At 40.7% G+C, this 58,477-nt stretch overlaps 1 protein-coding gene across 6 annotated transcripts; it reads left to right on the top strand.

Moving 5' to 3' along the window:
- The first annotated feature begins 3,927 nt into the window (after positions 1 to 3,927).
- Positions 3,928 to 57,554, top strand: KANTR (KANTR integral membrane protein). 6 transcript variants are annotated; one of them, XM_082717238.1, is made up of 4 exons: positions 3,928 to 4,237; positions 4,349 to 4,422; positions 16,347 to 16,577; positions 18,554 to 22,495. In XM_082717238.1, the coding sequence occupies exon 4, from the start codon at positions 19,388 to 19,390 to the stop codon at positions 19,616 to 19,618; it is 231 nt and encodes a 76-aa protein (XP_082573364.1). In that variant the 5' UTR covers positions 3,928 to 4,237; positions 4,349 to 4,422; positions 16,347 to 16,577; positions 18,554 to 19,387; the 3' UTR covers positions 19,619 to 22,495. The 6 variants fall into 6 exon arrangements, 4 of the variants coding, with proteins under 4 accessions (XP_082573364.1, XP_082573363.1, XP_082573365.1 ...); XR_014307143.1 differs by lacking the exons at positions 16,347 to 16,577; positions 18,554 to 22,495 and adding an exon at positions 57,302 to 57,554; XR_014307144.1 differs by lacking the exons at positions 16,347 to 16,577; positions 18,554 to 22,495 and adding an exon at positions 29,329 to 29,390.
- Positions 57,555 to 58,477: the final 923 nt, after the last annotated feature.

Raw genomic sequence — 58,477 nt, 5'->3', positions numbered from 1 at the left:
GGATTTGGGTGTCTGAAAGGCAAACCTCTGGAAGGCTGAGTTGTTTTAAATTTTGGATAGAGTAACTTTATTTCGGCGGACACCAGAAGTACCTCTAGATCCTTTGTGGCTAATAATGATAACATACAAATATCCAGGTTGGTCTTCTGCAATATACCTCCCGAATTTTCCATCCAACGCCCCTGTTTCAATGAAAGGCTTCAGAAACGGTCAGATTGCAGTTTCAGAGAATGCCCTCTGCTGGATGCCAGGAGAATGGATTGGAGGGAGGGAGAGCCGTGAGGAAGTTGATGCTGTTCCTCAGGTGAGAGTGGTGTAATGGGCGGATACGGAAGGTTTTTAAGATATATTTTTTATTTCAAAAGTTTCAGATTTATAGAATTACTGTGAAGATATTACAGAGAGTACCCATATATCCTATAGCCAGTTTCCCCCCATTGATCTTGTATTAACATGGTACATTTGTCACAATTAATAAACCAATATTATTATTATTAACTGAAGTCCATATTTTATTCAGATTTCCTTAGTTTTTAATGTAACTTTTCTGTTACAGGATGCCATCCAGAATATCATATTACATTTAGACAGGAAGTGTCAAATTATTGGGCAATTCTTTTTTTTTAAGATTTTATTTATTTGACAGAGAGAGAGATCACAAGTAGGCAGAGAGGCAGGCAGAGAGAGAGCAGGAAGTAGGCTCCCGTTGAGCAGAGAGCCTGATGTGGGGCTCCATCCCAGGACCCAAAGATCATGACCTGAGCCGAAGGCAGAAGTTTAAGTCACTGAAACACCCAGGCGCCCCTCATATTACATTTAGTTTTTATGTCTTCATAGGCTCCTCTTGGCTGTGACTGTTTCTCAAACTCTCCTGGTTTTTGATGACCTGGAGTCATCAATGTTTGAAAAATACTGGTCAGGTATTTTGTAGAATGTCCCTCAACTGGGATTTCTCTGATGTTTTTTCTCATGATTAGCTTAGGGTTATGGGTTTGGGGAAGGAAGACCACAGAAGGAAAATGCTAGTCTCATAAAGGGTACATACTATCAATGTCTTATCACTGTTGGCTTAACTCTGATCACCTGGTTGAAGTAGCAGTGTATGTCAGGCTTTTTCACTGTAAAGTTACTCCCCTCCTTGCCCCCAGCCCCCTTTCCATACCACACACTTTGGAAGGAAGCCACAAAGTGTAGCCCATGCTTTGGGAGTGGGAAATTAAGCTCCATCTCCTTGAGGGGGATGTATCTACATAAATTAATTGGAATTCTCCTGCATGAGAAACCTGTCTGTTCTATGAGAGCTTTTTAGATGCTAGAACCAATGGGCTTTACATATGGGAAAAGAGGGGACTGAGAGGAGTCAGGAATGACTTCCAAGTTGTTGTGGGACCTTTGGCAAGGCCCCTTCCCTCCCTGGGCCACCTCTGTGAAATAGCTGGAATACCAGATCTTGGACATGCTCCATGATTCTGACAGATGTTTTGGGGAGAGTATGAAGGCTTTGATTCCTCTGGTTCTGACCTGGGGCTGCACTGTCAGAGGTGAGCAGAAGAGACTCTAGCCTGGTAAGGGGAACATCTTGCCTCATGGCCAGAGCTGGGAATTCAGGATCTTGAGTCAAAGGCATCTTGTGCGGAGGGAAGAGATACCTACATTCATAATCAGGAGCTAGTCCCAATGACCAGGGGGTAAAGTAGAGGGGAAAACATCAGGGGCAAAGGGCCTAGAGTGGGCCAGGAGAAGAGGTCAGCCTAGCAAAAGGATGCTAGGCAGTCTGAGAGTCAGATGGCTTGGGTATCCTTTTCCTCAGTGTGCTCTGCTTCACAATGTAATTCCACCACCCTTGCTAGAGGGCCTGGGTTTTCCCATCTGCAAACTTAGGTTAATCTTACTGGGGATTAGTGCTGGAGAAGCAACCTGCCTAGAATCCCAAGATGGAAACTAGCCTTGAAGCAGACCTCTGAAGCCTGGCCCTGATCATGTCTTCCATGATTCTTTTTTCCTCCCCTAATCAAATCCCCAGCCCCTCATTCTGGCATTAGAGGCTCTTTTTCACTCACCTTGTCAGAGAAAGCCTCTGGCTTCAGGAACACTGTTAGGAGCCAACTTTGGGATTCTAATATATTTGTCTAGGGTGCTCGTGTTTTGGGTTAAGGCATGGAGAAGAAGATGTTCTTTGCCTAAAGTGACATCTTTTCCCTGTGTCCTCACTCCTTAGTGTGTGGTGTGGCCCAGTCTGGGCCTCCAAAAGGGAGGACTGTTCTCCAAGGTCTTTAAGGTCACATCCAAGTCCAAAATATAGTCTTTGCTGAAGACCAGAGAAGACAGGCCCCCTTTTCTGGGACTCTAAACAGAAACCAGAAGGAGAACCAGGTGGAGGATAAGGAGCCATGGACCTAATATGCCTCAGGGTCTGTTACCATGCTGAAGCTACTTGTCTTTGTTTCCTTCACAGTTTACCCTACTCCTCTGCTGCAGAGGGCCCTGCGCCTGGGGGTGAGGTTCTCAGGGACCAGGTTCTCCTGGGATCAGACTTTTAAAGTTCCACACACTTCTGTGAACAAAAGCAGATTGTCAGGGACAAAACCAGATTCAGGAATATCCTTCCTTCTCAGGTGACCAAGAATGCCATCACTAGCTCCCTTGGTTGAGGGTATGGAGGATGGTTGGGAAGGAATCCTATTCATTTAGTAAACATTTATTGAACACCTACTGTGTGTCTGATACTAAACTGGGTGATAGGGATACAATAAAGAAACATGATAAACCAGGTCTGTCTTCCTTCCCAGAGTTTAAGACAATTTGTGCCATAGGCCTATTTGGTGATCTGGTGAAGCCTTATGGACCTTTCCTCAGAAAATAATATCTTTTAAATATATAAAATGAAATAGAGTTACAAAAGAAACTGATTATATTGAAATATAATTATTAAAATGTGGAAAAATCAGATATGTGCTTATGGTAATATATTTTCTCCTCACTAATCCCTTACATCACAAGACACAGTAGAGGGTCTAATGACTATCATGATATTAAAATAAGGACGAGATTACATGATATTTCAACAGATTCATAACATCTATAATGTGATATGAAAATCTTTGTGATTTTTATTGGTGACAGAATCACACGTACTACTACTATGTTACATTCTTTACTGAAAATAAAGGTTAAATTTCAATTAGAGTGAATAAAGATGTATATTTTTTCCCATCCAAATTCATTGGCCCCTCCAAACCCTGTCCGAGGATTGGACTGGATGGCCATCGACTCAAATTAAGAACCCCTGATTATAGAAATGTCCTTCCTGTCTCTCTTCCTTCTTAAACAGCTTTCCTTTGGAGCACGGAACTTGGGTTTTATTCAGGGTTTTATTGTTGTGTAACCTCAAGCCAATTTGCCTCTCTGGGCCATGGTTTCCTCAGTCTGAAACAATGGGAAAGGTAAGAATCAAAAGGGCAGACCTTAACTATATATGCTCCAGGCAATTAATTTGTGTACTCTAAATCCTCACAACCGCACTGTTAGGAAAGATTTTGAAATTATCTTCCCATTTCAAAGTTGGTTAAACTGAGGCTCCTAGCGAGGCTATCACTTGACCAGTGTCTTAGCAGCAGGAGCTGGTAGGTGACTGGCCAGACCCCAATAATCACATACTCCATGGATGAAATTAGGAACTACACTCTTTTGGATCAGAAGAAACCTGGCCCAGAAATCCCTGCAGGTGGGGGGTAGAGTCGTGTCTCTGAGACCGTTGGCTTATGCCAAGTGGCTTACGGAGAGTAAGACGTCAAGAAGCCGGGGATCTATGATTGTGCAGTGACTGGCACGCAGCCTACTTTGGGCTTCGCGCCTGCGTGTTCCCAACTAATTCCCGAAGTGCTGTCAAACAGCCTGGCAAAAGGGAACAAGTCCTCTCCTGGCCAATCCTGTGAAAGGGTGGGCTTGGCTCATAAGCCAATCAAAGACCCCCCCAGGGGGCGGAGTTTTCTTCGGCCTGGATCCGGGCCTGGGGGGTAAAGCTAAAGTGTTTCCATCTCCAGCCAATCCCAGGGAAGGCAGGAGGGCACTCTTCCAATGGGAGCCAGAGAGTGGTCGGTAGCTGTGGAGGCCTGCTAACCCGCTAGCTCTCTAGCGGGCTGGAGGGACGCGTCCAGTGCGTTCACTAGAGCCAGCCGCCGGCCCCTCGAATCTGCTAGCGCTCGGCAGCGGCGGCGCGGAGGGCAGGAGGTGTCTGGTGAGACGCTGTAAAGACGGGGGTGTGGGGTGTGAGGGAAAGAGGCCGGGCTGGAGCGCCTGAGGGGTGGGGCCTGGGCGAGCTTTTACCTGGGCGGCCTCTTAACCCTAGGTCAACGGGTTGCGGAGGATCGTGCGGGTAGCAAAGGGAGGGCGAGTGCCCCTGCAGTCCCAGACAACAACCAGGTGAGTACCCTGCGGAGCCCATCACCCGTGCCCATCCCTGTCTCTTGGGAAACGGTTCCGTGCAGGTCTGCAGCTCACGTGATCGTCTGCGTGCTTGTAAATCTCCGTCTCTCTGCTGCTCTTCTCCCTCTCTTTCTCCATCTTTCTGTCTATGTGTCCTGTATTTCTGCCTGTCTCCTTCTCTGAGACATACTAGACGTCCCAGACCTAGAAGGATGAACCCTGACGCTACCAAACTAGCTATGAGACCTTGAGCCATCTACATCACTCATATAGACCTCAGTTTCTTCATCTGTCAAATGGGAGTCTAATAATCTCCATCTGAGACAATACATGTGCATCTCTTTGCCCCGTGCCTGGCCCCTAGAAATTTTCAATAAATGATGACTGTCGTGACTGAAAAAAAATATATGACCTCTTTTGGTCTTTGGCTTTGTTTTCTCCCTGCTTCTCTCTGACCCTACCCCCATTGATTCTTCTTTCTCAATGGTTCTTTTAATGTTACTGTTTTTCATCTTTCTATCTGTCTCTTTCCCATCTCTAAGCAGGTTAGAGGTGCATTGTTTATAGCAATGAGTCTGGCCTGAGAACATCTGTGAGCTTAGCCTGGGGCTCTGGACTGTTCTGTGGGTAAAAAAAAAGAGCCTGGCCTTGGCCTGCTTCTGGCCTCACTGAGGAGAGAGCCCTCCTTGTTCCCCACCCTACTGTGTTAAACACGGAGAGACCTCCAGAGTGGGGGGCAACTCTGATGAAAAAGTGAACCAGGCCCTTTATCCTTTATTATGTTGGTCACCACAAGAAGACCAGGTTACATCACCACACAGCCCTCTTTTCTGTCCCCATCCTGAAATCCTTTAACCTGACCTTCTGGAACTCACTGTCAGCAGCAGCAGAATCTCCATTCTCACCTTGGCTTCTGAATAGTTCCTTCATTTTCTTGCCATGCCTTAGTGGTTCTTATACCTATCAGACCCAACACTCTATTTTTATAATTTCTATTTTGAAATGTCTCTTTCACTGTCCTGAAATGAAGTGCATAGATAACAGAATCTGTTTACATACATAATTCCTCCCAACCAATGTAATGTCCTAATTGTAATATAAGGGAGAAGTAAACAAAGAGTAATTTCTAATAAAACAATATGTATTTCAATATGTAAAGGCTGGGATATAATTTCGCTAGAAGACATAATGAATGGTCTTGCATATAATGATCCTCGTGTCTGGGAATATGACACATCTGTGTTGATTGCTGACTCAGAAACCATGGGTAGGGTGATGTGATTTTCTGAGTCATGAATAATTCTTCATAAAGTTTTAAACAAAACCAAGGGTAGTCCTCCCTCAATTTATATGGATCATTTGAATTTCTAGAATAGTCAGTATATACTAAAATCCATGATCTGGCCCCCATAACCTCTCTGAACTTCTCTCCTACCATTCTCCCCACTTGTTCCCTCTATTCCACCCACACTGGCCTCCTTTATGCTACTTGAACATATTAGGCACACACCCACCTCAGGGATTTGTACTAGACCATCCCCCAGACCTGGAAGGCTTTCCCCCCAAATATATACTAGGCTCATGCCCTCACTTCCTTCAGGCCCATACCCAGATGTCACTTTCTCAGGGAGGCCTACCCTGACCATCCTGTTTAAAATTGCAGCTCTCCCCTAACATAGACCCCAATCTATTTTTTCCATACTGCTCCTCACCCTCTTCTATAATATATAATCTACACCTTTATTGTGTTTGTTATTTATTGTTTGACTCTTCTACTGGATTGTAAGCTCAGAAGAGCAGAGATTTTTCTTTTTTGTGCCTTGGTGTATACCTATTACCTAAAACAGTGCTTAGCATAGAATAGGCTCTCTCAATAAATGTTTGTTGAATGAATAAATGAATGAAATGCACAGGTTTTTCACTTACATTGTTGTTTGGGGGGATGTTCCAAAATTGTATGGTATGCAGCACAATTATTTGCTGTGTGGAGCTGTCTTGTGCACTGTAGGATGCTGAGCACCCCTGGTCCATGGCCACTAAATGTCACTAGTGATCTCCAGTTATTGCGAAAATAAAAAATGCCCCAAAACATCCCTTGACTGTCTACCCCCCTGCTGAGAACCACTGCTTGAATAGAAATTAGCTTTCTCCTGAGCATGCCGCTCCCCAGGAGTCCCCTCACACCCCTCTTACCAGCAGGCCAAGAGGTGAAGGTAGGTGTCATTACTCTAATTGGCCTACCCAGACACTTTGTCTCTCTCCTCCTCAAACCACCTTTTTCTTAGAATTTAAACATTTTTTATTTTTAAATAACTTCAGGTTTAAAAACCTATAAAAATAGTATGAAGGATTCTCATATATCCTTCACTCATATTCCTTAAGTATTAATAAATTATTCAACTATCGTTCAATCAAAATTAGGGATTTAACACTGGTAAAATACTATTAATGAAAGTATAGAACTTATTCAGATTTCATCATTTTTTCCACTAATATAAATTTTCTCTTTTGGGATCTAATTCAGGATCCCATATTGCCTTCAGTTGTCATATCTCCTTAGACTCTTCCAATCTAGGACAGTTCTTTAGTCTTTCTTTGTCTTTCATGACTTTGATACTTTTGAAGAGTCCTGGCCTGCTATTTTATAGAATTTGGGTTTTTCTGATGTTTCCTTGTGATTATAGTTAAGTTATGTAATTTTAATTTTGGCAAGAAGACCGCAGAAGAGATATGTCTTCGTTACTTTGTATCAGAAGGCACATGATGTCAGTTTGTCCCAATACTGGTTTTGTTCACTTTGACTATTTGTTTAAGGTGGTGTCAGCCAGGTTTCTCCAGTATAGTTCCTCTTTTTTCCTTTGTAACTAGTAAGTAATTTGTGGGAAGATACTCTAAGATTATGTACATGTCAACCACCTTGGTTTTTTGTTTGTTTGTTTTGGTGGTTTGTTTGTTTGTTTTTTAAGAGAGGGTGTTGGGAAGGGGCAGAGAGAGGGAGAGAGAGAACTCTAAGCTGGCTCCATGCCCAGTGTAGAGCTCAACACAGGGCTTAATCTCACAACCCTGAGTTCATGCATGACCTGAGCCAAAATCAAGAGTCAGGCACTCAGCCATCTGAGCCACCCAGAGGCCCCACAACCACCTTGCTTAAACTTCAGACCATCAGACGAGACCATTACCCACCCATCTGTGTTATAGTCAGGTACAGACATACACACATACCTGTCCCCATCATACTTCATTCTAGAATTTAGCTACTAGCTCACTGTCAGTGTTTAACACTATCCCAGTTTCACTTCTTGGTGATTTTAGTATCCTCATAAATGATCCTTCCAATGTTCCTGTCACTTAGTTCTGTGATCTGCTTTCCTATAATGCTCTTGCCTTTCAGCCGCACCTCAGCCACACTCTCCAACGGTCTTACCCTTCTTGTCAGCATGTATGACGGCACCACTTCTATACTCTGTTTTGGGCATCCTGCTGCCCAGCCAGTGCTTCTTAACCTTCTAGTTTACTCCTTCCAACTCCCCAACTCCCAACAATCCCTCAACACCACCAAGACTGAACATTTTCACTACCCTTTACTTCCTCCGTGTTCCCATGTCCTTCCTTTAATCAGCTTAGATTCCATGGTCTATCATGATAATCATCCCTTTGCATACATCCTCGCTTCTGTGGCGCTGTGTACTTCAGCATGTTTATAGGACGAAACCCCAGCCCTGCTTAAATCCAACTCTCTGCCTGCCCCACTGCACTTCCCTAGACCGTTCACTCCCCTGTCTTCCTAGCTGACTGTTTTGTGTCTTTTCTCTCCTCAAATCTCCTGATACCACTTCTTCCATCTTATGCTCAAGCTTCTGGCTTAACTCAAGGATCAAAACCATCAGAAAAAAAACCTGTACGGATTCCCATGATCACACCTAATCACCAAACAGCATCTGTATTCACACACTCTGCCTTCTTCTCTGTTATTATGAATAAACTAGCCCTGCTGTCATCAAAATCCAGTCCCTCTACTGGCACTAGAACCCATCCTCTTTTATCTCCTTGAAGACAATGCTTCAGCAAATTCCCCCTCTACAAGATCATTTCCATTAGCACACAGAGATTCGTTATTGTTCTCATCTTTTTGTTACGGCTTTATTGAGGTATATTTAATATCATAAAATTTCAGTGTTTTTTGTATATTCACACAGTTGGCAACCATCACTGCAATCAATTTTAGAACATTTTTATCGCCCCCCCAAAGAAGCTTCATACTCATTAGCAGTCCCTCCCCAGACCTCCCCTCCTCTCAGTCATAGGTAACCACTAATCTGCTTTCTGACTGTATTTATTGATTTCTCTAATCTAGACATTTTATGTAAATGAGATCATATAATATATTGTTTTTTATGACTGACTTCTTTCATTTAGCATAATGGTTTTGAGGTTCATCCATGTTGTTGATATAGCATTCCTTTTTACTTGTCAAATAATATTCCATTATATGGGCATGCCACATTTTGTGTATCTTATCCATTTGTTAGTTGATGGACATTTCAGTGGTTTTCACGTTTGGTATTGTGAATAATACTGCTCTGAACATTTGTGCATAAGTTTTTGTGCAGATGTATGTTTTCTTTTCCCTTTGGTAGATACCTGGGAAGTGGAATTGCTTGGTAATATGGCAAATATATGTTTAACTTTTTGAGGAACTGTTCACAGAAGTGGCTGTACCATTTTAAATTCCCAACAGCAATATATGAGGGTTTCAATTTCTCCATATCCTCACTCCTCACTGACACTTTTTACTGCCTGTCTTTTTTTATTATAGCCATCCTAGTGAGTATGAAGGGGTACCTCATTGTGGTTTTGATTTACATTTCCCTAATCACTAATAATGTTGAGCATCTTTTAATGTGTTCATTGCCTATTTGTGCTTCTTCTTTGGAGAAATGTCTCTTCAAATCCTTAGTCATTTTAAAATTAGATTGTCTTACTGTTGAGTTATAAATGTTCTTTTTATGTTTGGGACAGAAGTCTCTTGTCAGATATGTGAGTTGCATATATTTTCTCCCATTCTGTGGGTTGTCTTTTTACTTACTTGATGGTGTCCTTTGAGGCACCAAAGTTTTTAATTTGGGGAAAGTCCAATTAAGCAATTTTTTCTCACTTGAGCATTTTGTGTCAGATCCAAGAAAACATTCCCCAACCCAAAGTCTCAAAGGTTTCTTCCCGCTTTTTCTTCTAGGAATTGTATGGGTTTAGCTATTACATTTAGGTCGATGATCCATTTTGAGTTCATTTTTGGGTATGATGTGAGGCAAAGGTCCAAATTTCATTCTTCTGTATGTGGATGGCTAGTTGGCCCAGTACATTTTGTTGAAAAGAGTATTTTTACCCCTTTGAATTGTCTTGGCAACCCTTGTCAGAAGTCAAATGACCATAAATCCTAAATGTAGAAGTTAATTATCTGGATTCTCAATTCTACCTCATTGATCTGTAGGTGTGTCACTATGTCAGACCACCCTGCCTTGATTACTATAGCTATGTTGTAAGTTTTGACATCAGGAATGGGAGTCCTCCAACTTCGTTCTTCTTTTGCAAGACTGTTCGGACTATTCTAAGTCCCTTGCATTTCCATATGAATTTTAAGATCAGCTTGTCAATTTCTGCAGAAAAACAGCTGGGATTTTTATAAGAATTATATTGAATCTATATATCCATTTAGGAAGTATTGTTTTTAACAATATTAAGATTCCCAATCCATGAACATGAGATGTCTTTCCATTGAGATCTTCTTTATCTTCTTTCAGAAGTATTTTGTAGTTTTCAACATATAAATCTTATACTTCTTTTTTTTTAAAGATTTTATTTATTTACTTGACAGACAGAGATCACAAGTAGGCAGAGAGGCAGGCAGAGAGAGAGAGTGGGAAGCAGACTCCCTGCTGAGCAGAGAGCCCCATGTGGGGCTCCATCCCAGGACCCTGAGATCATGACCTGAGCCAAAGGCAGAGGCTTTAACCCACTGAGTCATCCAGGTGCCCCAAATCTTACACTTCTTTTGTTAAATTTATTCTTAGGTATTTTATTCTTTTTGTTACTATTATAAATGGAATTATTTTCCTAATTTCACTTCCAGAGTGTTCATTGCTAGTGCATAGAAATACAATTGATTTTTGTTTCTTGATCTTCTATCCTGACACATTGTTGAACTGATTAGTTCAAATAGTTTTTTACTGGATTCCTTAGAGTTTTCTATATACAAGATCATGTCATCTGCAAATATAGTTTTACTCGTCCTTTCTAATCTGGATTCCTTTTCTTTCTTTTTTTGACTAATTGCCCTGACTGATCTTCTAGTACAGTGTTGCCTAGAAGTGATGAGAACAGACATTCTTGTCTTGTTCCTGATTTTAGGGGGAAGGTATTGAGTCTATCCATATAGTATATTGGTCTAGAGTTTTCTTGTGATGTCTTTGGTTTTGGTATCAGAGTAATACTAGCTGCATAGAATGAGCTGGAAAGTGTTTCTTCCTCTATTTTTGGAAGAGTTTGGGATTAATATATGCTTTTTAAAATGTCATTTGTCTTTTCTGTTCCTTTGTTCTTCTGTTCCTCTCCTGTGTTCAGTAGCTATTTTCTATTTTAACTTTTTAATTTCCTTGTTAACTGTATATATGTTTAGTTAGATTTTTAAGGCTTCTCTGAGGATTACATTTAACATCTTAACTGGAAAAAATCTACTTCAAATTAATTCGAATTTCAGTAGTAACTTTGTACCAATATGCCTCTGTTCCCTCTTTCCTTCTTTGCAGTGTTATTATCATATGAATTACTTCTTAGGTTATAAGCCCATCAACACAGTTCTATTATTATTACTTTATACAGTTGTCTTTTAAAACAGAAGAATAAGAGTTACAAATAAAAATACTTTCTTTCAGGGGCACCTGGGTGGCTAAGTGGGTTAAGCCTCTGCCATCAGCTCAGGTCATGATCCCAGGGTCCTGGGATCGAGCCCCAAATCTGGCTCTCTGCTCAGCAGGGAGTCTGCTTCCCCTGCCCTCCCCTTCATGCACCCTGCCCCCCGCCTCTCTGCCTACTTGTGATCTCTGTCAAATAAATAAAATCTTTAAAAAAAATACTTTCTTTCATAATACCTATTTCAAGTTACCATTTACTGTCCTTTAATTTAAGCCTGAAAGTAGTGTTTCTTGTAGGATAAGTCTTCCAGCAACAAATTTTTTTCAGTTTTTGTTTATCTTAACTTCTCTTTCATGATTAAAGAACCAGTTTATCTAGATACAGAATTCTGAGTTGACAGTCTTTTTCTGTAAATATATTTTTTTAATTTATTTGTCAGAGAGAGAGCGAGCGAGAGTGAGCACAGGCAGACAGAGGGGAAGGCAGAGTCAGAGGGAGAAGCAGACTCCCCGCGGAGCAAGGAGCCCGATGCGGGACTGGATCCCAGGACGCTGGGATCACGACCTGAGCCGAAGGCAGCTGCCCAACCGACTGAGCCACCCAGGCGTCCCTTTCTGTAAATATTTTAAAGATGGCATCACATTATCTTCTGGCCTCCATGGTTTCTGATGAGAAGTCAGCTGTTAACTTTATTGAGGGTCCCATATATGTGATAAGTCAGTTTTCTCTTGCTTCAGTCAAGATTTTCTTCTCATCTCTGCTTTCATCGGTTGCATTATCATGTATCTAGGTGTGGATTTCTTTGAGCTTACTCTGCTTGCATTTACTTCTTAAGTGTACAGGTTAATATTTTTCATCAAGTTTGCAGTGTTTTGGCCCCTTCTCTTCCACTTGCCCTTTTGGTACTCCCGTTATGCATATGTTGGCACTTTTGGTGGTGTCCTATAGATTTGTGAAGCTCCGTTTTTTTTTTTTCTTGGTTCTTTTTTCTTTCTGTTCTTCAGAATGTATAATTTTTTTTAAGATTTTTATTTATTTGTTAGAGAGAGAGAGATACAGAGCGCAAGCACAGGCAGACAGAGTGGCAGGCTAGAGGCAGAGGGAGAAGCAGGCTCCCTGCCGATCAAGGAGCCCTATGTGGGACTCAATCCCAGGACGCTGGGATCATGACCTGAGCCGAAGGCAGCCGTTTAACCAACTGAGCCACCCAGGCGTCCCATAATGTATAATTTTTATTGCTCTATCATCACCATTACCCTTTCTCCTTTCTGCCAGCTCAAATCTCTTATTGAGCTCCTCTAGGTGAATTTTTCATTTCAGCTATTATACTTTTCAACTCCAAATTTTCTGTTTGATTTTTTTTATGATTTCTATGTCTTCACTGATATTTTCCATTTGGAGAGACATTGTTCTCAAACTTTTCCTTAATTCTAAAGATATACTTTCTCTTATTTCTTTGAAAATATTTATAGTAATAGTTTAAAGTCTTTGTTAAGTTCCAAACATGGACTCCTTCAGGGACATGTTCTTTTGGCTCCCCCCCCCTTTTTTTTTTTTTTGGTACATGTAACATACTTTGTTATTTCTTTTCATATCTCATATTTTTTTTGTCAAAAACAGCATTTTTTAATGTTCTTATTTATTTAAGTAATCTCCATACCCAACATGGGGCCTGAACTCACGGCCCCAAGATCAAGAGTCACATGCTCTTTTGACTGAGCCAGCTAGGTGCCCCCAAACCTGGGCATTTTAGATACTCTAGTCTAACTCTGGTATTAATCTCTTCTACCTTAAGGTTTTTTTTTTCTGGGATATGTGCGTGTATGTGTGGTATTTGTGTGTATGGTTGTTTTTATTTTTCTCATTGCTGTTTATTTGCTCAGTTACCTTTCTCAACTAATTCTGTGGATTCTGTATTCCTTGCACTATGTGGCCCCCAAGTTCTCTGCTAACTTTTTTTTTAACTTCTTGTTTCTGTTTTTAAGCCTGGATTCCTAAGAGATCACACCTGTGTAAGTATATGTTGGTGGTCAGCCAGTGATTGGCTGTATTTCCTTAAATGCCTTGTCCATATGTCTTCCATCCTTTGCCAAGAGGATCTGTGTGAGAGGGCATGTCTTCAAACTTTAGCCAGTTTACAAGGCAGCCTTAGCTTTCACATGCTGCTTATAGTCAGCCAGAGGTGAGTGACTTGGGGCCTGTCCTTTTCCACCTCTTTTTTGGGCATGTGCATAGCCTTGAAGCCCTTTAAATACCTGGGAATATATCAGGGCTTTTCAAAGTTTCCTGTGATTGTCTCATTCTCTAGGATTTCCTTTTAAATTCCTGGTCAAAGGAGTCAGTCCTCTTTTTGTCTTCAATTTAGTCAGCTTTTGCCTACTATACTACTGAGCTAGAGAGGGAAAGAGGATGGGAATTAGCTACAAGTTAAAATGTCACAGAACCCGTTGTCTTACCAAGATTCAGTTGTTTCTCTTAGATGATTTTTCACTTCATTCTGTGTCTTTGATTAACTACAAGTTTTGAAATGGTTGTTCTTAGTTGGTTTGCCCATATTTTAATTGTTTTAAAGAGAAAGCCAGTTCACCAAGGTCCTTATTCTGTCATTCCATTATTCTCCTATGGCTCCCATCTTTAAAAAAACTTTTAAAACACGATTCATCACACATCCCCGTGCAACTATGACTTTCTCTATTACCCTAACAGCAAAACTCTCCAAAAGAACTGTCATTTCTCACTTTCTCCTACTCTTCTATTCTGTTTGTTCATACAAAATATATTAGATATGTAATAAAAAATTACATACATGAGTTATCAAGAACTAATGTAATGAAAACTGAAGAAGTCACAACTCCACCCAAGAGTAACATTAATGATAGCATCTATGCCTATGTCCTTTACTGTTCTATTCCCCATATTCTCCACTGCCAGAAATTACCATTCTCTTGAGTCTTATGTTTAACATTTCTCTTGCTTTTTTGATATATTTTTTTTCATATTTGTGGAAATGTTTAACCAATACCTTATTTATTTGGCTTGGTCTTGATCTTTGTAAAAAATAGCATCATACTCTATGTGGCCTTCTGTGACTTACTTTTTTCACTCATTATTATGTTTCAAAGATTCACCTGGGTTCTTGTATGTAACTGCAGCTTGTTCATTCTCAGTGCTGTTTATTTCATTGGGTGACCATAAAACAAATTATTCATCCACATATCTGTTGGTAGACATTTTTTGTTTTCAGCTTTTTGCTCTTAAGAACAGTGCTACTATGAATATTCTTTTTTAAAATATTTTTTTAAAGATTCTATTTATTTACTTGACAGACAGAGATCACAAGTAGGCAGAGAGGCAGGCAGAGACAGAGGAAGGGAAGCAGGCTCCCTGCCGAGCAGAGAGCCGAGTCAAGGGCTGGATCCCAGGACCCGAGCTGAAGGCAGAGGCTCTAACCCACTGAGCCACTTAGGTGGCCCCCTACTATGAATATTCTTGTGCGTATCCCCTAGTACACATACATACCCACCTTTTAAAGGTGTATACTGAGAAATAGACTTGCTAGTTGATAGGATGCGTAAACATTCAGCTTGACAGTATCATGCCAAAATGTATTCCTATTTGAAGGTTACCAGTTTATATACCTTTCAGCAATTTGTAAGAGAGCCCATTGATACACACCCTAATCAGTACTTGATACTATCCCACTTTATTATAATGGGTATGAAATGATATCTCATTGTGGACCTAATTAGCATTTTTCCTATCACTAATATGGTTGAGCATTTTTTTCATGTTTATTGGCCATTCATGTTTCTTCTTCAGTGAAATGGCTGTTAATGTCTTTTGCCTATTTTTAAAATTGGGATTTTTCTCATTTTTATTGATTTGTAGGAGTTACTTAATTATTTGGATACTCATCAGTTGCCATTTATACATGTTGAATATCTTTTCTCAGTTTGTGGCTTTTTTTTCTTCAAGGTATCTTTGCATGAGCAGGAATTCCTAATTTTTGTTGAGTTGAACAATTCAATCTTTTCTGTATAGTCAACACACTTTTTTTTTTATCATAAAGACATTCTTTATTTTCTTTGATTATGAGTTTAAAATTTCTATTTTTCCTATTTATGTCCTTAGTCCAAATGGAATTGATTTTTGTGTGGTATAAAGGTATGAGGGAGGGAGCCAGTTTCTTTATTTTCCACACAGATAGCCTCATGACCTGAAATGCCACTTCAGTCATACACCAGAGTTCCAGATCTGTATTGGTTCATTGCTGGGATCTCTGCTATTGGCCAACTTTCTGTCCCTGAGCCAGTATCACACAGCCTTAATTACTCTACTACCTTACCACTTTAATTGCTGTGGTTTCATGAAGAATCTTAACATTTGGTACAGCAATGTCTTCCCATCTTATTCTTCTTCAGGAATATTGTATGTTCCTGGTGCTCTGTTATTTTAAACACATTTCAGAATCATCTTGTCATGTCCTACAGGAATATTGGAGTTGCAATGCATCTATAGGTGAGTTTGAAGAGAGTTGATATGTTGGTGATGCTGAGTCTTTCTAGCTACGAACATGACACACCCTTTCATTTTAAATTAATTCTTGGATGTCTCTTGGTACGGTTACCTAATTTCCTGCATAGGGTCTTGCATATCTTATGTTAGACTTATTCCCTGGTATTTATGGTTTTGCTGCTATTATAAGGTAGATCTTGTCATTTAACAGGTTTCATCTCATTTGCAGGTGTAGAGAAATGAAGTTGATTTTTTTATGTTACTATTCCAGCCATTCACCTTGCTAAACTTTTATTTTTTTAAGCAAACTTTTAATTTTAGACAATTTTACAGTTACAGAAAAATAAGTAAAGAGATAGTATGGAGCATTCCTGTGTACTCCTCACCATATATTTGTCAAAACTAAGAAAGCCATATTGGTATAGTCCTATTAACCAAACTTCAGACTTTATATGGATTTTTCAGTTTTCCCACTAATGTCTTTTTTTCTGTTCTAGGATCCAGTTCAAAATACCACATTGCATTTAGTTGTCATCTCTGTTGCCCTCTGCTCTATGACAGTTTCTTAGTCTTCCCATGTTTTTCATGCTCCATAACAGTTTTGAGGCGTATTGTATAATGTCCTTCACTTTGTATTTGTCTGAAGTTTTCCTCATAATTAGACTGGGATTGTTTTTGGAAAGAATGCCATAGAGTTGAAGTGCCTTTTTCATCACATTATATCAGAGGTATGTGATATCCCTATGACATCACTGATGTTGACCTTAATCATTGGTTAAGGTAGTGTCTGCCAAGTGTGCCCACTGTAAAGTTGTTATTTTTCCCCTTTTATTTTCTGCTCTTTTGAAGAACCTAGCCCCCCTTCAAGGAGAGGGAGAGGATTAAACGCCACCTCTGGAAGGGGCAGTATTTACATGTAGTATTTGGAATTCTGTAAGAACTATTTCTTTCTTCTTGTTTATTTACCTGCCCATTTACTTATTTATTCAGTCACCTGTTCGTATCAGTATGCACTGGTGCATATTTATTTAATAATTTGACTTATAAATCCAATATTTTGTCATTTGTCTTGTTGCTCAAATTGTTCCAGCTTTGGCCACTGGGAGCTCTTTCAAGTTGGATCCTTTGTCCCTTTTCAGATGTCTCCATCTTTTGTTTTTTAGCACTGCCTTACCTGCTTTGGCACTACACGATGTTCCCTACTCATCATGTTATTTTCCTGCTCCATCCCTAGAATTGACCATTTCTCAAGGAGCCCTTGTTTCTTCAAAGTTGTCTGTATATTCTTTCTTTTCTTTTTTTAAAAAAGATTTTATTTATTTATTTGACAGAGAGAGAGAGGGAGAGAGAGATCACAAGTAGGCAGAGAGGCAGGCAGAGAGGGGTCGGGAAGCAGGCTCCATGCCGAGCAGAGAGCCTGATGTGAGGCTCCATCCCACAACCCTGAGATCATGACCTGAGCCGGAGGCAGAGGCTTAACCCACTGAGCCACCCATGCACCCCACTTTTCTTTTCTTTTTTTTAATTTAAATTCAATTAGCCAAGGTATAGTACATCATTACTATCTGTATATTCTTTTGTGTTTTCTATGTTGACAACAATATCAGCTATAAATAATGACAGTTTGGTTTTTTCCTTTCCAATCTTTATGCTTTTCGTTTGTTCTTCTTGTGTTACTGAGATGGACAGGCCCTTCAGTACAGTGTTGAAGAGAGAAGACAGTAATGTGCATCCTTGTCTTGTTGGGTATTTTAAAGGAAAAACCACTAACTTTTTTCCCTATTAAGAATGATATTTGCTGAAGATTCCTTCAGGTGTTAGCAGATTAAAGCAAGTGCCAACCTGTCACTGTGCTAAGAAGTTTTTATTATTGTTTTTAAATCACCAAAAGGTGTTGCATTTTTTTATATCAAATACCTTTTTTATTTCTTAAGACCATTATGGGTTTTTTTCTCAATAATGTGATAATGTGGTAAAGGCTGTGTACAGATTTTCCTCATGGTAGACTACCTTTGCATTTCTGGTATAAACACTACTTGGTCATGATCTTTTCCTTTTTATATGGTACTAGATTTAATTTGTTAATATTTGTTTAGAATTTTTGTATCTGTGTCCATGAGTAAAATTGGTCTTTAATTTTCCTTTCTCATGCTATCATAATTTGCTTTTGGTCTCAAGTTCTGCTGGTATCCTAGAATGAGTTGGTGTTCCCTTTTTTTACAATATTCTGGAAGATGCTATATGACTTTGGAACGATCTGTTTGGTAGGATTCTCCTGTAAAACCGTCTTGCCCTGGTGTTTTGCTTTTTTAACATTGAATTGATATGTAACTTCTAAATAAAATCTTTTCAAAAATTTAAATGAGAAACTTGAAGTCTGCTCCCATAACATGTTTATTTTATATCAAGTTTTATGCTTGAAGTGGCTACACACAGTCCTGATCGAGACTTTTTAATGATATGTTCTTCAGATTCTTAACAGTCACCACCACCAAGAATCTCTCTGTACAATGGAAGTGATAAAGTATTTAGAACCAATTTTTAACATGTTCAGACATGTTTAACAGTTGAGATGATAACAGCCTTTTATGTTTTACTGACAAATATGTTGTGAAAACTTCTTGACAGTGTGATTAGATTTCAAATCCGACTGAACTCTTTCATATTAATTATTTTGAAATAATGATGAAGCTCTTATTTGCAGAACATGCATCCCTGTTAGAACCATCACCCTGCAGCTAGCTTGGACACCATTAAAAGGGCTCATCAGCTGCAAACGGATAGAAGTATCTGGTATTCGTGAAGACAGAGTTTTGGGGCTGCCACCTGGAGCTACGCCCTCCAGAAGCCCCTGCTTGGCCTCCCTGCACCCAGCTCCGCACCAGCCAGTCACAACTCCGGCTGTGTGTGGCTTTTCTTGGCAACTGGAACGCAGACTCCTCCAGCAGCTGCACGGCCCCCTTGTCCTCAGTGAACAGAACACCACAGAAGCTGGCTACTGAAGAGGCTGTCCAAGTGATAGAGCTCCACCTTGGCTCTGCTTAGCACATTTCCCACAAAGCAGAACTGAGTGCTGGATGTTCTGCATTCGTGCTTACTACCCACGGGGACTGTAGAGGGATTTGTCCGGCCCCATTTCACTAAGGACCACCCTGTAAGGATCTCCACAGGAGGCTGCCCATAGTGACAAGGGGCCTGCCTGGCTTCTCCACGCCTTAAGGCCTACGGGGACACCTCCAGGGCTGAGGGGAACAATACTTTTTCACCTACCCCTGATCCTCATTATCAGCTGGAAAGTTCTGCCTCCTAGTTTTTGTTCTTTTATTTATTTATTTGTTTGTTTTTGGTAGGAAGAGTTTTAACTGCTTCTTCTATTCCTATAGTAATTAGAGGGCTATTCAGGATTTCTTTTTGCTTTTTGAGTCAATTTTGGTAAGTTACCGGTTTCCAGGAATTGGTCCCTTTTATCTACATTCTCGAATTTATTGGCATAAAGTTCCCTTTTTAAAAAATCCTCTGCTGTATATAATCTGTAACCATGTCTCCTTTTTCATTGCTAATATTGGTTATTTGTGCCTTCTCACTTTTTTTCTTGATCAATCTCACCAGAGGTTTGTCTATTTTATTAGTCTTTTCTAAGAACCAACTTTTGGCTCTGTTGCTCCTCTCTATCGTGTCTTTGTTTTCTATTTCTTTAATTTCCGCTCTTATCTTTTTTGATCTCCTTCCTTCCACATTTTTTGGATTTATTTTGCTGTTCTTTTTCTGATTTCTTATGTTGGACATGGAGCTCACTAATTTTCAGTCTTTCTTGTTTTATAATGTGTGCATTTAAGGATATACATTTCCTTCCAAACACAACTTTTCTACACATTCAAACATGTCATATTTCATTATTGTTCGGTTCCAAGTACTTCAACATTTCCATTGTGGTCACTTCTTTGGTGAGTGATATAGAAGTGTGTTTATAAATTTCTAAATGTGCGGGGAAGTTTTAATGTATCTCTTTGTTATTGAAATCTATCTTAATTGCATTATGGTCTGAGTATGTGGTCCATGTGATAACAACTCTGAAATTTATTAAGACTTGTTTTATGGCTTAATACATGATCAATATTTTTGAATGTTTCCTATGTGCTTTATAAGATGTATGTTCTCTAATTGTTGAATACGGAGTTCTACACATGTCTTATCAAATTTGCTAATTGTATTGTTCAGATTTTCTATATCTACACTGATTTTTTGGTCGTGCTATGCCAGTAATTGTAAGAGGTGTGTTCATTTTCAGCTATGATGGTGGATTTGTCTGTTTCTCCTTATAGTTCTTTTTAAAAATTTTATATACTTTGAGGATATTTTATTAGGAATATTCAAATGAAGAATTGTTATACATTCCTGGTAAATATGTAATGACCTTCTCTATTCGCAATAATGCATTTTTTGAAGTCTATCTTATCTTACCTTAACACAAGCTTTTCTTCTTGTTTGGATTTGTGTGGTATACAATTTTCCATCCTTTCACTGTTCAACATTTTCATACCCTTATGCTTTAATTATATCTCTTGAGAACGGCATACAGCTGGACTCTTAAAAAATCTAATCTGATGATCTCTTTTAATGGGCAAGTGTAGTCTGTTTCCATTTTCTATGATATATTTGGACTCGTTTCTACCATTGTACTACTTCTTTATTTCTATTTCCTACCACCACCTTTTTTATGCTTTGTTTTTCCCTTTCTGGCCTGTTTTTTAGTTTTGAGATTTGTTTATTTGCTTTCTTATTCAATTTTTTCTTCTGTACTATTTGAAATTTACACATTCTTTTTTTTTACTCTTTCTGTGTTTATCCTTGAACTTTTACCATACATGTGTAACTTATAAGGTCTAAAGTTAAATAGCATTTTAACCTCCCTCTTGAAGAATGCAGGAACCTTCAACTCTGGTCACTCCTCTTTTTACCACATGCTATTGTCTTGAATATGTTAGTTTGTTTCTCTTTTTTTCCTAACCTCACAAATTCTATATCATCATTAGTATTATTTCATACCTGTTTGGCTTTACATGCATACATTCTTGCATCTCAGACCATCATTCTGGGATCATTTTCTTTTATCATAAATACAATGTTTAGATGTCCTTTTAGTACAGGTCTCTTGGTGTTCAATTTTCCCAGTTGTTGTTGTAGGCAAATGTCTTTATTCTATCCTCATTCTTAAAAATAATTTGTTGTCAGTATTTAGAGGTCTGCTGTCAGTCTAATTGCTATTTTTGGTAGGTGTTTTTGTTTTCTTCTACTTGGGCTACTTTTAAGAAATTCCCTTTGTCTGTCTGTCTGTCTGTCTGTCTCTCTCTCTCTCTGAGAGGGGGATCTGCAAGGGGGCATGCAGTTTCATTCTAACATGTTTAGGCACATATTTCTTTTTTATTCTGCTTTGGAAATTGTTTCATGCTTTTGCATTCATGTTTTTCATAACTTCTAGAAAATTCTCAGCCATTATCTTTTCAAATGTTGTCTTTCTTCCACCCTTTCCATATTTTCTTTCTCAGAATCCAGTCAATCATGTTTTGGGCCTCATTGTATCTTCCATATCTCATAATGTCTTGTTGATATTTTCTATTTCCTTGTCTTCCTGTATTTCATTCTTGTCAATTTCTTCAGATATATCTTTTAGTTTACTGATTCTCTCTTCAGCTCTCTCTGTAGGTTAGCTCTATTTAATCTGTCTACTGAGTTTTTTATTTCAATAAGTATATTTTTCATGTGTACAAGCTGTGTATTTTTTGCTTTCTAATTTGCTTAGTCATCCCTAATAGTCTCTTGTTGCTTGCTCACCTTTGTGGTTGTATCTTTTATTTAAAAAGAACGTTTTATACCCTTTTTGTTCAACCAATAATCACTGTTTGCATAAGTATGACATTGTCATTATTGTTCACATCTATACCACATAGTACACTCTGATTATATATCCTCTATTGTATACCTTTTTGTTTTCCTAGTAATCATCTTTGTTTCTTTTGCCTAGTGTTATCATGCCTATTACTAATTCTTTGAAATTCCTTTTAAAATCCATATCATATCATGTCTCTCTTCTGCTCAAAATTCTCCCATGGCTCCCAGCTCCCTCAGAAGAGAAGCCAAAGCTCTCACCATGGCCCAACGGTTCACACAATGTGGTCCTTGTGCCCTTGCTGACCTCATATCTTATTAATTTTCCCATTACTCACTCTTTCCTAACCACCCTGGCCTCTTTGCTATTCCTCAAACATGTCAGGTACCCTCCCCCTTCAGAGCTGTTGTGCCTGCTATTCTCACTGCCGGAACACTCTTTGCATAGTCTCATGAGTTTCCCACCCACTTCTAGTATGCTTAAACGTCACCTCCCTAAAGAAGCATTCCCTGACCAAACTAGTCCCATTAACCAGTGTTTTCTAACCCCTTACCCTACTTGATGTCTTATGTTTTTGTACAGAACACTGATCACCACCTGATATATTTTCTATTTATTTATTGTGATTAGTGTTTGTCTTTTCCCAGTAGACTGTAAGCTCCACAAAGCAGGGATTTTGTTTTGTTCACTATTGTATCCCCAGTGCCAAGAAAAACAGTGCATAGTAATATTTAGTAGACACTCAATAAATATTTATGGAATAAACAGTATTAGTTAATTGTTAATTAATGAATGTGCATGATAGAGAAATGCATTGAGAACTAGGCTAGTCACGAAGGTCTTTCGTGCCATGATAAGGAGCATGGATGTCATTGTTCAGAAGGGTGAGGGTTGTGAAGAAGCAATAAGGATAGGTCCTGGGTTCTTTCAAGAAGTAAATTCCTGGTTGGTAGGCTGGTGACAAAGACCTTTGTTCTCTATGACTGGCTGTATGCCCTGAGGCTCCTGAAGGTGGACTTGCCTCTTTCTCAAACACCCCTCACACTGCTGTATTGTCAGCCTGCCTGTTACCTGGTGGAAACCAAAGCCCCAGCTCTCACTGGGCCTTCTTCTTCTTTTTTTTTTTTTTTTTCTCTCACTGGGCCTTCTGATTCCAGCCAGGATCCCCCTTTCTCCTGCTTTGTGAGGAACTGTTTCTTGGTCCTGGGTCAAGCAAATCAGCCTCATTAGACTTTTTCTGTTACTGGATTGGGAAGTAGTTGGGGTACAGAAGCTGATACAGACCCTGACACATAGTAAGTACTGTTATAATGGTGGACAACATGAGGAGCTAAGTCTCAGCTCAAAAAACAAAACAAAACAAAACAAAAAAACCCCTGCCCTTTTCTCCCCCATTGTCAAGACTGCAATAGGTTGTGAGGTTTTAGTCCTGACTTTCCCCCCTAAACTCACTGGGGACCAACATGGTTCCAGTGTATCGGCTTGCCCATGACTCTTGAAATACTAATTCTGTTGTCTAAGGTGTAACCTACTGCCTTAGTTTTTTGTCACCCACTGACTTCATCAGAATGCCATCAGTATACACAGGGCCCTATAGCATGCCTCTAGAGAGTTCTCTCTCCAGGCCAACATGAATTCACTCATCATTACCAGTATAACCATCCAACTAGTTCTAACTTTAATTGAGCAAAATTTACTGACCACCTGCTGTGTTTCAGGCCTCCTGCTCTGCACTGAGGACCCAGAGATGAACAAGATATGTCCCTGACACAGAACTGTAATTCAGTGTGGCCAGTGCAGTAGCCATGGGTACGATAAACTGTGAGAGCCTCTGAAGAACATAGAAGTCAGGTCAGGGGACCAGGAAAGATTTCTTAGAAGAGATGGCATATCAACTGAGCTTTAAAAATATAAGTAAGAAGCTTCCGGATGACTAACAAGGGCCTTCTGATCCCAGACAAAAGGGAGGAGGATAGTCCAGGCAAAGGGTACAGACTGGGCAAAGGCCCAAAGATAGGAAGCAACATGATGTGCACTAACCTGCCTGCCTAACTATGATTACTTTCTATGAGATCATCCTGAGATACTCTAACACCAAAACCCAGATATAAGGAGTTTGTGGGCCTCCGACATATCAAGGTGTTCAGACTCCTCAGAAAAGTCATGAAAAGTTGGTCAGACATGACTGCCCATGAGCTTGTCCACACTAGCTTCCAATGCCCCTGGCTTCCTTATCTAGACCATGATGTTTGTGTGACCTGCTTCCTTTAGGCTTCCCTGGGATTGCAGTCATTCTCACTCTCCTGGAGATTAGAGTCTCCCTCAGCCCTATAGGATGGGATAGGATTCTTCAGTGGGAACACGGGAAGTAGTGTTTAAGGGTGGACCCCTCTTGAGAGGTGGCCTGTTTTGGCTATTTCCTTAGTGCACAGCAACACCCAATGGGGGAACAGTGACAGTGAGGGATTAATTTGGGGCAAGGGATTTCCTAAGCATTTAATAATGCTTTTCTCTTCAGAAAACACCTGTCAGGTACTAAGAGGCTTTAAAGGGTGTGACAGCTCTTCAGGCCGGGAACCTGCATCTGTTGAGGGGCAAGGCTACTGCCAGGATTCATGCTCTCAGAGGTAGGACTCACTGCATCAGAAATGTTTTCAATCTCTGTTTTAAAGTTTCTTGGGCCCTCTTGGAGTTTGGCAAAAGGCTCAGTCTTAGTAACCATCCCAGACACAATCTGGAGGATATGGACAGGAGGAGGGGATCAGACTGGTGGTGAGGCAAATTTGAGGAAACCATGTTAAAAGCGAAAGTTCAAGAGATACCAAAAAAAAAAAAAAACCTTTTTTTTTTTTTTTTTTGAGAGAGAGCAGGGGGAGGGACACTGGGAAAGGGAGAGAGAGAATCTCGGAGGCTCCATGCCTAGTGCAGAGTTCGATATGGCGCCCGATCCCACAACCCCAAGATCATGACTGGGAGCCTGCTTCTCCCTCTCCCTCTGCCAGCAGCTGCCCCCTGCTTGTGCTTTCTGTCTCTCTTTCTCTCAAATAAATAAATAAATAAATAAATTCTTCTAAAAAAAATCTACAAAGATAAGAGGCACTTGGGTGGCTCAGTGGGTTAAGCCTCTGCCTTTGGCTCAGGTCATGATCTCAGGGTCCTGGGATTGAGCCTCACATCGTGCTCTTTGCTCAGTGGGGAGCCTGATTCCCCTTCTCTCTCTGCCTGCCTCTCTGCCTACTTATGATCTCTCTCTGTCAAATAAATAAATAAAATCTTTTTTTAAAAATCTACAAAGATGAATACCCACTATTTGCTTTGACATGGATGGAGCTCAATGGGATTATGCTAAGTGAAGTAAGTCAAGCAGAGAAAGACACTTATCATATGGTTTCACTTATATGTGGAACATAAGGAATAGCATGGAGGACATTAGGAGAAGGAAGGGAAAAATGAAGGTGGGGAAATCAGAGGGGAAGATGAACCATGAGAGCCTATGGACTCTGAGAAACAAACTGAGGGTTTTAGAGGGGTGGGGGGCATGGGTTAGCCCGGTGATGGGTATTAAGGAGGACATATACTACATGGAGCACTGGGCGTTATACACAAACAATGAATCATGGAACACTACATCAAAAACTAATAAATGGTTTTGGTGACTAAACGGTTTTGGTGGTTAATGGTGGCTAACATAACATAATTAAAAAATCTACAACAGATAAAAGACAGTCTTTTCAATAAATGGTGCTGGGTAAACTGGACAGCTATGTGCAAAAGAATAAAATTGGACCACTTTCTTATACCATACACAAAAATAAACTCAAAATGGATTAAAGACCTAACCATGAGCCCCCAAACCATAAAACTTCTGGAAGAAAACCTAGGCAGTTACCTGTTTGACATTAGCCATTTTAACATTTTTCTAGATATTTCTTCTCAGGCAAGGAAAACAAAAGCAAAAATAACCTACTGGGACTACAGCAGAATAAAATACTTTTGCCCAGCAAGGAAAGCATCAACACAATGACAAGACAACCTACTAAATGGGAAAAGATATTTGCAATGATATATCTGATAAGGGATTGTATCCAACATACATAAAGAACTTACACAACTCAGCAACAAAAACAACAACAACAACAAAAAACAATCTGTGCAGAGGACTTGAATAGATGCTTTTCCAAAGAAGACATCCAGATGGCCAACAGACACATGAAAGGATGCTCAACATAACTGATCATTAGGGAAATGCAAATTAAAACCATAGTGAGGTATCACCTCAAACCTGTCAGAATGGCTAGAATCTTTTGATTCTCTCTTTTTAGATAAGAAATAAGAAGTGTTGATGAGGTTTTGGAAAAAAAAGGAACTATCCTGCACTATTGATGGGAATGCAAATTGCTGCAGCCACTGTAGAAAAGAGTATGGAGGTTCCTCAAAAAAATTAAAACTTGGGGTGCTTGGGTGGCTTGTTTGGTTGAGCATCCAACTCTTTTTTTTTTTAAGATTTTATTTGTTTATTTGACAGACAGAGATTACAAGTAGACAGAGAGGCAGGCAGAGAGAGAGAGAGGGAAGCAGGCTCCCTGCCGAGCAGAGAGCCCGATGCGGGACTCGATCCCAGGACCCTGGGATCATGACCTGAGCCGAAGGCAGTGGCCTAACCCACTGAGCCACCCAGGCGCCCCTGAGCATCCAACTCTTGATTCGACTCGGGTCATCATCTCAAAGTCATGAGATCAAGCCCCACGTCAGGCTCCACACTCAGTGCAGAGTCCGCTTAAGGTTCTTTCTCTCCCTCTGCCCCTCTCCCTGCTTGCATGTCTGCTCTCTCTCTCTCTCAAATAAATAAAAAATCTTTAAAAAAAGTTAAAGGGGCACCTGGGTGGTGCAATCACTTGAGTGTCCTACTCTAGGTTTTGGCTCAGTTCGTTATCTTGGGATAATGGGATCGAGCCCTGTGTCAGGCTCCATGCTCAGCTTGGTGTCTGCTTGAGATTCTCTCTCCACTCCCTCCCACTTGCACTCTCTCTCTCTCCAAAATATATAAATAAGTCTTTTTAAAAACAAATTAAAAATAGAGATGCCGGGGCACCTGGGTGGCTCAGTGGGTTAAGCCTCTGCCTTCAGCTCAGGTCATGATCCCAGGGGCCTGGGATCGAGTCCCACATTGGGCTCTCTGCTCAGCAGGGAGCCTGCTTCTCCTCATCTCTCTCTCTGCCTATTTGTGATCTCTCTCTCTGTCAAATAAATAAATAAAATCTTTAAAAAAAAAAAATAGAGATGCCATATGATCCAGTAATTCCACTACTGGATATTTACCTAAGGAAAATGAAAACAGCAATTCAAAAAAATATATACATCTCTATATTTATTGTAGCATTATTTACAATAGTCAAGATACGGAAGCGACCAAAGTGTCCATTAATAGATGAGTGGATAAAGAAGTGGTATATATATACAACGGAATATTACTTACTCATATAAAAGAATAAGATCTTGCCATTTGTAATAACATAGATGGACCTAGAGGGTATAATACTAAGTGAAATAAGTTGGACAGAAATACAAATACTATATGATTTCACTCATATATAGAATTTAAGAAACAAACGACAAAGAAAACAGAAACAATGAAATAGGCTTAAATTCAGAGAACAGGTGGTTATCAGAGGGGAGGTGTGTAAGGGGATGGGTGAAATGGGTGAAGGGGATTAAGAAGTACAGACTTCTACTTACTAAAGAAATAAGTTACAGAGATGATCAAAGTACAGCATAGGGAATAGAGTCAACAAGATTGTGAAGATGTTGTTTGGTGACAGATGATGACTACACTTATCATGGTGAGCACTGAGCAATGTACAGAATCATTGAATCATTATGTTGTACATATGAAACTAACATAACCCTGTATGTTAATTGTATGTAATTTAAAAAGTAGAGAATTCAGGGGAGCCTGGGTGGGTCAGTCAGTTAAGCGTCTGACTCTTGGTTTCAGCTCCAGTCATGATCTCAGTGTCCGGAGATAGAGCCCCACCACCCACGCACATTGGGCTCTGCACTCAGTGGGGACAAGGGAGGGGTCTGCTTCCCCTCTCCCTCTGCCTGTCCTCTTAGTAGCATACTCTCTCCCCTCTCTCTAACATAAGTAAATAGATCTTTATAAAAAAAAAAGCAGAGAATTCAGAGGGGCCCACTCCCCAACAAACCATATTTTTACCAGACAACTAATTTCTGGTTCACACAACAACCCCCTGGTGCCCTAACTGGTGACTATGGGTCTGTTTCCCCAGACTCACTCATACTCTTACCCACTGATTTTCCCAGAAGTGTATTTTGTAAACTTTTGTAAAGCTGAAGACAGACTATGGGCAGGTTATGTATGCCTGGGAATCTTCACCTAATAATAACCTCAGTGACCAGCTAGCTGTGTGCTAGCCACTCACGTTTTCAAAACAAAAGGTGCATTGCTAGGCAACACATACATGGGAAGTAAAATTTTCAAGAAAAGCTAGAGAATGATCATGTAAGGCTTAGGATAATGGTTTCGTCTGGGACAGAGGAAGGAGATACATGAAGGAATGCACAGGAGGCTTCTAAAATACTCTAATGTTCTAGCTCTTAACCTTGTTGGTGGATATATAAGTGGTTTATTAGTTTTCATTAAACTGTAAAAATAAGTTTCAGAAACTTTTCCATATGTTGAATGCAATTAAAATTTTAAAAGAAACACAGTTTTCAAACTTAGTAACACTTAGCCCTGAAGGAACACATAGAATCAAAGAGAATCAATAAATGCGTTAGAATGTCTTCCTATGGAGAGAGTGATTGGAAATGGGAGGGGAGAAGGAAGAAAAAATGGAATGCTTGAATCAAGAAAAAAAGATATGCATTCTACCGATCAAAGATAACAATGTGATACAACCAGCGGAGTACAGTTTTCTCTACCTTCTGCACCTCAATATTGAATGTGATCAAAGCTGGGCCTTATTAAATCTGGTCTAGGGGCGCCTGGGTGGCTCAGTTGGTTAAGCGTCTGCCTTCCACCCAGGTCCTGATCCCAGGGCCCTGGGATCGAGTTCTGCATCAGGCTCCCTTCTCAGCTGGCAGTCCGCTTCTCCCTCTGCCTCTCCCCCTACTCATGCTCTCTCTCTCTCTCTCTCTCAGATAAATAAATAAAATCTTTTTAAAAAAATATCTGGTCCAAGACCAATAGGTACAACGTCAAATCACATGACTATCCAAAAGATTATTATAACCAAGCAGGTGGTGGCTACAGAAAGGTTTTCAAGACGGAGGATTTTGAAGTCCCCTCTGAGTGGTCATTTCTCCAAAGTTTCATCTGGGAACTACTGCCCAGTGTTCCTGAAGAAATCCAAAAGCAGCCCTTGGCTCATCAGCCCGTTTTACAGTAAAACTCAAAAGCCAGCAGAGAAAGCAGACTCTGAGAAAATAAACTCCTGTCCCTACAAGAGGAAATGACCATATACCCTCATATGTTAGAAGTACAGTCCCATGTTGGACCATGTCTTGGAAATTGCCTCTGTAGTTTATTTTTTTTAGAGATGTTTGTTTGTTTGTTTGTTTGTTTATAGAGTGCATGCAAGCAGGAGTAGGGGCAGAGGGAGACAGAGAGAGATCTCAAGAAGACTCCATGGTGAGTGCAGAGCCCCACATGAGGATTGATCTCATGACCCTGAGATCTCAACTTGAGCTGAAATCAGGAGTCAGTCACTCAACCGACTAAGCCACCCAGGGGCCCCAGAAATTGCCTCTGTAGTTTAAAGACAAGAAACAAAAACCTGGCTTTTGAACAAACGAATGCTGGAGTAAACCTCAGCCATCCTCAGCCTGGAAAAAAATCACCGGTGTTCTGATATGAGGAAGTGGTGATACAACATGGGGGGTTAAGGGGGTAGGAGAAGAATAAATGAAACAAGATGGGATTGGGAGGGAGACAAACCATAAGTGACTCTTAATCTCACAAAACAAACTGAGGGTTGCTGGGGGGAGGGGGTTTGGGAGAAGGGGGGTGGGGTTATGGACATTGGGGAGTGTATGTGCTATGGTGAGTGCTGTGAAGTGTGTAAACCTGGCGATTCACAGACCTGTACCCCAGGGGATAAAAATATATTATATGTTTATAAAAAATTTAAAATTTAAAATTAAAAAAAAAAATCACGGGTGTTACCATCACTCTACTCAGATCACCTGTAACCACACTATGCCTCCTTTTGTATCCCAGTCTTAGTGTCCCTGTCTCCTTTGATGGACAAATGAACATTTTCCCCTCTGTATTAAAGTCACATATTTTGTGTTGTCACTCTGCGTTCAGTTTGCCTTGTCAGATCTATTTGCTGCAGTTGAAATCAAGATCAAGGCAAGTATTCCTTATGTGATGAAATGACTCCCTCTTACCATGGGATGCCTCACTGAGGTATGTGCCTTCCTGGCTAACCCCTGTGTGCATGTCTACTAACATATCTGGTAGAACTATTTCTTGCAAATTAAACAGAGTAATGAGCTGTAGGCAAGTCGAATGGTAACCAGACCTCCCCCTGCCATCTGTAACAATTTGATCTGACCCACAATAGCTGACTTTCTGGGTTGGGCACTTGCAGAAGTCCGAGTCAGCTGGTGGACAGCTGGCCTTAAGAAGGGATGGCAGCTGCTTAGGACACACCCGTTTAAGTCAAAATTACACAGCACCTGTTGCCACCTCCCTGTCCCAGGGCCCACTTTCAAAACTGACAGAAGAGGGAAGAGATCCTGTTATCAATGTCCTCCTCAAATGGGGCATCTTAATGCCAACTCAGAATCTATGCAATAGCCCTATTCTGGTAAGAAAGTCAGGCGGATGTGCTTTTTTTTTTTATTTTTAAAAACTTTACTTATTTATTCATGAGAGAGAGAGAGGTAGAGGCAGAAGGAGAAGCAGATTTCCTGCAGAGCAGGGAGCCCAATAGGGGTCTCCATCTCAGGACTCTGGGATCATGACCTGATCCAAAGGCAGACGCTTAGCTGACTGAGCCAACCAGGACCCCCTGGGCAGATGTATTCCTTTTTTAAAAAGATTTTATTTATTCATTTGACAGAGAGAGATCCAGTGAGAGTGGGAACACAAACATGGGCAGAGGGAGAAGAAGAAGCAGGTTCCCCATTGAACAGGGAACCTGATGCAGGGCTCCATCCCAGAACCCTGGGATCATGACCTGAGCTGAAGGCAGACACCCAATGACTGAGCCACCTAGGAGCCTTAGCAGATGTGTTTCTAAGAGTAGACAGGTCTGCTACCATGATCAGGACCCATACCGTATCAGTGAGTATGTCACCCCTTTATGCTGGAGTTCTAAAGCCGCTGTCATCCTCTCCATGAATCCAGTTCAGGCTTCTTTGAGGTTGATCTGACCAACACTTTGTTTTTCTGTCTCAGGACACTCCAATTCCCCCAAATTCTGCCTTCACCCACCATCAGCAACAGGCAGCTTGGACTGTCCCTTTCCAGGCCCCACTAACTTGACAGTGTTATGTTGGTCCTCAGTATGCCTCAGCATCACCTGAGAGCAGTAAGTCTCCACACATAAGACTCCAGGTACATTTTACTATCCTGAAATGGAATTCAGTAGTAATGAAGCCCACCTCCACACCTACTTCTTAAAAATAAAGCTAAGGCACTCACTTCAACATAAAAAAGGAATATCTCAAAGGCTTGCTCTGCATCAGTTGAGCATGACTTATATCCTTTAGACCATTTATATGGTGACTTTTAATGTTGAGCCATAACATCTTTATATTTCTGAGGTAAACTCTATCTGGTCATCAGCTTTTGAATATACTGTTAATATCTGTGGGCTAACATTTTATTTGGGATTTTTGTTTCATAAATGTAATAACCTAGGATTTTCTTTTCTTGGGTTCTCCTTATCTGGTTTTACAATCTAGGTTACAGTAGGCTCAAAAAGTGAAATGGATAGGTTTCACTCTTTTGTCATGCATACAATCAGAAACCCACAAGTCTGCTACAGCTCACCTACAAAACCAACTAGGCTTTTGAAGAAGGAGAGTTCTTTGACTACCATTTCTATTTCTCGAATACTCATTGGACTGCTAAAGACCTCTCTTTTTTTGTGCCAATTTTAACATGTTCTGGTTTTCTAAGAATGTATCCTTTTCATCTAGGTTTTCAAATTCATTGGCATATCATTCATGCTTCTTTTTGGAAAAATCTATTTTGTCATAGTTACTGCCCCCTTTTTATTCTGCATTTGAGTTTTTAATTTTCTCATTTTTTTCTTGATCACTCTTGTCAGAGATGTGTTCTCCTTTTTTTTAAGACTTTTTAAAATTTATTTGACAGAGAGAGAAAGAGAAACAAGCAGGGGGAGCGGGAGAAGGAGAAGCAGGCTCCCCGCTGAGCAGGGAGCCAGACCCGAGGATCCTAGGATCATGACCTGAGCCAAAGGCAGACACTTAACCCACCAAACCACCCAGGTGTCCCTGTTCTCCTTTGTTAGTCTTTTCAGAGACCAGATTTGGTTGGGCCAATTTTTACTATTGTCTTTTGTTCTCAATTTCATTTATTTCTGCCTTATCATAATGATTTTTTTCTTCCTTCTTTGAATTTAATAATATACACTGTGTAGCTTTGGCACAAAAACAGAAAAGTAGACCAATAGAACAACATAGACGGAGACCTGTGTGTATAAAGAAACCTAGCGTATGAGAAATCAATGGAGAAAGGACAGTTATTTAGTTGATGGTTTTGAAAACTCTGGCTCGTGAGTGACATGGAGAAAAATAAAACCATATCCCCACCTCCAACCACATACAAAACTGCACTCTGGATAGAGGACCTAAATGTGGAAGATAAAACTCTAATGTTAATAGAAGAAATTGTAGGAGGATATCTTTGTGACCAAAAGGCTTGGAATAATTTCTGAGATGAAACTTCAAGACTGTAACTTATATAGTAAAGAGTTGATTAATTTGATTGCATCAAGTTTAAGGATTAATGCTTGATGAGAGACATTATGGACAATGGCAAGACATCTATAAATTGGAAGAGGATATTTGTAATGTCAAAACCAACAAAGGGGGACACCTAGGTGGCTCAGCCTGTTGAGCCTCTGCCTTCAGCTCAGGTCATGATGCCAGGGTCCTGGGATCGAGATCCTCATCAGGCTCCCTGCTCAGTGGAGAGCCTGCTTCTTCTTCTCCCTCTGCTGTTCCCACTGCTTGTGCTCTCTGTCTCTCTGTCAAATGAATAAATAAAAATATTTTTTTAAAAAAGAAACCAACAAGGGATTTAATATCCAGTATACATTAACACCTTGCATCAATCAACAAGAACACCACCACCAATATAAAATTGAGCAAAGTGTAGAATAAGCAGTTTGAAGATGAAAAATTTCAAAAGCCAACAGCATAAGATGAGGTATTCAAGATCACTGAAAATCTGGGATGTTAATATAACAGTGAGATATGACTTCGTATCTATGAGATTGACAAAATTAGAAAGCAGGATGATGACAAGTGATGGCAGGGATGTGAGGACCTAAAAACGCACCTGTGTGGCTGGGGGGTGGGGAGTTGGGCAGCCATTCTGAAGGGCTGCCTGACAGTATATTGTCAAGTGAAATATGCATGTTGTGTATAACCCAGCAGTTCTGCTCATGGGGATAGTAAGTCCCAGGGGAATACACAGAGACATAAGGGGACATATGTGAGGGTGTTCATCACAACATTAAACCCAAAAAGAAAAGGCAAAACACTAAGCCTCCAAGGGCAAAAATACAAGCCCTCAGTCATTAAAGTGAAGTTTTCCAACCCATGTGCTCAGGTATCTTATAGTGCTGCAAAGCGTTTCTGGAGTAGGGAGTAGTTATTGATAGCTGTAATTTTTAAAATAATGCTAATTTTTAAAAAATATCTCTAACAAACATTTACAACTTTTTTTTAACCTGTTTTGAATTAGTTGGAAACTGGGGGCACCTGGGTGGCTCAGTGGGTTAAGCCTCTGCCTTCCCCTTGGGTCATGATCCCAGGATCCTGGGATGGAGCCCCACATCAGGCTCCCTGCTCCTCAGGGAGCCTGCTTCTCCCTCTCCTTCTGCCCTGCTACTGCGCGCGCGCGCGCTCACTCTTTCTCAAATAAATAAAATCTGTAAGAAAAAGAAGTAAAATAAATAAATAAAATCTGTAAGAGAATAAGTAAACTAGTTTGAAACCATGTTTGAACAGTACAGTATTCGGTGGTTCCCTCTGTGAACTCTTTTTTTTTTTAAAGATTTTATTTATTTATTTGACAGACAGAGATGACAAGTAGGCAGAGAGGCAGGCAGAGAGAGAGGAGGAAACAGGTTACCTGCGGAGCAGAAGAGCCTGATGTGGGGCTCGATTCCAAGATCCTGAGATCATGACCTGAGCTGAAGGCAGAGGCTTTAACACACTGAGCCACCCAGGTGCCCCCGCTCTGTGAACTTCTTTAGATCCAGTGGTTATTACTCTGATACGAAAGGCTTAAATTTCGGAGAGAAGCTCTGTGCAGGCTGCACCATGTAGGACTCCTCTGACCTCTGGGAATTGTTTCATTTGATCTGATTTTCATTTTGCTTCTGTCTTGTGTGCGTATGTATGGCATTTTAAATTGTGGGGCGCCTGAGTGCCTCAGTCGTTAAGTGTCTGCCCTCGGCTCAGGTCATGATCCCAGGGTCCTGGGATAGAGCCCCATGTTGGGTTCCCTGCTTTGGCAGGAAGCCTGCTTTCCCTCTCCCACTTGCCCTGCTTGTGTTCCTGCTCTCACTGTCTCTCTCTCTCTCTCTCTGTCCAATAAATAAATAAAATCTTTTTTAAAATAAATAAAATAAAATTGCGGGGCGCCTGGGTAGCTCGGTCTTTAAGCGTCTGCCTTGGGCTCAGGTCATGATCCCAGAATCCTGGGATCAAGCCCCGTGGGGGTCTCCCTGCTCAATAGGAAGCCTGCCTCTCCCTCTCCCACACTCCCTGCTTGTCCCCCCTCACACACACCTGTCAAATAAATAAATAAAATCTTTTAAAAAAATTTTTAAAAATATTGTTAGATTCACTCTGTTCTTTTTACCATTTTTTTTTTTCATGTAACACAGAAGTTATGTAAGTTACATGTTTGTTATCAGAGTCATGAGCATCTACTGTTCAGTGCTGCTAAAAGGAGCACAGGTGATTTTGCTTATTTTCTCAGTTGTTATTTCCCCCATTTTTTTTCTGCTTCCTCCTTCCCGCCCTCCATTTCTCCTTCTCTCCCTCCCTTCTTGCCTGCCAGCCTCCCTGCCTTCCTTCCTTCAGAATCTTTTTTCTTCTCTCTCTACTTTCTCTTTGTAATTCTCTCTCCCCAATTTCTCTTTCTTCCCTGTCTTTCTGTATTACTGGATTTTGATGTTAGCAACTAGCCACATGCTGATTTTTGATAGAAATTCATTCTGAATTATTTCCTCTAAAAATATGAAAAGATAATATTGGAATTATTTAATTAGATCAATTCATTAGAGTGTGCTGGCTATAACCCTTTGCAGCTTCAAAAAAAATCTGTTACTGAAAATATATTCATACATGAGTATAAGTAACCTTTATTTTGATATTTAGAATTTTTCGAGTTTTCAATTAGGAAATTAATCAACAATTAATATTTCATTTACCACATGTGGAGTTTTTAAATTTTCAATGAAATTTATTTTAAAACATTCTAAATGCATCCTGATATTAAAAATCATTTTTGAGAATCTAACATATAAATAGGTGTAATTTATACAAATATTTATTTCTAAATCCGTATTAAGAGTTCTCCAGAGAAATAGAGCCTATATCCATGTATATGGAGAGGGAGGGAGAGAGAGAGAAAGGGAGAGAGAAAAAGGAAGGATAGATTTATTATAAGGAATTGGCGCAGGCAAATCAGGTAGGCTGAGAAGCCCCAGATCTGTGGAGTAAGCCAGCAAGAAGAACCAGGAGAACTGATGGTGTATTTCCAGCCCAAAGGCTGGCAGGCTCAAGACCCACAAAGAACTGCTACTTCATTTTGAATCCGGAAAGGATTCAAAAGGCAGGAATAAGGTGATGTCCCAGTTCAAAGGCAGTCAGGCAGAAAGAATCTTCCTTTACCCTGGGGAAGGTCTGTCTTTTTGTTCTATACAGGCCTTCAGTGGATTTGGATGAGTCCAACCCACATTAGGGAGAGCAACCAGCTTTACTCAGACTACTAATATAAATGTCAGTACCATCCCTAAGCACCCTAATGGAAACACTCAGAATAATGTTTGGCCAAATAACCAACAGTCTGTGGCCCAGTAAAGTTGACACATTGAATTAACCATTACAAGTTTACCCCCATCAACTTGACACTTATATACATCTCCTTAAACCATATTTTAATCACCAAATGAAGACAATAATGAGGTCAAGCTTCCACCTAAGATAATACAGTTATCTGGCATACAACCAAAAATGCACTATCCACTTCCCCAGAATGGAAGATAAAATCCGTGAGAGATGTTAACTTTTCTTTTTGATATTTCATAACTTAAATCCTCTGGGGTAAAATTAACCATACTGAAATACCTTGATACAAAGCCAATGCATCTTATGTTACATGATAAGGGGATAAAAGAGGGCAAAAGCAAAGATATAGATAGATAATAGATAGATGATAGATAGACGATAGATAGATAGATAGATAGATAGATAGAGGCTATGGGATAAACAGTACACACCCACATATATTCATATCAAAATAAGGAGAAAATAGTCACGACAATTATAGTCCTCCTTTCTGTAAATAGTAACATGGTCATAGTTATATTTATAGCCCCCTTTTTCCACTACCCACTCTATATTTCCTTTGCCTTTAACAAGCATCTCAGCTGGTTGTACTCCTTTACTGGTGGGGTAACTCAGACCTTCATTCCTGAAGGGTCTGGGCCATTAATAGTCCTGCCTGGATCAAATTGCTGTTTTCCACTGACCTTAATCCCAGGGCACAGTAACGCTAAGAGATGCCAGAAAGGGTCATCCATACGCGGACAGACTATTCCCTACTACCAATGTGGAGGAGCAGTCCAATTTCCCCTGGGTAGTCAGGATCGATCACACAGCCAGCACAGTAACTGTCTTCTTTGCCTGTTCAATCAGAGGCTTGGGCAGCCCAGAGTGTCGAAGTGGCAGACTCAGCTTCCGGTTCAATGGACTCATTGTTGTGTCTCCTGGTGGAAGCCTTCCTGCCTTTGGAACTAATGCCTCTAGGCCAGCGGAGAATAAGGTTGTTGGAATAGGAAGCAAACACTTTTGTGAATGGGTCACTGGGTGTCATAGTGAGAGGTGCCACTTTATTTCCAGCCCTTGATTCCTGGACCCATGGATTTTGGCCATGGGAGAAATAGCACCATGGGTTGATGCTGATTCAGAGCACATACAGCCTTCTGGAGAACCTTCCTCCAGCCCTGAAACTAGTCCCACTTACCTGGCCCCATAACTGAGCCTTCAAAAGGCCATTCCATTGTTCCATGAAGCCAGCTGCTTTCTGATGGTAGGGAATTCCGTGAGCATGGGCCCATTGCGGCATTTTTTGTGAGTTCTTTGACGGACCCTATGCTGCGTAAAATAGTTTGATAGTGGGTAAGGCATGCTGTAAGTCTACAGATGGTGGTTTTGGCAGAAGAATTAACTACAGGGAAGGCAACACTGTATCCAGAGTAAGTGTCTTTTCCAGTAACAACAGAATCTTGCCCCTTTCATAATGGAAGGGAACCAATGTAATCAACCCTCCGCCAGGTTGCTGGCTGATCATGCTGGAGAATGGTGCCACACACGGGGGACTCAGTGTTGGTGTCTACTGCTTGCAGGTTGGACATTCAGCAGTGGCCAGAGCCAGGTTGGCCTTGAGGAGGAGAAATTCATGCTGTGCACAACCTCCATCCTTGCTACAATGGCCATTTTGTTCCTGAGCCAATTGGGTGACAAGGTGAAGGAGTCGGAGAGCCATGGAACAGGTCATCTTATCCACTTGGCTATTAAAACTCTCCTCTGTCGAGGTCACCCTTTAGTGACCACTCACATGAAACACAAATATCTTCTACGTGGTTTGCCCATTCAGAGAGGTCTGTTCACATATGTCTTCCCAAAATGTCCTTGTCATCAGTTCTCCAATCATGTTTCTTCTAAGTCTCTTGTCCATCCAGCCAAATGATGGGCCACAGTCTATGAACTGACAGATAAGCACACAGCTGGACGTTTCTCCTTCCCATCGAAATGAATGATGAGGTGCACTACCTTAACTTCTCCCCACGGGGAAGATGTCTTTTCACCACTGCCTTCAGGGATGTCCCAAGCTCTCGTGCGTGCTGCTGCCTGTTGTGGAGAACCATCTGTAAACCAGGACTGAGTCTTCTCTCCCTCTGTCAGCTGATCATAAGGAATCCCGCATGAGGCTCTAAGGGTGGGCTGGGAGAGTGAAGGCAGCGTAGCAGGAGTGAGGAGCACGGACACTGGGGCTACTTCTTCATGTAACTTACTTGTGCCCTCAGGGCTTGTCTGGGCCCCATCACACATACGTAAACACTGTTTCCATGGAATGTCGGAATGATACTGTGTGCTGCCAACTTTATGGCATAGTGGGTCAGATAACACCCGGTCCATGATGGGCAGCTCACATCACATTGTGACTTGGTGGCCCATGGTTTTTTCAGTCTCTGCTGAGGTCCAGTAGCAGGCCAAGAGCTGTTTCTCCAAAGGAGAGTAGTTGCCCCCAGAGGATGGTGGGACTTTGTTCCAAAATCCTAAAGGCTCACACCACACTTCATCTCTGGGAGCCTGCTGAAAGCTCCAGACGGCATCCTTGTCTGCCTCTGACACCCCAAGTCCCATTAGATCTGTAGGGTCATTTGGCCCAAGCGGCAGAGCAGATCGCATGGAAGCCTACATCAGTTGCAGAACCTTCTCTTGTTCTGAGCCCCACTCCAAACTAGCAACTTTTTTAAGGGCGCTAGGGGAAGGAGGCAGGGTAACACACTGAAATAAGGAATATGCTGCCTCCAAAAGCGAAAGAGGCCCACGAAGCATTGTGCCCCATTTTTAGTTCTCTAAGAGGGGCCAGCTGCAGCAACTTATCCTTCCCCTCGGAAGGGATATCTTAAGACACCCCTATACCACCAGATCCCCCCAAATTTCACTGAGGTAGAAAGTCCCTGAATTTTTGTTGGATTTATTACCCACTTTCTGATACCAGATGTCTTACCAATACATCTAGAGAAGGCTTGCTACTTCTCGCTCACTAGATCCAGTCAGCAAAACGTCATCAATGTAATGAAGCAGTGGGAGACCTCATGGAAGGGAAAGGTGACAAAGATACATGTGAACAAATTAGGACATTGGGCTGGAGAGATGATATACCCTTAAGGTTGGACAGCGAAGATGTGTTGCTGGCTTTGTGAGCTGAAAGCAAACCACTTTGGGTGGCCCTTATTATCAGGTATGGGAGGGGGAAGAAGTTTGTTGATCAACAGTTGCATACCAGGTACCAGGGGAAACCAGGGGATGTGTTAATTTGCTCAAGCAATGAGTCTGCATCTGGTACAGCAGCTGCAACTGGAGTCACCATCTGGTTAAGCTTACTATAATCCACAGTCATTCTCCAAGACCCATCTGTCTTCTGTATAAGCCAAATAAAAGAATTGAGTGGGGATGTGGTGGGAATCACCACCCTTGCATCTTTCCAGTCCTCGATGGTGGCATTAATCTCTGCCATCCTTCTAGGGAGGCAGTACGGCTTTAGATTTACTATTTACTCTATTCTTCAGTAGGTGCAGCTCTAGTGGCATCCATTTGGCCTTTCCCACCATAACAGCCCTCACTGCACAGGTTAGGGAAACAATCTGAGTATGTGCATTCCAATTATGTCCTTAGTGGCTGAGTATATAGATTGCAATTATGAATTCCAGGCTAAGGAAATAACCACAAGATGGATTTGGGGACCCATCAGGGACATTGTGAGATGGAACTGAGCTAGAACTCCATGGATCACCTGACTTCCAGAAGACCCTGCTCCGACTGGAGGTCGACAGTGAGGTTCAGGTGATCGTGGTATGTGAACTGCCAGGTAAATATCACAGTGACATTTTGGATCTCCTGGAGTCAGGGTCAGTTCAGAGCTAGAGTCCAGGAATTTCCCCAAAGATCTGATCATTTCCTTTTACCCAATGCAGTTATCCTGGGGAAAGGCTGGAGGTCCCTTTGGGGGAAGGTTAAGAGAAAGATTAGCATTGTAAATCTGTGTGTTCCTCAAGGAGACCTGGCCTCACCATTCCAACTCTCAGGATCATATTCCTTCCCCCATCAATGTTTTCACTTTAACGGTAGGCACCCTGTGAGTGGCGAGTTCAACTTGTGTTATAATTCAGCCAGCTGTAGAGTGAGATTCTGTGTTTGATTTTCAGCCATCTCGGCCATGTGGCTACAGAAGATAAGGGTCTCTAGGGAAGACATAGAAGCTTTTAAGTCATTTATATGGCTCTTGCACTGGGAATTCAAATCCTTGGGCTCATCTTCCGGCCCCTGCCCCCAGCTCCATCCCTGGCTAACTTTGTCCAGTAACATTAGGAGCAATCAGCCAATCTCTTTACGTTTGTTAATTTGTTCAAAAGTAAATATAAGATCACCCAGATCCTTTCTTCTTATAAGTGGTTGATTAGGAGTATTACGTGGTGGTATTTTTTGTATCTCCTTAAGTCCCTGCCATGGACTATCAGTTCTCTCTTTATTCTTGGAATAGAGTCATTAGTGTTTTTAAATGTAATCAGATTAGAGATCCAGTTCCAGAAATCCCAGAACCAATTCAGAAAATTAATCCTTAAAATTCTGTTCCTCTAGAACCACTTTCAACACCCAAATCTGTATTGGTCAGGGTTCTCCAGGGAAAGACAATCGATAGGATGCAAATATAGAGATAATGAGATTTATTATAAGGAATTGGTTTATACGATTATAGAGGTGGACAAGCCCGAAGACCTGCAGGCTGACTTGGAAAGTGGGAGACCCAGGAGAATTGACGGTGTAGTTCTAGTACAAAGGCCATCATAACCAGGAAGAGTCGTTGTTTCATTTGAGTCTGAAGCCAGGAAAATGCTGATATCTCAGTTCAAACAGAGTCAGGCAGAAAGAATTCTACTTTATTCTGGGGAAAGTCAGCTTTTTTCTTCTATTCAGGCCTTCAACTGACTGGCTGAGGCCCACGCACGTTCGGATCAATCTGCTTTCCCCGATCTACTGGTTTAAATGTTCATTTCAACAAAGTGACCCTAAGAATAATATTTGACCAAATATCTGGGCAACCCATGGTCTGGCAAAGTTGACACATAAAATTAACCATCACAGTATCATAATGGATAACTTTTAGAGTAAAGCTGCAATGTTATCATATTTTCAAGACCAACTCCAGGTCCATGAATGATGAATCATGGGGATCATCACACGTTTGGATTTGGGTGCCTAACAAGCCCTTATTTCTTAGCTTAAATGTCTGATTTTCATGGAGAATTATTGAAAGAAGCAACAATGCCAAGCAAATGATTCCAAGTTAAAATATCCAAGCAAATATTTCATGAGTTATCTTTTTTTAAGATTTTATTTATTTATTTGACAGAGACAGAGACAGCAAGAGAGGGAACACAAGCAGGGGGAGTGGGAGAGGGAGAAGCAGCCTTTATGCTTCTGATCAGGCAGCCCAACACCGGACTCGATCCATCTGAGCCAAAAGCAGACACTTAATGACTGAGCCACCCAGGCGCCCCATGATTATCTTTTATTTTGGAACAGCACAAAGTTAAAGAGAAGTTGCAAGAACAGTATAGAGAACTTCTTTTCCTGAAACACTTGAAAGCAAGTTGCAGACCCATCTCTTCTGAATATTTTAATGGGCTTTTCTACAAATAAGGACATTCTCTTACATAATCATGATACAACCATCAATGTTAATATATCACTACAAGATAATCCTCATATTTCATTCAAATTTCACCAATTTTCCTGATAATGTCCTATAATTTATAGCCAATGGACCCAATCCAAGATCATGCATTGCATTTTTATGAATATTTTGAAACAAAGAAATTTGCGTAGACACAGTGCTAAGAAGATATAAAGGCTTTGCATCTAGAGTTTGTTATGAAAATTCCGAGATTCTGGTAATACATTGCTTTATTTATTTTTTTATACAGACAAACCCTTATCTGTTGTAAGAGTTTGACTTTTGATCTAATTTCCATGGGAAATTTTGTACTGATGGTATGATGACTCTAATTAAAATATAAGGCACTAAGGTCCCACCTGTTTTCATCTTTGTTTTAAGACAAAAGATTAGAACATCCCTCTTTGCTGTTTCATAAGTGTGTAAGCTGATCCAAAGGAAGAGTATTTTTTGAAGTTTGTAAGCAAAAGCCAAATTGAGTTTTTTGCCATGAACCATTCTCACCTGGTAGATTTGTTGAAAAAAGATTAGCTGACTTCTTTAGGTCCTTGAATATATTTTATAGAAATTTGGAAGGACCATGTGAAAATAGATTAATGTGCACTGACAAAGATTAGAGGGTTCAAAGCAAAAATTCAACTTTGGAAAAGTGAGCTTTAAAAAAAAATCATACCTTGGTAGTATAGCTATTATAATTCAAATCAAAAAGAAAAAAAATTAAAAGAAGTAGGGTAACATTTGTGGATAACTTGAAGAAAGGAACGATTATTTAAAAACTATTACAAGGTTCAACTGGATTGAAATGATTTCAAGAATGAAATAGATGGGTGCCTGGGTGGCTCAGTGGGTTAAGCCTCTGCTTAGGTCATGATCCCGGGGTCCCGGGATCGAGTTCCGCATTGGGATCTCTGCTCAGCAGGGGACATACTTCCCTCTCTCTCTCTCTCTCTGTTTGCCTCTCTGCTTACTTGTGATCTCTCTCTATGTCAAATAAATAAATAAATAAAATCTTTTAAAAAAATAAATAAAAACAGGCATCAATATCTTTTTTAAAAAAAAGAATGAAATAGCAATTCTGGCTAATAGAGAAAGGCTGCTTTTCCATTTCCAAGTACCTGCACCTACTTGAGAGAAAAAAAAAAAAAAGCTTTTCTCATTAATAGCAACAATCAAGATTTAAAGGTCATTAGCAAAAAGCCTGATCAGGAATTGTGTACATATTAGAGCATAAAACCTTGTGTAAAATGCATATTCACAGAAGAGGCTAGATTATATCATTAAGAATCTGAAAATACGGGGCGCCTGGGTAGCTCAGTGGGTTAAGCCTCGGCCTTCGGCTCAGGTCATATAGTCTCAGGGTCCTGGGATCCAGCCCGGAGTCTGGCTCTCTCTGCTCAGTGGGGAGCCTGCTTCCCCCCCTCTCTCTTCCTGCCTCTCTGCCTACTCGTGATCTCTTTCTCTCTGTCAAATAAATAAATAAAATATTTTTTAAAAAAGAATGAAAATACTTAGATATTTGTATAAATTAAAGATTTACTATCTTCTCTAATACTGTGTATTTTCTTTTTTGTCATAACGATATATATGTTTACTCATTTAAAGATTTATTTGTTCCTCTTTTTTAAAACTTACTTTATTTTAATTCAGTTAGTTAATATATAGTGTATGATCGGTTTCAGAGGTAGAGATCAGGGCCACCTGAGTGGCTTAGTCGGTTAAACATCTGCCTTCAGCTCAGGTCATGATCTCAGGTTCCTGGGATCGAGTCCCGCATTGGGCTCCCTGCTCAGCTTGGAGCTTGCTTCCCCCTCTGCCTGCTGCTCCCCCACTTATGTTCTATCTCTCTGACAAATAAGTAAATAAATATATTTTTTTAAAAAGTGGTAGAGTTCAGTTATTCATGGTTGCATATAACACCCAGTGCTCATTCCAATAAGTGTCCTTCTTAATGCCCATCCCCCAGTTACCCCATCCCCCCACCAGTTACTCCATCCTCCCACCTCCAGCAACCCTTAGTTTGTTTCCTATAGTTAAGAGTTTCATACTGTTTGTCTCCCTCTCTAATTTAATCTTATTTCATTTTTCCTTTTTCTTCCCTATGATCCTGTTCTGTTTCTTAAATTCTACATGTGAGCAAAACCATATGATAATTGTCTTTCTCTGACTGACTTATTTTGCTCAGCATAATACCCTCCAGTTTCATTCACATCGATGATGTAAATGGTAAGATTTTATTCTTTTTGCTGACTGAGTAACATTCCATTTGATATACATATATAAAAATTCTACTTTATCCATTCATCTGTCGATGAGCATCCAGGCTCTTTCCATAGTTTGGCTATGGTGGACATTGCTGCTATGAACACTGGGGTGCAGGTGCCCCTTTGAATCATTACATTTATCTTTAGGGTAAATACCTAGTAGTATAATTGCTAGGTCATAGGCTAGCTCTATTTTTAACTTCTTGAGGAACCCCCATACTGTTTTCCAGAGTTGCAGCACCAGCTTGCCTTCTCACCAACAATGTAAAAGGGTTCCTCTTTCTCCACATCTCACCAACATCTGTCATTTCCTGACTGGTTAATTTTAGCCATTCTGACTGGTGTGAGGTGGTATCTCACTGTGGTTTTGATTTGTATTTCCCTGATGCAGAGTGATGTTGAGCACTTTTTCATGGGTCTGTTGGCCATTTAGATATCTTCTTTGGAGAAATATCTATTCATGTTTTCTACCCTTTTTGTTTGTTTGTTTGTGTTTTGGGGGGGTGTTGAGTTTGATAGGTCCTTTATAGATTTTGGATACTAGCCCTATATATGATAAGACATTTGCAAATATCTTCTCCCATTCTGTAGGTTGCCTTTTGGTTTTGTTGACTGTTTCCTTTCCTGCACAAAAGCTTTTTATCTTGATGAAGTCCCAATAGCTCATTGTTGCTTTTCCTTCCCTTTCCTTTGGAGACGTGTCTAGCAGGAAGTTGCTGTGGCTGTGGTCGAAGAGGTTGCTGCTTGTGTTCTCCTCTAGGATTTTGATGGATTCCTGTCTCACATTTAGGTCTTTCATCCATTTTGAGTTTATCTTTGTGTATGGTGTAAGAAAATGGTCCAGTTTCATACTTCTGCATGTGGTTGTCTTTTCCATTGGACATTCTTCACTGCTTTGTTGAAGATTAGTTGACTATGAAGTTGAGGGTTCATTTCCAGGTTCTCTATTCTATTCCATTGATCTGTGTGTCTATTTTTGTGCTAGTACCATACAGTCTTGAGACAGAAGAAAGAGAAATTAAGGAACCAATCCCACTTACAATTGCACCAAAACCAATAAGATACCTAGGAATAAACATATCCAAAGAGGGAAGCTTTGAAACTCTGAAAACTATAGAACACTTATGAAAGAAATTGAGGAAGACACACACAAAAAATGGAAAAACATTCCATGCTCGTGGATTCAAAGAACAAATACCGTTAAAATGTCTGTACTACCCAAAGCAATCTACACGTTGAAGGCAATCCCTATCAAAATACTAATAACTGGGCGCCTGGGTGGCTCAGTGGGTTAAGCCGCTGCCTTCGGCTCAGGTCATGATCCCACGGTCCTGGGATCGAGCCCCGCATCGGGCTCTCTGCTCAGCAGGGAGCCTGCTTCCTCCTCTCCCTCTCTGCCTGCCTCTCTGCCTGCTTGTCATCTCTCTCTGTCAAATAAATAAATAAAAAATCTTAAAAAAAAATACTAATAACTTTTTTTTTTAAAAAAAATACTAATAACTTTTTTTTTACAGAAATGGAACAAATAACCCTAAAATTTATATGGAACAAGAAAAGACCCTAAAAGGCCAGAGGAATGTTGAAAAAGAAAACCAAAGCTGGTGGCATAATAATCCCTGACTTCAAGCTCTATTAAAAAGCTGTAGTCATTTATTTATTTGAGAGAAAGAGAGCATGCGGCAGGGAGGGGTAGAAGGAGAGGAGAGAGAAACTTTAGCAGACTCAGAGCTGAATGACCCTGAGATCATGAACTGAGCCAATACCAAGAATCAGATGCTTAACCAACTGCGCCACCCAGGTGCCCCTTGTCACAACTATATAAAATAAATACAAAGGAGTACATGTTTTCATCAAGCCCACTCCCCATCCCTTTCTTAGTACCCCCTACCTCCTCTGAAGTAGAGCCATAGCCACAGCCAGGGTGATGTCTCGCTGCAGCTATGGGAGCCCAAGGACCAGGACTGTGGAAGAACATCAGATAATAATAATGACAGCTAACATTTACTGGGGACTTGATTTATGCCAGACACTAAATACATAGTCTCATTTCCTTCTCACAATAACCTTCTGTGATAGGTACTATTATTCTACTATTCCTCTTCATATAAATGAGGGAACTGAGACCATACGAGATTAAGCCATTTGCCAAGAAAATCACATAACCAGTCATCGATGGAGGCAAAATTTGCAGTCAGGCAGTTCAGCAGCTCCTGAGGGTGGGGTGGGGGAGGTGGTATGTGTGGCTCCTCCTCTGAGTACTCCATTATATGCCTGCTCTTCTGGGCCCCTTTATGCCCCCTTTGAGCCTCAACTTTTCATCTGCATGCTTGGTGGTGAGTGGAGCCTATATTGGGACTGTCCCAGGCCAAGCTACAGGTTGAACAGATGACCACATAAGCCACACAGCAGGGCAGGCTGAGCTGGGCACTCTGAGGTCTATAGTTAGGGGAAGCAAGGAGTAATGAGGCACCAGCCCCTAGTCCAACTGATCCTAATCCCTGGTCTAGAGGAAAGGTCTGGCCTTTTACGTATTCCCCTGTCTGGACCTGATCAAAGGACAGCAAAATGGATAACATTACCAGGGCGGGGCAAGGGGAAGTGCAGGCAGGAAGGTGCTAGAAGGGAGGTCCTTGGAAGAGAATGAGCCCTGAATACCAAGTAAAAGACAGGAAAGGGTTCAGTCCCAGCAGCACCTCAGGGCACTAGCTGAGGAGTTGACAGCACCACAGAGGACACCAGCCCACCATCTTTGGAGCTTGAGCCCCTCTAGCCAGCTTTAGCTCCCAATCCCTCTAAACCTGGTCCTTCCTCTCAGAACAATGCAGACTCTTGGCCCCACCCAAGCCGATTCTAGCTCCGTTTCCCACATATTGCCACTACCGTGACCTCAGACCACCCCTTAACTCTCCCAGGTCTCTACATAATTCCTGCGAGATCTGGATCTAATCTCACACCCTCTAGGAAACCTTCTAGTGTATAAATTAAATTTCATCCCTTGATAAACTGAATGAATGATTCCCCCTTTTCCCATTCACCATTCTCAGGGAGTCAAGCTAATATTTCAATGTAAAACCCTTTTTTAAAGATTTTATTTAGTTATTTGACAGACAGAGATCACAAGTAGGCAGAGACAGGCAGAGACAGGAAGGGAAGCAGGCTCCCGGCTAAGCAGAAAGGCCAATGTGGGGCTCGATCGCAGGACCGTGGGATCATGACCTGAGCCGAAGGCAGAGGCTTTAACCCACTGAGCCACCCAGGCGCCCCTCAATGTAAAACCCCTCAATGTAAAACCTTTTGTTTGTGTGTGTCCTGGTAAAGTATACTGTTCTATTTGCATGTATTTGTAATGTATTGTGAAAATTAATAAAGGGAAGCCTCACTAAAGTGGAATTGGAAAGCTAGAAGGGGGAGCCATTCTATTCAACATCTTTCATAAGAAGAACTGTCAATTACGGACCCCAACAGAAGAATTGTTAACAGAAAAGAAACATCAGTTATAGGCCCCAATGGAAAAGATGTACATTGCATGTCCTGCAAGAAACTGACTACCCCTACAGCCCAGCCAATGAGAAACTGTCAGCACCTTGAACTCTTGTTTTTCTCCAGTGGCCTTTCATTGAAAATGGCCCCTTCCACTGGAATTAAAAAAACAAGAACAAACATACAAACAAAAACAACGCCTTCTGACTTCTTCCTTCTTCTCCATAAAATAACTCCTCTATTTATTGGACTTGCCTATGGTTTTCTGTAGCTTGCATGTCCCAAATGGCAATTCTGTTATTCCTGAATAAACCCATCTTGCTGGTAAAATAACTGGCTGTTTTCAGTAAACAGTCTCTAATGCTCTTATGTCATATATTTTACTCTGTTTCCTACTTGTTTACATAGTGATATGTGTCTTTTAATTTTTTAACTTTTTCTTTTGTAATAATTTCTGACATAAAAAGTTACAAAACTGGGGGCGCCTGGGTGGCTCAGTCGGTTAAGAGTCTAACTCGATTGTGGCTCAGGTCATGTGTGATCTCCGGGTTGTAAAATTGAGCCCCGTGTTGGGCTCCGTACTGGGCATGGAGACTGCTTAAGTTTCTTTCTCTCCCTTGTCCTCTGACCCCACTTTTTCTCTAAAAAAAATTTATTAAACTAGTGCAAAGAGTTCTCATATATCTTTTACCCAGCTTCCACAAATGTTACCATTTTACAGGATCACGGTAGAATTATTGAAACCAGGAAATTAACATTGATACAATACGATCAAATTAATCTCTTCAAATTTCACTTTTGGAGTTTATCAGTTTTCCCTCAATTGTCTTTTTTTCTATTCTAGGATTCCTCCCTTACAATTAGTTATCATGTCTCCTTAGTCTCCTCCTGTCTGTGACAGTTCCTCAGTCTTTCCTTATCTTTCATGACCTTAACACTTTTGAAGAGTATTGGTCAGTTGTTTTGAAGCTATCCCTCAATTGGGTTTTTCTGATGTTCTTTCATGATTAGATAGAGGTTATGATTTTTTTTCTTGAGAACACTTTTGGTAGGAATGCAAACTGGTGCAGCCACTCTGGAAAACAGTATGGAGGTTCCTCAAAAATTAAAAGTTGAACTATCCTATAAGCCAGCAACTGCACTACTAGGTATTTACCCAAAGGATACAAAAATACTAATTTGAAGGGGTACATGCACCCCAATGTTTATAGCAGCATTGTCAACAATAGCCAAACTATGGAGAGAGCCCAAGTGTCCATCGACTGATGAATGGACAAAAAAAGATACGGTGTGTGGTGTGGTGTGTGTGTGTGTGTGTATTAGTCTGTCATCAAAAAGAATGAAATCTTGCCATTTGCAACAACATGGAGTTAGAGAGTATTATGCTAAGCAAAGTAAGTCAAAGAAAGACACACACCATATGATTTCACTCATTTGTGGAATTCATGAAACAAAACAAATGAACATGGGGGGAAAAAGAAAGGAAAACCAAGAAACAGACTGTTAACTATAGAGAACAAACTGATGGTTCCCAGAGGGGGAGGTGGGGAGGGGACGGGCCAAGTGGGTCATAGGGATTGAGGAATACACTTGTTGTGATGAGCACCAGGTGTTGTATGTGGTGTTGAATCACTAAATTCTACACCTGAAACTAATATTACACTGTATCTTAACTAACTGGAATTTAAATAAGAACTTGGGGGAAAAAATGAATACCACAAAAGGGATTCACCCTTAGTCCATCAGAACAGGAGGTATATAACATCTATATGTCTTATTTTTGGTGATGTTAAACTTTAACACTTGGTTAAGGTGGTGTTCACCACTGTGAAGTAGTAATTAGTAACTAACAGGTGAGAAGACACTCAAATTATTTATGTAAATATCCTGTTTTTCATCAAGCTTTCACCCACTAATTTTAGCATCCACTGATGATCTGTGCCTGACACAATTGTTACTGTGGCATTTACCAGATAGGGAGTTTCTATTTCAATCATTCCTTCTACATTTATTAAGACTTTATGAGACTTCTACTGTGGTGAAGATGCTGGCTTCTCCCCTCTTTAATTATTTATTTATTTTTAATTTTTTATTTTTTATAAACATATATTTTTATCCCCAGGGGTAGAGGTCTGTGAATCGCCAGGTTTACACACTTCACAGCACTCACCAAAGCACATACCCTCCCCAATGTCCATAACCCCACCCCCCTTCTTCCAACCCCCCTCCCCTCAGCAACCCTCAGTTTGTTTTGTGAGATTAAGAGTCACTTTATGGTTTGTCTCCCTCCCAATCCCATCTTCTTTCATTTATTCTTCTCCTACCCACTTAAGCACCCATGTTTCATCACCACTTCCTCATATCAGGGAGATCATATGATAGTTGTCTTTCTCCACTTGACTTATTTCGCTAAGCATGATACGCTCTAGTTCCATCCATGTTGTCGCAAATGGCAAGATTTCATTTCTTTTGATGGCTGCATAGTATTCCATTGTGTGTATATATACCACATCTTCTTTATCCATTCATCTGTTGATGGACATCTAGGTTCTTTCCATAGTTTGGCTATTGTGGACATTGCTGCTATAAACATTCGGGTGCACGTGCCCCTTCGGATCACTACGTTTGTATCTTTAGGGTAAATACCCAGTAGTGCAATTGCTGGGTCATAGGGCAGTTCTATTTTCAACATTTTGAGGAACCTCCATGCTGTTTTCCAGAGTGGCTGCACCAGCTTGCATTCCCACCAACAGTGTAGGAGGGTTCCCCTTTCTCCGCATCCTCGCCAGCATCTGTCATTTCCTGACTTGTTGATTTTAGCCATTCTGACTGGTGTGAGGTGATATCTCATTGTGGTTTTGATTTGTATTTCCCTGATGCCGAGTGATATGGAGCACTTTTTCATGTGTCTGTTGGCCATCTGGATGTCTTCTTTGCAGAAATGTCTGTTCATGTCCTCTGCCCATTTCTTGATTGGATTATTTGTTTTTTGGGTTGAGTTTGCCATTCATTCATTTATTTGGTCATTTGTTTGTTTCTTCCATTTTTAGAGAGGAAAGGGGGGGGAGGGGAAGAGGGAGAGAATCGTAAGCACGCTCCGCCCCCAGCATGGAGAGAGCCTGACATGGAGCTCGATCTCACAACCTTGAGATTATGGCAAGAGTCAGATGCTCAACCAACTGAGCCACGCAGGCACCCCTATGTGTTTATTTTTATACAGACTCATGAAGTTTTATTTTATGAATTATAATTCATTCATTCATTATTTATTTTGTTGCTCATATTGTCCCTGATTTGGACAATTAGGAGATCCTTTAAGTTGGCTTCTTTGTGCTTCTGATGTTTCTTTCATTTTTTTTAAACCCTTCTTTGTTCTCTAGTCCCAGCCCTGGAATCAACCATTTCTCCCAAGGGGCAATAATATGTTTAGATAGATAGATAGATGATATAGATATTTTATGTATTAGAAATATGTTTATATATGTATCACCTTTATTGGGATATAATTACGTCTTAAATGTACATGGTACATATAAAACCTTTACTGAAGTGTAATGCATACATCATTCAATTCACCCACTTAAAGTGTACGATTCAGTGTCTTTTAGCATATTCACAGCATTGTTTGACCATCCTCGCAATGTAAGTATAAAATATTTTCATCACCTCAGGAAGAGGTGTACCCATTAGTAGTCATTCCCTATTTCCCTCCAACCTCCACCCACTGCCTCCCAAGGCAACCACTAATCTCTTTTATATTTCTATAGATTTTCCTATTCTGGACATTTCATAAAGATGCAATATGTATCTTTTGTGCCTGGCTTCTCTCATTTAGCAAAATGTCTTCCAGGCTTATCCCATTATAGAGCATGGGTCAGTACTTCACACATTTTTATTGCCAAATAATATTCTATTGTATGGATAGACCCCATTTTATTTGTATATTCATCAGTTATGGACATTTGGGTTTTTTCCATTTTTTTTGCCTCTGATGAAAAATGTCGACAATATATTGGAAGATTTATTCGATAGGCTGTGTGTAGATTTTCTATCAACCTCAACTACCTCCTATGCCTGATTTTTCCTGTCTACTTGCCAGGGATGGACACCCAGATTGCTTCTACTTCTTTGCCATTATACAAGTCTTGTTGGGATCTGCGTTAATTTATAGAATTGTTGAATCATTATATTGTATTCCAAAAGCTAATGTAACACTATATGTTAATTATATTTCAATTTAAAAAAAGAAAACAACTCAGCCATTTGACTTTGTTCTTCTTTTTCAAGATTGTTTTGGCTCTTCAGGACTCCTTGAATTCCATATTGATTTTATTAAAATTTTATTTAAAATTTAAAATTTTTATTAAATTTTTATTAAAATTATTAAAATTTGGGGGCACCTGGGTGGCTCAGTGGGTTAAAGCCTCTGCCTTCAGCTCATGTCATGATCCCAGGGTCCTGGGATGGAGCCCCACATCGGGCTCCCTGCTTGGCAGGGAGCCTGCTTCTCCCTCTCTCTTTCTGCCTGCCACTCTGCCTACTTGTGATCTCTGTCAAATAAATAAATAAAATCTTTTAAAAATTATTAAATTTTTATTTTAAATTTTATTTTATTTTTATTAATTTATTAAAATAATAAAATTTATTAAAATTGTATTAAAATTCCATATGAATTTTAAGATTGGCATTTCCACGTTTCTGCAAAAAGGCTGTTGGACTTTTGATAGCAATTGTGTTGAATCTGCACATTACTTTGGGTAGTACTGACATCTTAACAATATACAGCCTCCCAATCCATGAGCATAGAATGTCTCGCTTAAGTTCTTTCAACAATGTTTTCCAGTATACAAGTCTTTGTATACAAGTCTTATACAAGTGTTCCATATGCAAGTCTTTGGCCTCCTTGGTTACATTTATTTTTAGGTATTTCTTTTAGATGCTATTGTAAATGGAATTGCTTTCTTAATTTCATTTTTGTATTGTTCATTGCTAATGTATAAAAGCACAACTGATTTTTATGTGTTGATCTTGTGCAGTGCAACTTTGCTGAATTTATTAGCCTTTTATGCATCAGTTGAGATGATCATGTAGGCTTTCCCCTTTGTTCTATTATTGTAATGTATAACATTAATCAGTTTTCTGATTTTGAATCAGTCTTGCATTCCTGGGATAAATCCCACTGATCATAGTGTATAATCTTTTTAATACACTGTTGGGTTGGTTTTGCCAGTATTTTGTAGAGGATTTTAGTGTCTATATTCATAAGGGAAATTGGCCTATAATTGTCTTTTCTCGTGATTGTCTTTTTTTTTTAAGATTTTAATTATTTGACATACAGAGATCACAAGTAGGCAGAGAGGCAGGCGGGGGGGGGGGGAGGCAGGCTCCCCGCTGAGCAGAGAGCCTGATGTGAGGCTTGATCCCAGGACCCTGAGATCATGACTTGAGCCGAAGGCAGAGGCTTTAACCCACTGAGCCACCCAGGCGCCCCTCTCATGATGTCTTTATCTAATTTTGGTAGGGTCAAACTTTTCTTTTTTTTCCATTCCCCCACCCACTTCCCCTCTGGTAACCATCAGTCTGTTTCTGTAGTTAAGAGTGTGTTTCATGGTTTGCCTCTCTCTCTTTCTCCCCTTTATCCCCTTTTGCTTGTTTGTTTTGTTAAATTCCACGTATGAGTGAAACCATATGGTATTTGTCTTTTTCTGACTGACTTATTTCACTTAGCATTATACTCCCTAGCTCTATCCATGTTGTTGAAAATGGCAAGATTTCATTCCTTTTTATGGCTGAATAATGTTCCTGTGTGTGTGTGTGTGTGTGTGTGTGTGTGTGTGTGTGTGTGTGTTTCTCACTTCTCCATCTATTCGTCTATTGGTGGACACCACTTGGGCTGCTTCCATATCTTGGCTATTGTAAATAATGCTGCTATAAACATAGGGGTGCCTGTACCCCTTTGAGTTAATGTTTTTGTATTTTGGGGGTAAATATCCAGTACTGCGATTACTGGATCATAGGGTAGTTCTACTTTTAAATGTTGAGGAACCTCCATACTATTCTCCACAGCAGCTGCATCAGTTTGCATCCCCACTGACAGTGCAAGAGAATTCCTTTTTCTTGACATCCTTGCCAACACTTCTTTCTTGTGTGTGTGTGTGTGTGTGTGTGTGTGTGTGTTTTAATTTTAGCCCTTTCAATAGGTTTTGTGGTTTTGATTTGCATCTTCTTGATGATAAGTGATGATGAACATCTTTTCATGTGTCTGTTGGCCACCTATATGTCTTCTTCGGAGAAATGTCTGCTAATGTCTTCAGCACATCTTTTCATGTGTCTGTTGGCCACCTATATGTCTTCTTGGCCACCTATATGTCTTCTTCGGAGAAATGTCTGCTCATGTCTTCAGCCCATTTTTTAATTGGAATATTCCAGAGCGGGGGTTTGGTATTGAATTGTGAAAGTTCTTTATCTATTTTTGGATACTAACCCTTTATCCAGTATGTCATTTGCAAATATCATCTCCCATTCAGCACATTGGCTTTCAGTTTTTTCCATTGTTTCCTTTGCTGTGCAGAAGCATTTTATTTTGATATAGTCTCAATAGCTTGGTTTTGCTTTTTTTTTTTTAAAGATTTTATTTGTTTATTTAACAGACAGAGACCACAAGTAAGCAGAGAGGCAGGCAGAGAGAGAGGAGGAAGCAGGCTCCCTGCTGAGCAGAGAGCCCGATGTGGGGCTCGATGTGGGGCTCGATCCCAGGACGCTGGGATCATGACCCGAGCCGAAGGCAGAGGCTTTAACCCACTGAGCCACCCAGACGCCCCGCTTGGTTTTGCTTTTATTTCCCTTACCCTAGAAGACGTATCTAGAAAAATGGTGCTCCTACTGATATTACAGAAATTACTCCCTGTGCTGTCTTCTAGGATTTTATGGTTTCCTTTCTCACATTTAGGTCTTTAATCCATTTTGAGTTTATTATTGTGTATGGTTTAAGAAAGTGATTTCACTTTTTTATAGATAACCGTCTAATTTTCCCAACACCATTTTTTAAAAGATTTTATTTATTTATTTATTTGACAGAGAGAGAGAGAGAGAGAGATCACAAGTAGGCAGAGAGGGAGGCAGAGAAAGAGGGGGAAGCAGGCTCTCTGCTGAGCAGAGAGCCCGAGGCGGGTCTCGATCCTAGGACCCTGAAATCATGACCTGAGCCGAAGGCAGAGGCTTAACCCACTGAGCCACCCAGGCGCCCCCAACACCATTTGTTGAAGACAATTTTCCCCCACTGGATAGCCATTCCTCCTTTGTCACAGATGAATTATCCATATGATCATGGTTTATTTGTGGGTTTCCTCTCCTATTCCATTGTGTCTATTTTTATGCTAGTATCATACTGTTTTAGTAACTACTGCTTTGTAATATAACTTGAACCCTGAAATTGTGATGCCTCCAGTTTGGTTTTTCTTTTTCAAGATTATTTTGCCTATTTGAGGTCTTTTGTGGTTCCATACAAATTTTAAGATTGTTTAAGTTCTGTGAAAAATGCTGTAGGTATTTTGATAGGGATCACATTAAATCTGCAAGATTGCTTTAGGTAGTGTAGACATTTTAACAATATTTGTTTTTCCAACCCATGAGCACAGAATGTTTTTCCATTTCTTCGCATTGTCCTGAATTTCTTTCATCACTGTTTTATACTTTTCAGAGCACAGGTCTTTCACCTCTTCAGTTAAGTTTATTCCTAGGTATTTTATTGTTTTGGTGCAATTATACATGGGATTTTCTTAATTTCAATTTTTGCTGCTTCATTATTAGTGCATGTAAATGCAACAGATTTCTGGACATCGATTTTGCATTCCACGACTTTAGTGAATTCAGTAGTTACTTGGTGGAGTCTTTTACGGTTTTCTCTTTATAGTATCATGTCATCTGCAAATAGTGAAAGTTTTACTTATTCCTTAGCAATTTGGCTGCCTTTTATTTTTTTATGTTGTTTAATGGCTGTGGCTCGGACTTCCAGCACTATGTTGAATAAAGGTGGTGAGAGTGGACATCCTTGTCTTGTTCCTGATCTTAGGGGAAAAACACGTAGGTTTTCATCATTGAGTATGACGTTGGCTATGGATTTTTCATATAAAGCCTTTACTATGTTGAGATATGTTCCCTCTAGACCACCTTTGCAGAGGGTTTTCTTCATGAGTGGCTGCTGTACTTTGTCAAATGCTTTTTCTGCATCTATTGAAATGATCATACAGTTCTTATCCTTTCTTTTAATAATGTGGTTGTATCATGTTAATTGATTTGTGAATATTGAAACACCATTGCCTTCTGGGAATAAATCCCATTTGATCTTGGTGAATGATTTTTTTAATGTATATTTGGATTGGGTTTACTAATATTTTGTTGAGGATTTTTGCAACTATACTCATGAGAGATATTGGCCTGGTTCTCTTCTTTTGTGGTGTCCTTATCCAGTTTTGGTAACAGGATGATACTGGCCTCAGAGAATGAATTTAGAAGCTTTCTTTCCTCTTCTATTTTTGGGAACAATTTGAGAAGAATAGGTGTTAATTCTTCTTTTGTAGAATTTGCCTTTGAAACCCTCTGGCCCTGGACTTTTACTTTTGGGGAGCTTTTTTGATTGGTAGAGTCAAACTTTTCAATATAGATGCACTTATCAGCAATCCTGGATGTACCGTGTTAGTGGAAGCAGCTAGGAGCATTTGTAAGGTTTGTTCTATTGATCGACTGAAACCTGTACTCAATAGCAGTCTGTGTTAAATGAGGTTAAGATGCCAGATATACAATGTCGAGGGAGGAATCACTAAATGCCAGGTGTAATCCATTTAACTCACCCTCTGGCCACGTGGACAGTCCTTTCACAAGGGCTTTGAGAAATACATTATGAGGTGTGGCAGAGACTAGCTAGGTGGTCGTTAAGCCTGTTTCCTCTTCCTTTTCGGGACAAATTCAGACTACATTTTCCAATGTTCCTGGCAGTTGTGTATGACCTAATCAAGGAACTTCCATTTGCCCAGCTGGATTTCAGACTTGCTATAGACCAGAGACTCCTTTGTGTCTCCCACTTTCCCCCTTTTCGAACTGGAATGTCTGTAGTGGTTATCCTGCGCCTGTTCCACCTTTGCATGGTGGGTGTGTTGGGGACAGGTGACTTGTAAGTTTGACAGATCTACAGGCCGAGAAAAATAGTACTTAAGGAGCCATACTTCAGGAATACACCCAAGGGGCCACGTTCACACCTGGTCCTGATTTAGATGAGATTGTGGACTTGGAGGTGATGCCTAAATGGAGTGGGAATGGGTAAATGTATTCTGCAAGTGGAAGGGATATAAATCATTAATTAACTAGTCAGTTGCCAAGATGGCACCAATGATCTTTTTTTTTTTAAGTTTTTTTTTTTTTTTAAGATTTTATTTATTTATTTGTCAGAGAGAAAGCGCGAGCAAAAGCGAGCACAGGCAGACAGAGTGGAAGGCAGAGTCAGAGGGAGAAGCAGGCTCCCTGCGGAGCAAGGAGCCCGATGTGGGACTTGATCCCAGGACGCTGGGATCATGACCTGAGCCAAAGGCAGCTGCTTAACCAACTGAGCCACCCAGGCATCCCGGCACCAATGATCTTTACCTCCTGGTATTTACGCCCTTTTGTTATCCCCTTCCCTCGACTGTGACCTGAACCTTGTGACTTACTCCTACTGAGGAGAATATTGGGAAAGTGGTGGGATGTCACTTCAGAGATTGGGTCAAGAAGACTGACTTCCATCTTGCACTCATTCAATTCTCTCTCTCTCTCTCGGTCTCATCTCACTTGACTGGTCTGGTGAAGCAAGTGGCCATGTTATGAGCTGCCCTGTGGAGAAGCCCACATGACAAGGAACTTAGGACAACCAACAGCCAGTGAGGAACTGAGGCCCTAGGCCAACAACCCTCAAGGAATTGAATTCTGCCCACACTCGTGTGAGTGAGCTTGGAAGCAGATCCTTCCCCAGTTATGTGTTGAGATGACTGTAGCCTTACCTAACACCTTGACTGCAGCCTGTGAGACCCCAAAGTTGAAACCCAGCTAAGTCGTGCCCAGATTCCTGACCTACAGGACTTAGGAGATAAATATGTTTTTAAGCCCCTAAGTTTTTGGAGTAATTAATTACTCAACAATAATGAATACAGGCATGTATAGGTTATGCACAAGTTCTGCAATATAGACTTCTACCCACCAAGGCCAATCTGGTTGTAGCATTGCTGAGTTCCCACCTGCCAGTGGCAGAGATCAATAATGAGCCCCCGCTATGAAATATTCTCTGGGTGCAGGCTGATTACTTCGGTCCCCTTCCATCATGCCTTACAGAGCTATAGGTTCAGACTTGGTGCAAATCCCAGCTCTGCCAAGCTGATATGCCTAGACCAGGCCTATTTTTTGAGAGGTCTGCTTCCCACATGTCCAACAGGAACTTTGTGAAATGTCTCCCATAATCTCTGTCTGTCAAATGAAATGAATAAAATATTAAAAAAAAAAAAAAAAGAACTGCTCCCTTCCCTTTCCTAAGAGTGCCCCAGGGGCAGAGGACCTATCTGCCTTGATATCCCTCTTCTCCCATCACCACAATTTCAGGACTTCTGAGAAGCATGATCAGTGTCTGCTTCTTCAGACCCCTCCCTGGTGACCATGGACCTGGGCCCCAGACCTCACTTTCATAGGTTAACACCTTTACCAATGAGATTTATGTAGTGCAAAGGGAATAGAGTTCATATGCAGTGGGGCTCCAAATGCTGCTCCTGTCCTCCCTCCTTCTGAGCCCTGACTATGCAGGACCCTGACTAGAAGTAGGGACAGAGGATTTGGGTCTGGGCCTTGCCTTCCCTCCAGGAGCTCCCAGAATGGTGGGAGAAACAGACCCATTAATCCTAGAGTGTTTCAGACACCATGCAATGCACCGTGGAAACACTAGCAGGAGGGAAGCTGTCAGTTGGGCTCCAGAGAATGAGTTGGGGGTGGGACCTCGGT

The sequence above is a fragment of the Mustela nivalis genome, assembly GCF_964662115.1.
Source record: "Mustela nivalis genome assembly, chromosome: X".
Classification (NCBI taxonomy): Eukaryota; Metazoa; Chordata; class Mammalia; order Carnivora; family Mustelidae; genus Mustela; species Mustela nivalis.
This window is presented reverse-complemented; position numbering and strand designations above follow the sequence as displayed.

Bases quoted from the DNA above. Each gene is read 5' to 3' on its own strand.
- KANTR (XM_082717237.1), top strand. From the start codon at position 19,388: ATGTCTCCTTTTTCATTGCTAATATTGGTTATTTGTGCCTTCTCACTT.